This window comes from Poecile atricapillus, chromosome W (assembly GCF_030490865.1).
Source record: "Poecile atricapillus isolate bPoeAtr1 chromosome W, bPoeAtr1.hap1, whole genome shotgun sequence".
NCBI lineage: Eukaryota > Metazoa > Chordata > Aves > Passeriformes > Paridae > Poecile > Poecile atricapillus.
The window spans coordinates 100,986,250-101,058,338 of record NC_081288.1 but is presented as its reverse complement, the minus strand read 5'-3'; the positions used below and the strand labels follow the sequence as shown (position 1 = coordinate 101,058,338).

The 72,089-nt window shown below is 43.1% G+C and overlaps 1 protein-coding gene across 5 annotated transcripts; it reads left to right on the top strand.

Moving 5' to 3' along the window:
* The first annotated feature begins 32,683 nt into the window (after nt 1–32,683).
* LOC131591976 (mesoderm induction early response protein 3-like) lies at nt 32,684–55,247 on the top strand. 5 transcript variants are annotated; one of them, XM_058863149.1, is made up of 13 exons: nt 32,684–33,008; nt 33,709–33,733; nt 35,238–35,366; nt 39,751–39,885; nt 41,285–41,405; nt 42,640–42,725; nt 42,925–42,997; nt 45,136–45,287; nt 45,724–45,805; nt 48,910–49,004; nt 51,007–51,134; nt 51,317–51,462; nt 51,562–55,247. In XM_058863149.1, exons 3-13 carry the CDS (start codon nt 35,265–35,267, stop codon nt 52,017–52,019), a joined length of 1,578 nt encoding a protein of 525 aa, XP_058719132.1. In that variant the 5' UTR covers nt 32,684–33,008; nt 33,709–33,733; nt 35,238–35,264; the 3' UTR covers nt 52,020–55,247. The 5 variants fall into 5 exon arrangements, with proteins under 5 accessions (XP_058719132.1, XP_058719128.1, XP_058719127.1 ...); XM_058863145.1 differs by having other exon boundaries at nt 35,218–35,366; nt 48,913–49,004; XM_058863144.1 differs by having other exon boundaries at nt 35,218–35,366.
* The last annotated feature ends 16,842 nt before the right edge of the window (nt 55,248–72,089 follow it).

The following is a 72,089-nucleotide window of genomic DNA, read 5'->3' as shown; positions in this document are numbered from 1 at the left end:
GATAAACTTGACTAGCAGAAACTGCTTGCAGAACCTCCTCCAGCACCTACTGTGCCTCTGGGGTCAGTGTCGGAGGTGACTTTAAATCAGAGTCCCCCTTTAATAGACCAAACAAGGGAGACAGTTGTGTCGTGGTCAGTCCCATATAGGGATGCAACCATGTAAAAATCCATCAATATCTGGACACCATTCATTCAGTGTCTGCACTGAATGCAAAAAATTGCACCTCCTGATGTGGGACTGTTCGTCCCAAAAATTATTTTGACCCTCAAATAATTTCAGGGAGGTTATTTCTGGAGTCACTTGCAGCCCATGAGAAGGCAAGGCAGGGAACAGCTGAGGCTGTATCCGCTACAATTCATCCTGGATGGGCGTAGCCACCAGGATGTCATCCATATAAGGATAGAGACGAGCAGCAGGAAACTGCTCGCAAACTCCAGAGAGGGCTAGAGCCCCATATCATCGGCAAATGCCGGCAAATTTTCACAAGCCTCACGGCAAAATCTCCATTGATGTCTCTGTGTGGGCTCAGCATTAACGATAGCTGGCACCAGAAAGGCAAATTTTCATCTGTCATTGGGATGCAAAGGAATTGTAAAGAAACAATCCTTCAGATCCACAATGAGGACTAGCCAATCAGCAGGAAGCATGGCAGGTGAAGGCATGCTAGCCTGCAACATCCCCATGCTTTCCATCATAGCATTAACTTTCTGGAGGTATTGTAGCAACCTCCATTTCCCGGACTTCTTCTTGATACAGAAAACAGGAATGTCCCAGGGACCGGTCGAAGCTCCAGATCACCGTAATCCAACTGCTCCTGCATCAAGTCATGGAGGGTGTCTAGTCTATCATGAGAAAGGACAACAGAATCTGCTGAACAAAGAGTCAGTCTCAAGTTCTTCTTTGCGTAGAATGTGTCAGCATCGGGTCCAAGGGTCACTCCGGGGGCCTGTCAGCAAACCTGACAATCGTGATGTTTGTGCCAGTGTCAAAAACCCACAGAAGCTAATCTCTGACAGCATCTCACCAAGGATGGACAGGGTGCAGACCCATTCAGGATGATCCCTGGCTGTCAGAACAGCAGTCCATGAACCCAGGGAGGTCCAGGGAATCTGTAGCCACCACCTCCCTGCAGCTGGTTCTCAGCTCTGCGAACACAAGACTTAAAAGGCACAAGGTGAGCAAATCTGGGTCCCGCAGGGATAGGAACAGAAGGGGTGAGCGTGGAACCCATGGCAGAAATGCACCCCAGGAATTCCAAATCAACGTCCCCTAGGTAAGCAATGATGCCCTGAGCAGTGGTATTCAACCACGCCAACAGAAGAGCACTCATGCCCTCACCCACCGGACCAAAGCATTCGGAAGCACATGGAATGCCTGATACGCTCAGCTGCACCGTCATCTGACAGGATGACAAAGTCCACAGGCCAGCCGAACAGGCTCCAGCAGCCTGGGACCCTTGGCCCGTGAAGGCCACCGGCTTCCCCACCTCGGCAGCACCACCCGAGCCAATGGTAACCAGTGCAAGACCTTGGTCTGCCGTGGCCGCAGGAGGTGACGGGGGAGGGCCACCTGCAGCCGCAGGCTCGGGTGATACCTGGGAACCTGAGGCGGGGTGGGTTGGAGCCAGCTCGGCACGACCCGCCTCCAGCGCGGGGGCGAACCGAGGCGCCCGTAGAGGCACAGCCCGCGAAGCCGCGGCATTGTCCTGCTCTGCTGCCAGGGGACAACCCAGGCTTGCAGGAGGGGAGACCCACAGCACGGGGCCAGCAGAACCCGGCCCGGCGTCCGCACCACTCGCAGCACCCATCCCCATGCCCCACGAATCCGGCGCAGGGGGATCAGCGCTCAGAACCGCCCCTAACAGCATTTCTTCAGGGGCGAAAGGTCCAAGAAGCGGTGCCGGCCGCTCCTCCACTGGAACAGAGTGCGTGGCTGCCGGCGCGGGGCCCAGGCCCGGCCCGTCCCCCACCGCGGGGTACGGCACGGCCCAGCCGCAGCAGGGACATGGGACCGTCCTTGAGTCATCCCCCAGGGCCGGCGCCGCCCCCCGTTCAGGCAGCCCCTCATCGGTCTGTGCCGGGAGGGCACACGAAGGAGGCAACCCCACCCCTGGCCTACACCGTCGGGGCGCTGGCTGAGGCGGCGTTACACCCCCTGGTTCCGAGGCGCCCCTGACGGCTCTCTGGCAAGGATCCAACCCCACCTCAGGCCTACGCCTCTGGGGCGCCGGCCGAGGCGGGGTCATGTCCACTGGTCCCACGGCGCCCCCGTTCAACCCGCCGGGGGGCCTGGCGATCCCGGGGAAGCCGACCTCGGGACCCGAGACACAGCCGCCCCCCCAGGCTCCGTGCCACCGGGGGAGAGGGAGAGCCCCGCCCCACTCCCACAGCTGAAGTCAGAGCCAGAGCCAGAGCCAGACCTCTCACCCAGGGCAGAGGAAGCAGCACTCGATCTGGCAGAAGAGGACGCGCAGCTCCTCAGAACGCCGCCACACCTTCGCCAGATCCCCAGCAGCCAGACCAGCCGGGGCTCATAATCGACCAGCAGAGCCTCGAGCAGGGAATCGCCCAAAGCATCCCAAGCCAACCTCGAAAAAATCGCCTCAACCACAGGGAAAACCCCCTCAATTCTCCCATACTCACACAATCGCTGAAAGTCAGCATATGAAACATCAATCCCTTTCTGATCAAACACTGCATGCCATAGTTCCATAACCAGGCCCTCCGTAGGAGAGAACCTAAAAACAGCCATAGCCACAGGCTAGACAGTACCCTGTAACCGTCACGTGCAAGACACGGCGGAGGTCACCAGATGTTGCCGCTGATGATGAATAGATCACACTGACACAGGTTGAGGTGTGGTGAAAAGAAGAGAAGAGTTTATTTTTCCTCCCAGGATTTATAGGCTTCTGACCACAGCCAGGGACTGGATGGTCAGGATAACACTTTGCCACTGCACTGGCCATGAGAGATGCCCGTCACAAGACATGTAACAGAAAGAATATACACATATCTATGTTTATAGTTACTGTCCTGGGAAAGTCTTTAGAAAACCATGTCAGCAAGCTCAGAAGCTGAGTTTTCAGGGCAACACGGATCCACTCCACCAGCCCGCGTCCGCATCTCTCCGTGCGCGGACCTGCCAAATCTCTGTCCGCAGGGGGTCCCTGTTCGGGAGCCAGATATTAAGAAACTGCTCAGACTATTCAGCCGAGCCTTCACATAAGTATGGTGAACGTAGTTTATTTCTATCTTTAGCACACCTTTTATAGGGTCTGACAGGGTCTGCGGGCTTAGCAAGACACTATTGGTTAATGCATATTGTTTTACATTTTTTCTCCTGTACACAAGGCTATTGTTTTTCTTTCATTCTCGCTGCTCCAGGAGAGTTTCAAGGATACTAGCCTTTAATATCGCTACCTTATACCAAAGGCTGGCTTATGCAGACAGGCTTTTATTAAATATCATGCTTTTACTCTGTTAAAATGTTTTACTACAGTTGGGCACCTCCTGGTGCTGAGCCCTAGCTGTCCAACTGCCTCAGCTTGGTCCTGCATCTCCCACAGGTCCCCAGCCCATGCTGCTGATCCTATACTCTCGCACTGACTAGGCACTCCTCACTGTAGAGGAACCCTCTTACCAAACCTAAATCCTCCACCTTGGCTCCATAATGACCTGGGGAGGTGTGGGGGGGTGTAGGAAAAATACCTCCCTGTTTTTCCTATCCTGGAAGTGGGGAATACAAAAGACTTGCACCTGGCCCTGTATTAAACTCTAGATTTGGAAGATAAGGCAAAGAACTTCCCAGTCTTTCCTTATCACATAGCCTCCCGCTGCTATTTGCCTTAACCATATTTCTCCACACTCTTCTTTGACCAATCCTTTCCCAAATCAACACCATGTTGCCCCCTCTGGGCACAGGTTGCCAAGACCCTTTCTTGGTGCTTCTTATTGCCACCTCTGGGCATCCATGTTCCCCATATTGCCTGCTCTGGGTGTCCATGTCCTTTTAACTACCTCTAGGAGAAAGCGCAAACCATCCCAAAATTCTCCTAAAGGACCCTTTGGGGGTATTTTGAGATCGTCATCCCTGTCGCACTATATTAGGAATGGTGAAAGTACGACAGACTCTCTTAGCTTGGTTGCAAAAGAAAGAAAGTTTTATTATCCCAGATCTTCTTATACAGACAGTTCCGAGAAGGTCCGAAAAGGTAAAACTCTCATTGGTCATTAAACCAACCTATCACCATCATTGGACAGTTAGGAACAGCACCCCTTGACTGTTTCTTGCAAGTAAACAACAAGGTGACAAACAACACCTGCAAAGATTGTTTTCCTTCTCAAAGGATTGTTTGGATTCCTCCTTATGATTTCTCAGGCCAGAGTGACAACGCTGTGTGACTTAGTTTCACACAGACTCAAGCTAATGCCTGAAGCCTAAAAATCTCTTATTTGACCATTGTCAGTTCCCACACATCCCTACAGTCAAGACCCTTTTTTTGACTTTCCTTTGTTTCCCACCCTGGGCATCCTGCCATGTTTTACTCCCTGAAGTACTCACTGGTAAGATTTGCTGAGATCCTTCTTTAGTTACTGCCCCCTCTGGGCATCCATGTCCAGTGGTCCCTTCATATGGACTCTTCACATAAGCCCTTGGTCTGCCTCTCCCTGCAGATCCCTTCATGGACACCCCCCCCACACACACACACAGTCTGCCTCTTGTCTGTCTCCTGGACAGTCTTGGGTGCCCCATTAATTGCCCAGTGCCAGCCAGAGCCGAAGGGAGCTGGTAACTGAAAGTGGGTGAGGCGTGCCTCCAGCTCCTCTTGCCACGTGCCATCCCAGTACGGTGGAAGGATCCTGGACTGACTCCCCAATTTTCAGGAAAATCCACAAACACCAGACATTTATGTCCAAAAAGGAGACAGAGGAGTTTTTCAACTTCATTTGAATAAAGGGAGAGTCCACTGGGGCACACACTCATAGGGTTTTCCCACTCTCAGGGTTTTGGAGGGCACAGCCTCCTTTTACCCTAAACTCCTGGCTGCATGTTGCCCTCTTCATTTCCCCATTGGCTGAGGTACTAGGAAGGTACAGACTTCCCGAACTGCTTTCCACATATTCCCCCCTTGAACCTACTATTTTACCCCAAAGTTCAGAAGTTCACCCTTGTGAGAAATGAGGCTCACTCTTTAAAATTTTTAAAAGTTTAATAAGGGATAATAAGAGAGAAAGCAAAAGTAACAGTGCTGGGTGCATAGTTGTAGCCAGATGCACATGGTTAACTATAACAACTCTTCTTATATACTTTTTCATTGCATTGGTCAAATGCATATTCATGAGGATGATACATATTCAAGCATTCCTTTGAGTTTACATGTTCTGGGAATTCTTTAGCTTCGTTCAACCCCTGACCTCATCTTCTTAGAATACCTGCCACAATGCAGATGTGATTTTGAGAGTCATATTTTATTTCCTCACAAGGCCTCTTGGTTTGTGGTTTGACAGTTATTGATAGCTGAAGGGTCAGTGGTAGAGTCCTCCTTGCTCTTTCAGTGTTATTTGCCTGGTTCTTTTCACTGTTATACAGATGTTTTAGCCATTTTTACAAGTACTTTCAATCAACATTAGCTATTTCACTATTGTCAGTGTCCTAGTTTAGGGCAAATTAGGAAGGAAAACTCCAAATGGGGATTTCCCCAGGGAAATGCCCCTCTTCACTTTCTGGTCCGGGAAAAGAGAGAAAAAAAAAAAAAAAAAAATTCTTTGGAGAGAAGTGGAAAAAGCTGTTTATTTAACAGAAATTGAGTAATATTAAATAATAGTAATAAAACCTCTTGCTGTTCGATGGGGTGGCAAATCTAGGAAGAAAAGTCCTTTTCATGTGGTGTAGCTCGGCTCGCTCAGTTTCTTATCAGTCCCTCCGGCGCTGGAAAGTGCCGAGGCCCAGGCCCCGGTGGGCCACAGGCTTGTGAGCTCCCGGGGTTTGGCTGGGTGTTCAGTCCAGAGCAGGCTTGCACAGATCCAGGAAAAAGGGAAAAAACGAAGGTCCGGGGAACTCTGCCTCAGCTAGCTAAAACTAACTAAAAACCAGGGAGAAGCTCTGTCCCGCTGTCTGTCCGTGCTGCAGACAACACAGTCCAGGAGCGAGATGTGTGGGAGTGATGTTTTCTTTAACACAAACTGCGGCTTCTTCTACCCCCCTCTCTTGCTCTCAGAGTCAGTCTTAAAGGTGCAGAACTTAATATATAACATAAACCAGACGATTGGGGATACCAGTATCATAAAGTCACCCCAGGACAGTCAGTTACAAAAATAAAGGCATTAGTTATTATTTCACAACTACAAGTACTTCGGCAAAAGTTAATGTTATAATACACAGCACATAGTCTCTATTTTAATATTTTGAGAGAGCCTAAACTGTAATATATATTACACTAAAATATACAATCTACACAGAGATTAAGCTATTAACCATAAAAGGCTGACAAATTATACTATATCAAAAGCAGTTAAAAAGACATTACAAATTGTACAGTATCAAAATAATTTTCAAAAGCCAATATATAATAGTGAAATCCAACAACTACATAGTTATTTATAACAAGCCTTGTGCAGACCTTTGTCTGTTTCAGGAGTCAAGCTGTCTGGACCTGGTAACAAACCTGCTGCCCTAAGTCAGTAGAGACATTAAGACCCATTTCAAAGACATTAACACCCATACCTTCACACATCAAATTATTTATAAAGACATTAGCACATATCTTTCCTCTCATGTATAACAAGGCAAACAAACTACAACAATGGCAGCAACAACTAACAAAACCAGAAAACACAGTAAAAGCCTGGGTTACTGTCAAGGGCTGTCAAGCACTTTCCCCTTTGGTGTAGTTATGGTCACAGCCGACAAGGGTGATGTTGGCTCCCAGCTGGGCAGGTGCAATGATTCCCCCATGGCTGCAGGGGCTGCTGTGGTGTGAGCTCAGTTCTTCCTGTGGGTAATGGTAGGCACAGCCAGCAGAAGAGAGAGAAAAGGGGCTTCATTTACAAACTCATGGTGGACAGCCGATCCTGGTGTCTCTCCATATAGTGAAATGAGCTATAGCAGGAACCTCAGAAGCAGCAAGCTGGAATGGCAGGGATGAGCAGACCCCTGAGTAGCAAACAAAATGTATCAAAAACTCCGCAGCTGTAGTGGGAGTCGTGGGGTGTCCCAGCAGGCAGGGAGTGCAGGGTTACAGTGCAGAGAAAAACCTGGAGCAGTGGAAGAGAAATGTCAGGGGTGGGCAGTGGCAGCCCAGCTCCCAAACATGGACGGGAAAGGCTCCCTTGGAGGGGGGAGGGGGCTCAGGGTCCCGGGTTTTCCCCTGAGTCACCCAAGTAGATAGTGAGGGTCCTCTCTAGTGAGGTAGGGTGTTAATAAGGTCCCAGTCCAACAGCTGCTCTTACGGTCAGAGATTCACTCACAGTAGGAGAAGACAGCAAGATATAGAGCCCTGCAGTTGTGGCAGTGAATTCTTTGCACAGCAACTGCAGCCTGTCTCCCCTCTGATGCCGAGCGAGAGAGAGCTAGGAGCTGTACCTAGCCCCTCCCCCCCAGGCCAAAATCTTCCAGTATCTCTGCCCTTTCCAAGAGAATGCTCCTATGCTATAAATATTATGAGAATCCCCTCCATTCTTGTCCCCCGTAGAAATGTGTCCTCCCTACACAGACCACAGGGGGGGGGGAGGGGGGCAGGGATTCCTATAATATATTCAGCATGAACTTGGATTTTTAGACAAAGGAGGCTCAATCTTGTGGGATGTGGTCCCGAGTTTATTGTACGTGAATCGCCGGGGACAAAAGAGAGAAAGAGGTGTCTCGGGTGCTATCTCTTAAACTAGGGGGAGGGGGAGGTGAGGAGATACGGGAGGTAACAACCAATGGGATAGGGAGAAAGGAAGGGAGGCCAGGAAGGGATTAACATTATACAAAACTGTTGTAGTGCATCTAAAAATCTTGGTATCTCCCAAGGGTAAAACTCACCTCTGGTTTGTGTAATGTTAGTTCCTACCTGAAAACCTTCTTTCCCTTCCCCCTTCCTATTGGCTGTGACCTCCCTGTATCCCCTGATTACCCCTGCCCCCTAGTATAAGAGATAAGACCCAGGGCATTTCGGTCTCTCTCTTGCCCCGGATGGACGACAGACAATAAATCCAGGATTATTCCAGCAAGTTTGAGCCTCCTGTGTCTAGATACTTTGAGTCCGTGTTGTATCCACTCCAGGACCCCCTCCACCGCCTGTGTCCTGAGATGATCGGGACTCTCACCACAGGGGGTGGGACAGAGGGGTCCCACCGGGAGGAGGATTGCAACACAAAACCAAGGGTGGATTTATCCTCAGGGACATACCATATATCTTAATGCACTGCAATACCTCACCCTTTTCTGTTATACAAAAGTAAAGAAAAGCTTTGGACTTATTTTGACCCAGAACATGAGTTTGTCTACCACTCACAATTGGTGGACCGAATAAATTCCTTTCAGTCGGCTAGCTCCATGTGATTAGCTTCTGGGGGTAGTAGAAATTACACGACTAAGGGCTTTAAAAATTAAACAATGAATAATCCCAAATGCTAACACAATTTAAAAAAAAAAAAACAACAAAAACCAACAGGATTGTTTTAAGTATTGAAGTCCACCACCCTGTGAGTCCCCAGCCTTTGAACAGCTCACCAAACCAGTCTTCAGATTCCTGCTTCACTTGTCCAATTAAGTTTTTCATTTCTCGGAGGGCTCCATGGACATTGGGAGCTCTCAAGGCCAAGTTTAGGCAGCAAAGACATTCAAATTCCTGGCATTCATGTCCATGTAGCAGCAAAAGGAAATCTATGGCTGCTCTGTTTTGGAGGATAGCTTGTCTGGTAATTTCTTCATCTTCGAGGAGGGAGCTGAGGGCAGTGGATGTTAAGTTTACCTGTTTAACTACCCAGCACTCCAAATGTCCTAATTCACCTAGTGCTTTGGCAGCTGCAACCCACGGCAGAAATATGGATGCAGCAATTCTTTTTGATTTTGCCCAATGAAAAATGTCAGAATCGCAATTTGGGTCTAAAATGTCATTGTTTCTTTTATACACTTTGTGGGTTGAATTATCTTTTTGAATCCATTTATTAACTTGGGTTTGGTTGGGTGCTAACAGGGACAGTTGCCTGAAAGTACACAGCCCTTCTCGAAGGTGAGATGGGATCCCTGCCCATGCTCTATCTCCACAAATCAGAAATATGCTTTTAGGGAGGGTTTTTGGATGTGAGCGGAGAGGATCATCTGCTGTGACGTGACTTAGCACACTACACCACTTTTTTGCTTTGAATTTGTCTAGATACTATATTACGTGGTGATATAGTTTAGTATCTCTCAGTGAGTTATAAGTGAGGTGGATACAATAAAGTGCGGAGAAGGAACCCATAACTATAATTCTTGGGGTTCTTTTTCTGCTTTGGGCAGTTTTGGTAGCCACTCTTCCAGAGGGTTCTTAACTACTACAGCCCACCACTTATGGCTTTCTTGTGGCTGGGTGCTGAGTGTCTTGGGAGCTGTGTTAGACTTGGGGGTGTCAAAGATGGTTGGAAAATCTCCAGCCTGTAGTGGGATTCCTACTAAACAGGTGAACATAGGGTCTTTTGCTGCTGCAGTGGACAAGCAGATATTCTCTTGCTGGAGTGTTTGTGCCAGGGTCACCCAGAGGTTCTGTCGTGGCTGAGGGATGATCCAGGCAGCTGCCAGACTGCTCAGCGAGAGCAGGGTGACTGCTGGGGTAGGGCTCATCATGGATTTGAGTGGGAAGTGCATTATCTCTAAAAGAAAACAAACATTTTTAAAGCATATTCACAGTCAAAGTGTGCAGATCAGAGGCTAGAAAGGTTTCTTCTTTTTCTTTCCGGTGACGTCTTCTCTTGGAAGCAACAGCCACTTGTTTCTCATCTCTTCTTGCTGGGGCTGGGTTTTTGGGAACAAAAGGCTTTACCCACTTCTGAGGTATCCATCCGAGGCCTATAGGGGTAGATACACATGAGTAGCCACGTCCCCAGGTGACAAGTTCATAGGGGCCTTTGGTTTGCCAGGTTTATGGGTCCCTGATTGAGACCAGCAGACGCTGTGACAACTTAAATTGATCACCACTGTTAAAATCCCGAGCCACTCGTTTTCAAATGAACAGTTCAGGAAATTGATGGTAAGCACAGCTTTACAGAGCTTCTGTTGTGGAGACATCCATACTGTCCCACTGCCCTGCCTGGCTAGGACTTGTTTGAGCGTCTGGTGGGTACGCTCAATCACAGTTTGACTTATGGAGGAGTGGGGGATGCCAATTTTGTGTTCCACTCCCCACTGCTGGAAAAATTCTAGGAACTCCTTGGATTTATATGCTGGGCTATTATCAGTTTTAATTTTGTTTCATGTTGTAAAGAACATATTCTATCAATTACATTTTCCAAATTAAACCAGTTACTAAGCACCCACTCTTCCCCTCCCAGAGAAGGTCTGGCATTGTGTTTTGCTAACAGAGCATAAAATGCAGCTTTAACTTCTGCACTGCCATTTTCAGTCATTTTTACCAAAGGAAAACCACTACAGGGAGGTATAAACTTAAATTATGCACATACACACAGCATCTCGCTTCCCTGTATGGGTGAAAAGACCAAATCTGCTTGGGAGGCACTCCTTCAGTTTAAAATTCTGGTTGTCTCTTCACTACACCAAGCAGTCAAAATTCATACACACAACAAAAAAAAACCAAAACAGTCCCACCCTTTTACACTAAGAGATCTTCTGCAAAATTCTGCACAGAGCCCTCAAGTGAGTGTGGGGTGCTTTTCACCTCAGCGTGTGCAGTTTGTGGGAAATTCGTGTTGCCCCCCTTGCTTTCTAGACACCACTCACTCTTTTCGGAGTATCGGGCTACGTGTGGCTGGAGTGAAATGTCCTTCCCCTAATACAGACTGCACAACAAACCTGCAGCCCCTTCTGTCTGTCAGAAATCCTGTCTGTGACTCCAGTTTAAATGTCACGATTTACTAATGAGAGCGGGAGTTGTGAGAGGTTCGTTTGATCTCAGAGTGCAAAAAGGATACAAAGGGATTTCAGTTTAAATCACAACAGCAATAATGTACCTTTATTTTAGTGCCAACAACAAGGGTTATGCGATAGAGCAGAGGGAGAGAGAGAGTGTTGCCATTTGATTCAATAAAATGCAATATTAAGATAGTAGCAAACGTTAACAGTTAGCATTAGTTGACATTAGTAGTAGTTATGCTAAGGCTTGGTAGGCCGCATGTAACCTGCAGATGAACTGTATAGCAGATATTGCAATGTAAGCAGTGTAACTAGGAGATAATCTAAGGAATGTACCCGTTGGCAGAATTTAAAGGTTAAAGAGATAATCGTACCAAGTAGTGAAAGTTTGTGATGATGAAGAAATCATGTAGAAAACATATAAAAACCCTGTGATTTTTCTGTGAAATGGGGCTCTGTCTTTGGACGCTAGTCCACAGGCTCCCGGGCCCTCAATAAAGCACCGCATAAACGACTTCGGTTGTTTGTGTTTTCTTCGGATCGGGCAACAGTTTTCTGGCGACCGCGGCAGGACTCCGAAGGTGACTGGGGCGGTTCGCGTTCTGATCCACTCCACGCCGGCACCGAGTGATTCTCGGGGAGTCATCGGTTCGTGCCCGACCCCCGCACCTGGCGGACGACTGCGAAAGGTAAGCCCGAAGGTGCTTTATTTTCTGGTTCTGGTTTGGGTGCCTGCTCGTAAGACGAGGCTGTGATCCTCGCAGGGTTGGGCTAAGACGTCTGGGTGGTCTGGGGAGCCTAGGCGCCGGCTGTCAGACGCGGCGAAAGCTGCGCAGGTCCGGCACTTGCCCCTCGCGGCATCGGGTAGCGGCAAGTGGGATTGGTCTGGTATTTATCTGGTATTAAGTCTCTTTTGTCACTGTATGTGGTTTGCTTAAAATTTGTTAAACTGTAAATATTGATTGTGGTTTTGTATATTGCTGTTTGTTGGTTGATATGATAGTGTGTTGTTGAATTATTGTTTAGGTGTCTGTAAGTTGTTGCTGCTAAAAGTGAAACTACCTCAGTATTGGAGAGATTGTGTGTGAGTGAGTGGTATGATAGATTTTGTTGGGCTGTCAGTATTGATTGTGGTTTTTATTATCTCGTATATTGCTGCATATTGGTTGTTGCTATTGGTTACCGAGTTTTTGTACGGCTGTAAGGTTTAAAATGGCATTTAAGGCACTTAAGTTCATGGTTCAGTCAGATAAGTCTATGGTTCAATCTGATAAAGGTATCCCAGAAAATACCCCTCTGGGATGTCTACTAAAGAGGTGGAAAAGTGAAGGGTTTTTCCAGGAGATGAGTAAAGATAAAATGATTGATTATTGTAATCATTGGTGGCCTGAATATAAGCGAGAAGGGCCGTCATGGCCAGAGAATGGTACTGTGGACTTTGACACCATAAATTCGTTAATGCGCTATTTGGAGGACAGTGAAAAATGGGATGAAATACAGTATTTAGACTTGTTCCATTTACTGCGTCGTAAAAAGGAGTGGCAAACCGAGTGCGGAATAATGGTACTGGAGATGAAAGAATCCGAGTGCGGGGGGGAGAAGTGCTGTAAAAAGGAATCTAAATGTGTGCGGTGTTTAGCTTTAAAATCCCGGACAGAAGAAGATTTGTCTTTACTGGTGTCACCAGGCGCGCCTTCCACTGCACCCCTCCCTTCTGCTTCACCCCTTCCTACCGTTTCACCCCTCCCTTCTGCCTCACTTCGTCCCTCGTTGTATCCGCCGTTACCTGAAAGTAGTTCGGAGGAGGAGGATGGGGAGGATGAGGAGGCGACAAACGTTACAGTGGCACCAGGGAATGCTAAAAAGGTTGCTATACGTCTTCCAATCCCTTCCCCGCGAAATACTCCCCTCGCAGCACGAACTAGACAGGGACGTAAAAATCATGGGGGACCCCAGTTAATCGCCCCTTTAAGGCAAGCGGTGGGACCCCAAAAAGAGAAAGTGCTTGTGAAAGTACCCTTCTCCCCAGGAGATTTGGTGATTTGGAAGCAGTCAGCAGGAAATTACCGTGAGAATCCTGAAAGAGTGGCACGGGTGGTTAAGATGATTGTTAGAACTCAGAACCCGGACTGGAATGACATGCAGGTTTTATTAGATACTCTAATGGATTCTACTGAGAAAGGGATGGTGTTGCGGGCCATGAAAGAGCGTGCTCGGGAAATGATTAGACTGTATCGAGTTGGGGAAACCGTGAATGACTTGGTTCCGAGTGATGATCCGGGATGGGACCCGGAAAAGGCTGAAGGGATGGAATCTATCAGGGCTTACCAGGAGTTGTTGGTGGACGGAATTAGGACCGGGATGCCTAAAACTCTAAATTGGTCGAAGTTGTATTCGGTCAAGCAGGATAAGAATGAATCTCCTTCGGCATTTTTAGAACGCCTTAAGGAGACTGCTAGTCGCTTCACTGATTTGGATATCGACAGTGAAGCAGGAAAGTTGCAGCTTGCTTTAATCTTTTTGGGTCAGGCACAGGAAGATATACGTAAGAAACTGCAAAAATTAGAGGGTCAGGATACTCGGGACTTAGATAAAATACTAGAAGTGGCTTGGAAGGTTTATAATAACAGAGAGAAAGAAACAGCCAAGAAACAGCAGGCGAATCTATTAGCTATAATGCAGCAAGCCGGTAATAGAGGAAGAGGCAGAGGTGGTTTTGGGCGCGGTCGTGGCTTTGGACGTGGCAGGGCAGGATTCCAGAATGTCAATTTCGGGGGACGGGGGATGGCCCCTCCTGGTCCCCAGCAAGGAGGGATTGCTCCCAATCAATGCGCGTTCTGTCGTCAGATAGGACATTGGAAAAATGAGTGCCCAGTGAAAGCTGGACTGGGAGGAATGCCAGTGAATGGATCAACAGGTTACCCCGTGACTCCGGAAGGTGGTGCCCAAGCATTTGTGTTAGGGAATTATCAGAATCAAAGCTGACTAGACCAGGACTTAAAGGTCAGGATTGATATTGATGGGAAAGAACAAGAATTTATCGTGGATACGGGGGCAACACATTCAGTTCTAAACAAAAGGTTGGGACCTATTAGTGATACTACCATACAGGTGGTGGGGGCAACGGGACAATTAGAAGAAAGACCCTTCTTACAACCATTAAATTTGAGATTTGGAGGAAAAGAATTAGACCATCAATTTTTGTATATGCCTAATTGCCCCAAGCCATTGCTTGGCCGAGATTTGTTGTCATCCTTAAATGTCAGAATTATATTTGAAAATGGGAGAGTAAAATTAGAGGTTCCGGGAGAAGAAATTGCTAAATTGTTTGTAATAAAAGAAATTGATCCTTCTCCTATTCCTATTGAAGTAGATCACGCTGTGGTACCTTGGGTATGGGAGTCGGGGAACCCGGGGAAATCAAAAGCTGCTCAGCCGGTGGTAGTAGAATTAAAAGAAGGTGCTCAGCCAGTGAGAATAAAACAATACCCAATCAAATTAGAAGCTAAACAGGGTGTCGCTCCTTTGATAACTCAGTTTTTAGCACAGGGAATTTTGCAGGAATGCGAATCAGATTTTAACACTCCTATTTTTCCAGTTAGGAAACCGAATGGTAAGTATCGGCTAGTGCAAGATTTAAGGGCAATTAATAATATTGTCAAAGACATTCACCCAGTGGTTGCCAATCCGTATACTCTATTAACATCTGTGTCAGAAAAATTTAAATGGTTCTCTGTTATTGATTTGAAAGATGCTTTCTTCTGCATCCCTCTGGCATTGGAGAGTAGGAAATATTTCGCATTTGAATGGGAAAATCCTGACACTGGAAGGAAGAGACAGCTCACCTGGTCTCGACTGCCGCAAGGATTCAAAAACAGCCCTACAATATTTGGAAATCAATTAGCAAAGGAATTAGAAGAGTGGAAGACTGCTGAGGTAAGAGAGTTACCCTCCTCTTATGTTGTTCTCCAGTATGTGGATGATATCTTTTTGGCAACAGCAGAAAAAGGATTGTGCCTGAAATTGACTATTGCTCTGTTGAATATGTTGGGCCAGGCTGGCTACCGAGTGTCAAAAGAAAAGGCACAGCTGATAAAGGAGAGTGTAATATACTTGGGATGTGAGATCACCTAAGGCCAGAGACGATTGGGAGTCAATCGAGTGGAAGCTATTTGTGCTATTCCCCTTCCCAGGAACCATCAGGAACTAAGGTCATTTCTGGGAATGGTGGGATGGTGCAGGCTGTGGATTCTGAATTTTGGACTTCTAGCTAAACCATTATATGAAGCTCTGAAGGAACCGCAGTTGAGCTGGGATCGACAGAAGAAAAAGGCCTTTGAAGACTTGAAACAAGCCTTGAGAGAAGCTCCGGCATTAGGCCTTCCCGATTTGAATAAAGACTTTCAGTTGTATGTAAATGAAAGACAGAAACTGGCACTGGGAGTGCTAGCTCAGAGACTTGGTTCATGGAAACGCCCGGTAGGGTATTTTTCGAAACAACTAGACACGGTAAGTGCTGGTTGGCCGTCATGCTTGCGGGCAGTTACGGCCACAGTGATCCTCATCCAGGAAGCCAGGAAATTAACTTTGGGCAGGAAAATAGAGGTATTTGTACCTCACATGGTACTGGCAGTCCTGGAACAAAAGGGGGGTCACTGGCTTTCATCCAGCAGGATGCTGCAATACCAAGCAATCCTGAGAGAACAAGATGATGTGGATCTAAAAGTGACTAATCATGTTAACCCAGCAGAATTTCTCCGCAGTGAGCAGGAAGAAGGAGAGTTAGCACATGACTGCATGGAGGTGATTGAACAAGTGTATGCCAGCCGAATGGATTTGAAAGACATTCCAATGGAAGACCCGGATTGGGAACTGTTTACCGACGGGTCCAGCTACGTAGAAAACGGTACCAGGTATGCGGGATATGCAGTGGTAACAGTTACCACTGTAGTGGAAGCAAAGGCCTTGGTCCCTGGAACGTCAGCTCAGCGAGCTGAGATCATTGGACTCACTAGAGCCCTAATATTAAGTTCCGGGAAGAAAGTGAATATTTGGACTGATTCTAAATATGCTTTCGGGGTTGTGCACATTCATGGTGCCTTGTGGAAAGAACGAGGGTTATTGAACTCCCAGGGAACTACCATCAAATATAGAACTGAAATTCTAGCCTTGCTAGATGCAGTACACCGACCTGAAAAGGTTGCAATAATGCATGTGAGAGGTCACCAGAAGGAAGAAGGAAAAATATATCGAGGAAACAGATTGGCTGATGTTACAGCACGAGAAGTGGCCAGAGAAGTGTGGACCCAAATGGCCCTGATACCCACTAAGGTGAGTCCTGTAACTCCACATTTGGCTCAAGAACCGAAGTACTCCCCGGATGATGAAAAACTAGCATCACTGCTGAGAGCACAGAAGAATGCAACTGGATGGTATGTAACAGCCATGGGACAAGTTGTGATCCCCACCCGAATCATGAGAGCCATTTTAGAAACTGAACATAACAAATGCCATTGGGGAGCAGAAGCATTGGTAAAATTTCTAAAAAGAGAAGTAATTTCTAACCAGATGTTAACATTGGCAAAACGGGTGAATGCCATGTGTCCCACTTGTTTGAAGAATAATCCAATAGTTAGGAAGCAGATCCAGTTGGGGAAATTACAAGTGGGACCAGAACCAGGAGACTACTGGCAAGTAGATTTTTCAGAATTACCAAAAGCACAGAACTTCAAGTATCTTTTAGTGTATGTATGCACTTTCTCAGGATGGCCTGAAGCCTTTCCTTGTCGAACCAATCAGGCAAAGGAAGTAGTCAAAACACTGTTGAAAGAAATCATTCCAAGATTTGGGGTACCGCTAGGACTGTCATCAGATAGAGGCCCACACTTTGTAGCAGGAATAGTACAAGAGGTGGCCAAGATGTTAGGTATATCTTGGGACTTACACACCCCTTGGCGACCTCAGTCAAGTGGCCAGGTAGAGCGGATGAATCAGACAATTAAAGGACAAATCAAGAAAATTTGCCAAGAGGCAAAAATACAGTGGCCACAGGCACTGCCATTGGCATTGCTCAGAATCAGAATCAAACCCAGGGAGCGAGTGGGTGTCAGTCCATATGAAATTCTATATGGGAAACCGTACCATGCAAATGTGATGAAAGGAGACTTGCACGTGCAGGGTGATCAGACAATATTTGGTTATGTCATGTCGCTAAACAAAACTCTTAATGCTTTAAGGGGAACCTTGCAGTGGAACCGACCTTTACCACTGGAAAATCCGGTGCATGACATTCAACCAGGAGACCAAGTCTATGTGAAGAATTGGTCCACCCACCCTTTGAAGGAGACATGGGACGGGCCCCGCCAAGTGATCCTGACAACCTACACTGCAGTAAAGGTCGAAGGAATCGACTCATGGATCCACTACACCCGAGTCAAGAAAGTCCCTGTACAATGGGAGACTCAGATAGTCTCTCCAACACGGGTGATATTTCGCAAAAAGTAGCCCTCTTGATTAAAGCAGGCCTCTTGACTGTATTGTTACTGGTAATAACGAAACCCATTCTTGTTAACAGCTCTATTGTGGTTGCAGTTACCAAACCAGTGGTTGGTGTTATGGAGAGAATGGATGTGAACCTGACCTGTTCTGTAATGAATGACCAGAAAGCTGAAGTCCGGAATATACAGGCAACCTGGAAGAAAGGTCCTGATTATCCAGAAGCAAATATTGTCACAGTTTGGGATAAGGATGCACAGAAAGGAAACACCACATTACAACTGAAGCGAGTAAGCCAAGAAGATATGGCAGTATACATGTGCATTGTAAAATCCCGGAGAAGTTTTGATTACAAACAAGTTAAATTGAGAGTAGTGCCCTGGAGATTGAGGAATGATACCCCATCCCAGGAATCTGTAGAAGTGAAACCCACCTGGGCTATACAGGACATGTGGGATGGATCTCTTTTGAAGGTAAACTGCTCATTTATGTTAAAACGAAAATGTGGCCTGGGATTGCGAGTTGAATGGTGGAAAGAAAACAACCAAAGGTCATGGGATAAAATAGATCAAGAAGTTAGCTGGTGGGAACAGTCTGGGAACGGTACGGGATGGTTGAATATTAGTAATCCTCAAATTGGCTCTTTTGAAGGGAAGTATTTGTGTTTAGTGATGTGCGAAGTTGAGGCTGATTATGGGATACGGATAGTGGAAGCTGAGTTGCGTCTACAACATGAAGTCAGGCCCACTCACATAGTAAGAAGGAAGCATAGAGAGCCGAGAGATACAGGAGTAGCTGGGTCTCAAAGTCACGAACAGGAGAATTTAGTGGTAGGGTTGATTAGAGATTTTGGAAAAGTCCAAAACGTGTCCCGAATAACAGCATGCTTACCTCTCCCACAAGCAGCAGGAGAACCAATTCCGTGGGGAATAATTCCCATTCCATTACTACCTGAGACGGTGGACAACACATCTACAGTATGTCAAAAGACTGTCCAAAAGGTAGCCGCGCGACCCGAAAAAGATTGTATGAAACTGCCCAATAGCAAATTTACCCGTATAAGAGGGTTTAATGATGTAGGGTGGTGTCAGTATAATGAGTTACAAGATTGCCAAAATATTACGAGCCAAACTACACTGTGGGATGAGTGGAAAACCGTATGGGGTCCGAGTTTATTAGAACATTATAGTTATATTGGAGCAGTGGACTGGTGCATACAATGGACAGGAAGTAAAAATCAAACCCCGGAAGAAGTCTATAGAACAGGGACCTCTACAAGAGATTGGCAGCAGCCACTAAGAAAGGATTTAAAGACATGAATCTGCAATTACAAGCCACATCCCGAATGACCTTACAAAACAGGATGGCACTAGATATGCTATTGTTAAAAGAGCATGGGGTGTGTCAGTATCTAAAAAGGAAAATTGACCATTGCTGCATCCATATTCCAAACGTGACCATTGAAGTAGAAAAAGACATTTCTCAATTGGAAGCGATTGAATCCAAAACAAAAGAAATTGAAAAAGAAGCACAACATAATTGGATCGGAGCAATATTTGAGTCTTTAGGACTTCAGGTTTCTGGATGGGTTTCGTCAGTGATACAGTATATTCTGTTATTTGCCGTCTTGTTACTAATCATTTGGTTAGTTTATAAGTGTGTTCTAGGAGTCATCGAAAAGGAAACAAGACGCACCAGAAGAGTGATAAAAGCCTTGGCAAGAACCAATGAGATACGTCTCAATGAAAGACGCCGACCTCCCCCGAAATATGAAGATGTCGTTGGGCAAGATAATCCAGCATTTGAGAGAACCCATGAGGACTAAGAGTTGAGCATTCTTGCAGAAGATTGAAGAATGCTCAAAAGGGGGGAAATTGTTGCCATTTGATTCAATAAAATGCAATATTAAGATAGTAGCAAACGTTAACAGTTAGCATTAGTTGACATTAGTAGTAGTTATGCTAAGGCTTGGTAGGCCGCATGTAACCTGCAGATGAACTGTATAGCAGATATTGCAATGTAAGCAGTGTAACTAGGAGATAATCTAAGGAATGTACCTGTTGGCAGAATTTAAAGGTTAAAGAGATAATCGTACCAAGTAGTGAAAGTTTGTGATGATGAAGAAATCATGTAGAAAACATATAAAAACCCTGTGATTTTTCTGTGAAATGGGGCTCTGTCTTTGGACGCTAGTCCACAGGCTCCCGGGCCCTCAATAAAGCACCGCATAAACGACTTCGGTTGTTTGTGTTTTCTTCGGATCGGGCAACAAGAGGAAGAGATAAAGAAAACAAAGTAAAGAGAGAGAGAAGGGGGAGGTTGTAGCTACCAACAGATGAGACGGGGTCACCAGGGTCTTATTCCGTGGGGAGATCTCACAGAAATTAACTTAGCCTTATGTAATACTTCCCCAAAGTTACAGTGTTTCCAATGTGCTAATAAGCACCCCATAGGAGAATTCGCGGTATGGGAGCATAGCAGCCCAAAACCCTTCTCCATGTTACAGCTACAATACACCACAAATGCTGAACCTGCAACGCTTTTGCAGTCGTCTGATGGACGGCACTTAGGCAATACCACCAGGAATTCCTTTAGCCCAACCATGCGTAGCTTTTGCTGCGTCTTATTGGCAGGCAAGCAAACCAAAGTAAAAGCACCTTACCTCTTCCCCTGGGGACGTTGTGAGCAGCAGAGACGGTCACGGCTGATGGGCTCCCTGAGAATCCCTCGGTGCTGGCTGGAGCGTGATCAAGTCCCGAATTCGCTCAGCAGCACTCACAGGGTCCCATCTAGGGTCGCCAAAAATGTTAGCATTCAGGAACACATAATCATGGAATGACTATATGCAGGTCCCTTTATTAAAGAGCTCTGGGCGTCAGGGGTACACATACCCAAATGTGACCCAACTTGGTTTTGAGCTGAACATGTTTTTATACTCTATCATTATATAACTTACATATTAATTATTAAACTTACATTGTTCTATTGTATGCATTGATTTTACCCAAGCATGGATTTCTCGTGATCCCCCTCAAACCCCTAACATAGTTTCTCATGTTTTTTTAAACAATAATTATATCTAATCACATCTAACAATTATATCATTTATCATATACTGACTACACAGGTGCCGTTTCACATGATCTTAGCAAGCACAAGGCCTAACATTTCCCAGGGCCTACTTTTAACACTTTTTTCAGGGCTTGCCAAGCCTAACTTTCTTTCTAACTCCCTGAATTTTCTATGATTTTAAAATCTTTTACTATCATTCCTCGCTTTTCCAGTAAATTAAATAGTGCTAGAACATGGTAATCTGTATCATCAAACTTTTAGGATTATCTCCACATGCTTTGTGCCCTGCTCCCACCAGCCTCCTTCTTCAGTACCTGTCAGGAGTTGTGTTTAACAGTTCACCTGCAACAGGCAGTGTCTGAAGGAAAGGTTTTGGTAGCAGACATGGACACAATTCTGTGCTTTTTGGTGGTTTTAATGTCTAGGAAACAGCCTTGAGCATATTTAATTTACTAGTTGTCTTGGTTTGAAAGACAGGTGTCTGCTGAGGAAGGCAGGAGCCTCCCTTGGAATGGAAAATTAGTTTTTGCTTTCTTCTCTTCTCAGATACACTCTTAAAGCTTCCTTCAATAATTCGTTCATTCCTTTCTCTTGCCAATCTTCCAATTTCTCTAACTTCCTCCTAATGTCTGGCCAAGATTTGGTGACAAATTGCACTTTTAGTAACACTTGGCCCTCAGGACTATCAGGGTCAATGTTAGGATATAATTGAAAATTTCACCTTAGTCGGTTAAGCCAAAAGGCTGGTGTTTCATCTTTCTCTTTAGTCCCATCAAATGCCAATTTGGTGTTGTTTCCTCGAGGTACAGATTCTTTTATCCCTCTAACTATCAGAGATCGATAGTCTTTCATATTTCTCCTCCCCTCTTCTTTGTTTGGGTCCCACCCAGGGTTCACTTGAGGTAGTTTACAATCCCCTGGAGGCCCCAGCTGGTTCTCCCTTTCCCAAATTCTCATGCCTGCAGCTCTGATTAACCTAACCTCCTCTGGGTTAAAGAGCATGGTCAGGACTGAATTTAGTTCTCCCCAGGTATAGATATTTGGACCCAAGAACTGGTCTATTTGATTAGACATTCCTACTGGGTCTTCTACCAAATTTCCCAGTTCTTTCTTAAAACCTCGCACTTCAGAAGCTGTCAAGGGGACATTCATGAAGCCGACTCCCCTAGCTACTCCTCCCATAGGAACTTCCCTAAGGGGAAAGATCTTTTCTGCTTTTGAGATTTTAGATCGGGTATTGCAATATGGCCCCTCTGCCGGATGTATACTAGAGCTAGAACTTGAAGAGGAGGTGGATAAACTTAGTCCCCAATTAGGAAGAGGTAGTGGGAGGGTAGCAGGAGCAGGAGAGGAAGATGAGCCCATAGCTGGAGACACAGGGAAGGGAATTGAGGAAGTTGGTAGAGGGGTTGAAGAGGGGGATGAAGGTGTGACAGGTAGGGGTTTTGGATTTTGGGCACAGATGTTTACATTTGAGGCAGGAGATGGTGAAGGGATAACCAGGGCTGGTGGAAGGTTTGAGCTTACAGTATTAGGTGGAGGTGGTAGCGGGGTCACCTCTGCTGGAAAAATAGAAGTTACAGTTTTCAAGGAGTGAGGGAATGGGGTTTCAGTGGAAGGAGAAGCTGGGGAAGGACTCAAGGTGTTTATTTGGGTAACTGGGGAGGGGTTTGAGGGTAGAATTGCAGGGGGGTTTAGGAAAGGGATTTGGGGCATTGCTGGGTATACAGGGGGAGGAGGAAGATAGTCTAGGGGATCCTATTTGCTCTGAACTTCTTTCTCTGACTCCTTTCCTTCTTTATCTCCTCTTTCTTGTTCTTGCTTCTTAAGTTTACACATCTTAACAGTCTCTTCTTTAGTGAGACCTCTTTCCCAACAAGCCGCATAGGATATTTGTTCTAAATTAGGGGTACCTTGATCCCTTAAATAGCGGTTTAGTTGGGAACAAACCCAGGGATCATTGGACCCATACCACGGCCACTCTGCTTGCAATTCTAGACTGGGCCAAACCTCTATGCAATAATGAATAATTTTAACTTTATTGAGGCCCTTTGTGGTATTATATGTCTCCCATTTGTCTAACAATTGCCCCAGTGGACTGTCAAGAGGGATGTTCTTTTGTGTTTTCCTCTTTTTCTGGGGTTTTACTTCCTTACTTATACACTTGCCCATCCTTGTGCCTCTACCCCAACAAAAGAATTAAAGAGAGGCAAATTAATCTCTAATCAACACAAACTCGGATCTTACTCTAACAGGGTTCTATAGCCTGGATGATTTTGAGGCCTAGCCCCTCAATCCAGGTGTCTATAGTTCCCTCGACACTAACAGGGTTCTATAGCCTCGATGATCTTGAGGCCTAGCCCCTCAATCCAGCTGCCTATAGTTCCCTCAACCGTAGCAGGGTTCTATAGCCTGGATGATCTTGAACCCTAGCCCCTCAATCCAGCTGTCTATAGTTCCCTCAACTCTCCTTCGAGGGATGGGTCCAATGGAGCTCTCCCTGGCCCCCTGCCCACCCTCGATCTGGGGTAGCTAGCCCCTTCTGAGAGTCTGGTCTCAACGGGGTAGCGCTCCCCCTCCCGGCACTCCCCTGCGCGTGACCCACACCTCCCCAAGTCCCTACAGGCCCAGGCCTACTTGGGGTCTGCGGGTCATCACACCAAATTATATCCTCCACCCGCCCGGAGTTTTCCTAAGGGAGACGCTTCAAACTCTCTTTATCCAATTGCTACCCCTCGTTCCCAGCCAGCCACGGGAGTCTGGAACCACAGTAGTAGAGGGTCCTCATTTGCTCCGGGGGTCTGAGCTGCCAGCTCCCATTTCACTCACTCTCACTCATCTCCCTACTCCCACCGCCGGTCCTTGGTCCGTGAGCCGATCTCCCCATGAAGGTCCAACAGGCAGTAGTCACTCAGTGGTCTTCAGTGGGTGTGGCTATCCCAGACGAGCCCCCAACTGAAAGAAGTAGGCCAGGAGACAAGACTCCTGTTTGATACCTTTATTAGGATTCTGCTCTTGGGGTGGGGGGGGCCTGAGGGGTTGCATGCACCATGGCCATTCCCACACTGGCAGCTCCAAGGAGGAGGCACAATTCAGCTTTGCAACACACACTGCAGAGCTGGGGCTTCCATCCTCATGAGAGTAGCCAGGAGGCCCGTTGGTCTGGCTCGTTGTCTAGGGGGGGGTCAGTCCTTTCCAGTCCTCTTTAGGTCATGGTGATGCAGGAAGATGGTTTCTAAGCAGGCTTAGGTGATGCAGGGAGATGATCTTTCATCATAGCTTGCTAGAATATGTTTCCTTGTCCTTTTATTCCTCTGTTAGCTCGTTGTTTTGGTGTCTTGCATGCCTTAGTTTGCATATTACTTGGTTGCACAGCTTCCTGGGACTTTCTTTGTTCTAGTGTGGCACAGCCTTCCATGGGAGTTGCCTCCTTCTGTGGCATACCTTTCTAATGGGTTGCTTTTGTTAGTTTGATTTAGCCCCCATGGGAGCAGCTCTGTTACATAGTAGCAGGGAAGTAAGGGAAAGGGATAGAGGAATGTCTCATAAGAACCTTTAAAACACTTCAGAAACTGGTAATTAACATTACTAATAACCATCGGAGTAAACAAGGGGTACAAGGTTTACAAATGGGATAAGAACATTAACTGTACATAACTAAACACAGTATTTTAACTGGGGTGGATTTCTTGAGAGATTTTATTCATGACACTCTCTTGGCTGAATGCAGAGACACCCGGCCGTATCTGTATACTTTATTTTTTTCTCCTAATTGTCTTTTTTATTAAACTTTTAAATTCTATAAAAATTATGTGAACCTCGTTTTTCACATTAGTAAGGTGTGCTCTTGGCTGAATGCCAAGGCACCTGGCCGTATTTGTTCATTTTGCTTTATTTCTGTCTCCTAATTGTCTTTTTATGAAACTTTTAAAATTATACCAAAGAAGTGAACCTCGTTTTTCACAAGAACAAGGCTGGGCTACGGTGGTGGCAGCGAATTCCCTTCCCCAAGCAGCAGCTCTGACTGTCCTCCTCCGAAGCTGAGAGCAGAAGAAGCTAGCAGCTGCCCCAGCTCCATGTTTTATCAGCCCAGTTCTCGAGGTATCTCTGCCCCTCTGAGAGAAACCCTCAGATAAGAGGTGACATGCAACCAGATGCTCTCCTCCTTCGAGCTTGGCCGCTTCTTTTGTTTTCCTTAAGTACCCAGTCGTTACTGTTTCCTAACAATTTATGGGACAAAATTCCCTAAGCAAAAAGAGACAAAAAAAAAACCCCTAACCCCCAACACCAGTAGAGATACAGCCTAAGGGTCTAAGATCAGCTCCATTTCCTAAACAAACAGGATTTACTTTATTTTTATTGTGCCTACAGAAAAGGGTTATTTCAGGCAATTAATCTAGGGATTTGGGAAACAGGTTTATTGGAGTGTGGACTGAAGTGAAAAAGTATCACAAAATTTATGCCACCCAGATACAAGACCAAGACATCAAACATGGTGGTGTGGTTTAGGAATGGTACTCCCCAGTTTAGTGGTCTCACTGAGACTCTCCAAACCACACTGATGCTTCCTTACCCACCCCCCCCCCCCATGGCAAGCTGGAGAGGAGAATTGGAGGCACAAAAGGTAAAGATCACGGGTTGAGATAAGAACAATTTACTGGAAACAGCAATGAGAAATTAGAAACAGAAACAGCAACAATACTAATGACAAAGGGTACAAGAAAAGAAACGGTACTGCTCACAGCAGAAACCCCTGACAATGGACAATACATGACCACTCCCTCTGCCGTGCTTACTTGACTAGAAGGAACCCTTTCTCCTCAGAAGAGACTCCCTTCCCCCTGCCCCGAGCAATGACATTAGGTGGTGTAGAATAACCTCCAGGTCTGGGCCATGTCCCCTCCCGGTTACTGCAAAAATTACACCTGTCCTGGCCAGAACCAGGAGACGTGGTAATGGTATTTTCTGAACACCATGCATCTGTTGGATGTATCCATGACAGCATAGACCTAAGATTGCAGAATGTAAAATATTTAAAAGTTAATTTTATCATTCTTTAAGGATAAAGGAGAAAAAATACTACAGATCTCAATAAATTTTGTTCTAGAGCTTCCACATGCTTAATCTTAAAACTCCTCATCTATAACTGTTCAGCTTCATTTTGTTATAAATGCAAAGGCAATTTTGGGATAAAATCAAAGAGAAATTTATTAATAAACAATAACAAGTGAAACAGCAATAAAAACCCACAATAAAAAGATCAGCGCAGCGCTGGGTGGACAGGGTCTACACCAGAGGTATAGGTCTCCCAAATCCACGTCTGAGCGTCCTCAGGATTGGGGTTTTATAGGATTTTTAAGTCCTCAGGCCAAAATTCCAAGCAGGTTCCATTCACCAAGTGTCCTTGATTGTCCAGTGAATGGATTTCCTGACATGGAATAAAGACATTAACTAGTGTCCGGACAGAATCTCCTCATATGTAAAGGAGATTCTGTATGTGTTGCAATGTTAGGTTTTCATGGCAGGGTGGTGGAATCCGGGCTGGTGCCGATGGATATCTGGGCCGGGCTTTTCCCTTTTGTCTCTCCTGATTGCCTTTTCAACACCGGGATGTTCAGGTCTGGCGAAGTCTATCTTTTGGAGCTTGTCTTTTTCGTCGATCAGTTTCTTTTCCCACTGGAATCTGCAGGGCGTTGCTCGGGTCCGGAGGTAGATAATTTCCCGAGCCAGCTCCATTGTCTTTCTGATGGTCCGTGTCCTGTCTGTTTGTTCGAGTTGATGGGCCGGCCTGAGTTCGTTATCTGGGTGTTGCTGGCAATCAGCGGCTTTTTGGAGAAAGCCCCGTCCCGCTCTGAGGAGAGGCTTTTATGCATTTTATATTTTTATGTCATGGCCAAACACATTTGTCTTGTTGATATACTTCGAATTTTTAATACAACAATAATTTATTACAATTTCATAATTGGTTTTGGGATTTATTCTTATATTTTAATTAGTTTTATTTCTTTCCTTTCTTGATTGTTGCAAAACATTTTTTCCTTTTTTTTTTTTTATCTGAGATTAACTTGGATGATAAAGTATATTCAAACTATGGATACAAAATGTGTCTTGCTCCATTACTTCAGAAGGAACAGTTTAGGCAGATTTTTGTCCCATCTTGATTTTAATTCAAGAGAAAAGACACCTTGAAATATAGAACTCCACATATTCTTACATGTCCATCAGCTATGGAAAACTGCTTTTGCATTGATGCAGCTATGTTACTCGTATACATGCATATGCATATTTTGTTCAGCTATCTCTAATTCAGAATCCCCATAAAATGGAAAGAGCAATCTTATGTTGCCCTTCTGCTCATGGAAGTGAGTCAGAGAGCAGAAGAACACACATGAAAAAAAACACTGGGCTCCAGTGGAAGCTCCTGATGATGCAGTGCCATACCAGACTCTAGAAAAGCATGAGGTAGTTCCGTTTCCAAGCTACACTTTAAGAGCATGTCACGCTATCCCGTTTTGGGAGAAAAATGCTAATTGAGTGCAATTCTTGTTCCTTTCCATCCCCTTCAAATAAGCTCATTTCACCATCCTCACTCTTTATCTTGATCTGTACTCAGTGAAAACCACCGGGAGGTAAAACACATTGTAACAGCATAGAACATAACTGCACTATGGATATTGCTATCAAATTCCAGTCCAGCTAAGATACAGGGCCATAGCAGTTCTTTTTAAATCCTCAGGATCCACTTTTTTACCAACTTTTTTTGTAGGTATTGGAGTCTGCAAATATTTGTAAGTTTTTCTGTATAGCTGCAATTTCCAAGTACAAAAATAAATCTCAGAAAAAGACAAGAAAAAAAAATGGTATTTTTTTCCTGTTGTGTGAATTGACACATGCAGGTAGCCAAGGAGACTACAACCCACAGCTGAAATGCAAAGAGCAGATTAATTTAATTATCTCGCTGGTTGGAGGATCCCAAAAAAAACCACACAGGCAAAGACACAAGTGGGAACGCAGGCACACTAGGCTTAGATCATCCTAGTGGGAGGCAGGCCTGTTGTTTTCACCAATTTATCAAAGATTCGCACATGTGTAGCTTACCAACGTGCTGTGTGCTTTTTATGATCTCTCTCTCTCCCAGTTGGATGCTCAAGCATGTTTGTGAGAGTGTGTTACCTCTACACAGGAATTCTACTTCTCAAAACAGGCAGAGGATATCAGCAGTAGATGTAATAAACAGATTTTCCTACCCTGGTATTAGGATCCCCAGCTCCAACGTCACTTGAGCAAAACCAGTCCCTCCTTGCCAAATCTTCCACTTTTAGCCCTTTCCTCCCAACACCTGTTGTGCAGACATCTGCCCACTATGAAAGGAATGAGAAGGAGGTGTCTTTACAAACAGTTGGTCTGCTGGTAGATAAAGCCAGATACTGAGAGGTGAAAGAAACAATGAGGGGAACAAACAATAAATTCCAGAGGAATTCCATTAATTGACAGACTTACTTACCCAAGGCTGTGCTAAATCCCTGGATTAAGAGAAAAAGAAGAGACATAAGGAAAAAGAAAAGGAGGGATGTCACTGTCGGACACGAAATTATTTACACAGACACTGCTCAAAGTGTAGTAAAAGAAGAAAAAACTTTATTCTGTCATTTCAGTATTTATAGATTCTCAACAATGACCAGGGATTAGATAGTTAGGTTACCACCTTCCCAACCACACTGGTCGTAAAAAACATCCATCAAAAAACATATCTTTAATGGAATGTATAAACATCTATGCTTATAGTTACTTTCCTAGGAAAGTGTTTAGAAACTATGAAAACAATGACAGAAAGCTTGATTTTCAAGGTGACAGGGGGAGGGATACACATTAGAAAGGGGATTTGAATTAGGAGATTAGGGAAATCTATCTCTCAAGTACCTCAGCCAATGGGGAAAGAGAGAGGGAAATGCAGCTGGGAAATTAAGATAAGAAGGAGGCTGCATCCTCCAAAAATTTGAGAGACTCCAGGGGAAATGCCCCATGGCCTCTCCCTTTATTCAAATAAAGTTACAGGACTCTTCTGTCTCCTTTTTGGACATAAATCTCTGGTGCTTGTGGATTAATTTTCCTGATAATTACAACCCTGAGCACTGTAGTTTTTTCAGAATTCTTGATGCAACTTATACAACAGCCCTGTAACACACGTAATGACCTGTTGTGGTAGAGCTATGAGTTCATATTAATTTGTCAAAGTGATCTGAATTATAAACAAAATCTTTCCTTTGATCTAAATCTGTGTGAGAAATGGAGTAACTCTTCAGGATTTTAAAAAAGTTTAATAGGGAATAAAATAAGAGACAAAAGTCCAGCGCTAGGGTGCTCCTGGCAAACAGCCAAAGAACACACCAATAGTCCCTGATAGTGTTATCTTTATACTCTTACATTACTGAAATACATGCATATTCATAAGGTCCATGCATTATTCACACATTCTTGCAAACTGTTTGATTTACGGGAATTCTTCTGTTTGGTTTCTTCATACTCTGGTTTATCTGCATGACATCCTGTGTGTCGAGTTAATATATTTTATTCCTTGTGTCTCCATCCTGTGGGTTTATGTCCTCTGATAAAGATTTAGTATGTCCTCCTTAAATTTAACATGGTATTTTTTCTAATTGTCCTCCAGTGCTCTGGTTTGCATCATGGTTATCACTTGGAGAATTCAGTCAGCAGAGAAGGGGGGTTAACATGATTGATTTACACCATTTATTTTTGTTACATAGAGGTATTTTAACACCCAGTGTTTAATTAAGGCATATAATATATATTCACTACACTACTATTGATATAAACTATACGGTGCATACATAAACTGACAGATTATACTATACTAAAAAGCAGTTAAAAGGAAATATAAATTGTATCATATCAAAATCTTTGTGATTAATAATAGGTGAAAGCTAATACATAAATGTGAAAGCCAATACTATATGGTCATCTATAACAATCTGATAAAAGTTTTTAAGTGTCAAATTACCAGCAAAAGATTTCTCTGTAAAATTGCACAGAACTGAAAAGCTTAATCACATTAAATAGTTGAAAGACTGTGAAGTAAACTACTCCATAAGTTAAGAAATAGCTAATTGTATCCAAATCAGGAAGAATTCCTATTGAGAAAATGCTTATAGCAGCAAATATGTACTTCCCTGAATTGGAGATTCTTCCTGCTTGATTTTATGTGCTAGTATGTCAATTACATGAACAGGTCTATGTATGTGTTACACAATCTGTGTTCAGAGAAAGCTATTTTGCCTTGCCAGAGCTGAGGCTTCAAGGGAACAGGGATAGGAACTGCCTTTGCTCTATCTGGGTGTCGTGGTTTTAAAACAGTAACTAAAAAATTACTTATTTCTTGCTGTGAGATATGGATTAGAACAAAAGCAAAACAGGCTTAAAACTTAAAAGGAATAAAGAAAGTTTATTAACAAACTACAAGAATAAGAACACCAGAATAAACTTCCAGAAAACCCTTTTTATCCCCTACTACCCACCATTCCTTTGTTCACATGACAACATAGAGACAAAAACTTTGGAACTTTGGTGGTTAAAACAGTCCCAATTCCTGCTAGAGTCTTCATCAGTCTTCATAGAGAAACAGAAGTTTTCTTCTGCTAATCTATGGAGTTTTCCACAAGAAAGCTATTTCTGTTATAGCTTTCTATTTTTCTGATGCCAGCTGCCCAGAAATCTTGTCATCAGTTCACTCCTCCCATTTCACATCACTCTGAGGTGTGTTATGGGTCAATGAGTCTAGGGATGTTATTTTTAAGGATGAGTTATTCAAAGGCAAAAGTTCTCTTCATCTGTTTCTGTGAGCTTCCCTGGAAACAGAAGTTTTCTCTTTGGCTCTCAAGGCCTCAAATCTTCAACTATTACTCTATCTCACTCTGTTCCAGCACCTCACTGTATCACAATTACTCCACCTTTTGCTCAAAATCCGCACTTTGAACACTCTATTCCTCCCAATATACTCTGTCATGAATTAAAAGAGTTTTTTCAAGACCCTATTGTCCATCTCCATAGCTTTAACAGAAAAATATTTCAGCTTATAAAGCATCTCCTTATTCTCTACCTTTTCTGAAGCTTAATTCTTTTCTTTACTGTCTCTGATAGTTTATAAAGTCTTTTTACATGTTGATTACTCTCTTTTTCTCTCTCTGGATAAAAGGATTAATCTGCAAGTCTCATCTGGGTAATGAAAGGGTTAAAATCTTGCCCAGGCTTTTGTAGATGGTTCTGTGATCTCTGCCGGAGCAGCATCTGGAGATGTCTTTGATGGAAGATTCTTCATGGCTGCTTTGGAGAGTGTGGTCGCTGTCTCAGCCTGCCGCAGGTCAAGAGCTTTTTTTTTTTCTTTCTTTACTCGGCAGTCTCTGGTGAATTCCGTCGCAGCAAAAACTGCAGCCGAGCCAGGGACCGGCCTGGCCCGACCAGAGCCCGGGGCAAGCCCCGCAGGCCCCATCTCCTGGCTGGGAGATGCTGGGCCCAGTCCAGCCCCATCCCGGGCTGCATGGCCTGGGCAGGGAACGGGAGGCCAGCCGGAGCTCTGTTACCTTTCACAGCCAGGAAACAAAGAGACAAAGAAATTCCCAGGCTTAGGTCTTAAGGTGGTGTTCACAGGTTGATCCCACTTTTCAATGGTCAAAACTGCTGTCAGTTCTTAGAAATGACCGATAATTGGTCAGGAGAAAAAGACTCCCATCAGTCACCAGCAGCTTCAACTTCCTTAGCTCTCAAAACTATCTTAAAGGTAAAGCCACCCCATGACAGGAGGGAACAAAACTGAAAAGTGCTGAGGAACATTAGTGGGTTGTTATGGCATTCCAGATCAAAGGTGGAAAGTATTAAAACTTCCTTAATTTTTCAGCACATGAAGCATGCTCTGACATTGTCTGTTGCTGATCATTTTTACCTGATAACTCTGTGTATACAACTTTGGAAAAAAGGCATACAGATCAGAGATCAGACAATGAGGTACTGCTGGAGCTGCTTGTGACTGTGAGAACTTTCCAAAAAAAATGTGTTTCTGCAAAGTCTTGGGATTTTTATGTTGCAAATATCTTACCCCTAGGTATATCAAGTGCAGGTATGTCTGCATCTCAGGCTGCTGTGTTGTTTGGACAGTTGGAAGTAGACTAGACTCAGCAGTGCAGCATGTGACATTAGTTAATTTACTCTGTTTCTCAGAGCAACAACAGAATGAATTAAACTGTATGGAGCTTCATTACTTAAGTACCTAAACTAGCTTGGAATTGTTGCACTGTCTGCAAACCCAGTTTAGAAACTGTTCACTTCAGGATACAGCCTTTAGCCTCCCAAATTCTCAGGATGGGACACAGTCTGGGGCACTATTGCAATTGAATGTCACTGTGATGCACGCCATTCCTCCAGAAGATCAATATTCTATATAGCAAGTATGGCAGATGCTATTTTGGCCAAAGGCAAAAACATGTCATTTTAAAGTTAAAAGCATGAGTCTTGATAGCCTGGGATCAAGTTGAAAACGGCCAAATTCCCACTTCCTGTGTACTGGGACAAAAAATAACCACTAAAAATGGAATACATATTACTTTGTACATAAAACACCTCAACTTTTAGATACAATATCCACTGCAAAGTAAATTTCACTTTCTCTGTTTAACCCACAGCAGGCAATCAACAACAGCAAGGTTTGTAGGCTTTGACATTTTGTTTTCTGCTTCAGACACTTAGGATGCAAGGTGTTAGCATAACTACTCCACACCAGCACTTAGGAAGGGGCTCAATACGGAGTGAAGAGTAGGTCACAAACCCGGGTATTACTTGGTCACAGGGTAATGTTTCCGCACAGTATTCCCGGCCCCGGAACAGGACTGCAAGTCGCAGCAGTCACAGACAAGCTCATTCAGACAGGCGCGGCATGGCGCCGAAACCAGGGGACGTCCGAGTTACCTTGGCTCCAGCCGGCCTCAGGGCCCCAGCGACTCCCGCTCACCTCGCCCCGTGACGGGCAGCTTCTGCTGGCCGAGGCTTCCCCGGGCGGGCGGCGAGGCGAGGCGTGGCGAGGCGAGGCCAGCGGCCGGGGCCGCGCCCCTCAAGCCTAGGCTCCGCGGCGGGCGTCCAGCGCCCTCTCCAGGCCGGCCAGGCAGAGCGCCTTCGCTAGCCAGAGCGGGAGGCCGCGGCGCCACTGGAGGCGGGGTCTCGACACTACCTCCTCCGCCCCAGTTCAGTCCTGCCGATCTCTCCGTTTCTTCACTCCCTGGCTGTCTCCGACTAGAACTCGGCGGCTGCCATTGGCTTAGCGGCCTCATCCGGGCACTCGGCGCAACGCTATTGCTTAGCTCGATCATCCCAATATGGCGGAGGTGAGCGGGGAAAGTGGGCTGGGGCGTTGGAATTCGGCTAGTTCCCTGCGGGGTCCCGCTGCTGGCGGGCCTTCTTCACCCGCTTCCCCATCTCCGTAAGGTGCTTCTGGGACGGCTCGGCGACGCGGGGTGGCCAGCGAGGCGACCTGCAACGCCTGGGCACTGGGAGCCTGCGCGACTAGGCCGCACGGCGGGTGCCGCGCAGCGCGGCTCCCGAGTTCGCTGCCCGCGGGTGGCCGACAAGCTGTGGCCAGGCGCGTGGTCTCTGCACCAAGCCACGGAGGGCGCGGGACGGGCCAGTGGCGGCGGCGCCGCAGAGCAGGCGATGGAGAAACGCTCGGCGGGAGGGAGGAGAAGCGAGCCCTGGCCTGGCAGCGGGGAAGACGCTGATGGTCCGGCTCCCTCTGCCTGCCACTGTCATGTCCCACCGGGGTTAGAAGGAGTGGGTTAGGCGATGCTCCTTGGGGGACTTTTGCCAGGGAAGGAGGAAAAAAGGAGAGAGACAGGCAGGGAACGAGGGAGAGAAGGAGGGATAGGAGAGGGTGAGCACGATGAAGGGGAGAGTAGGGCGGGGGCTGGTGGGGGAAGGGAGCAGCTCTGGGGGGGAGGGGATAGGAGGGGGCATGAAATGGAGACTCCCTACCTGCTGCTGGGTTGGATAGAACTTGTGTCTCACCTCACTCTTTTTCTCTCCCTGCAGGCTTCCTTTGGGAGTTCGAGCCCAGGTTCGTCTTTGTCCACCTTCTGCCCCAGTACCTAGCCTGCTGCCTGCATGCCACTCTCTCCTTCCTCCTTCTTCCCAAACTTACCTTCTCTTGCCTTGTAGCTCTACTAATGCTTCATGTTCATGTAACTAACTGCCTGCCTGATTTTTAAGAGATGTGCTCTGTGAAGTTATTCCCTTACCTCTGGTCACAGTTAGTAATTGGCTGCTCAGAACCCAAAATGAAAATAAAGTTTTGTAGCATTTTTAAGACAGCAGTTCAGTAAAACCATGTAGCCTGCAGAGAGATCACTTCTGTTGCTGATAACTGCAGGGTTGTGTAAATTTTTGATTTCTTGATAATATCAGAAAACATTTAAAATCATAATGATATATAATTGTTAAGGTTTTAACTACTGTTAAGGTTCTTTGGAATATTTACACAAGGAAGCCTATTTAACATCAGCAGGGCTACTCCTGAAAAATATTTGGGGAATGCATTTACTTCTGTGTATCTGCTCTTGGCACTGGCTGAGCTCTAGTATGTAAGAACTAGAAGGAGAAACCAGAGGTGAAAGAGAAATATCCTAGTCTGTTTTTTTCTCCATCATGAAAGTCTTAAGAAAGTGAACACTGAAAAACAAAACAACCCTGTATTTCAGTAATTTTCATTGTAGAACACTGACATTGCTGTACAGAATATTTGCATCTTAAAAACTTGTTGAATATAGTGCTTTCTAACAAATGCACTTAAAATAACAACAGTACATTTTTATGACTTATGAGTATCCTCTTGGGTAATGAAAAAGTGTCTGTTGGACCACAGAGCTGTCATAATGACTTGTTAATTACTGTGATCCATTAGAAATGTTTTGTTATTTCTGGTATATTTTCCTCTATATTTCTTGAAACTCTCCTACATTTGTTCTTCCTTTTTAGATCAATTACTAAGAATTAAATTAGTTATATTAAAAGAGCTCATCTGTGAGACTAATCTGAAGTGAGTCTTACTGCTTATTTTCCTGATTTTGTTAGGAAACTGGTTTCCAACCTAAGTTAGCTGCTAATCAGTGAAATGCTATGCTAGTTACCATATAAATAATATATATAAAATCTGAGTCTCTAAATCAGTGTCTTGCAGCATCTGAAATCTTGTGATATGTGGATGTTATACTTTAATGATCATTTCCAGGATCTTTAAAACAATCTTTTATTCAGTAAAATATTAATTTGGTATTGTACTTTCTGAAACTTTGTTTCAGTAGTTTAGATACTTTTCCCAAGTACTCTATACTGCAAGAGAGAAAATGGCACCTATTACAATACAAAAAGGGAAGGCCAGCTAAAATAGTTTAATTTGTCAGGTAGTTAAGAATTTGTTCCACTTATTCCATTGAGAGTTCTAACTATGTATGTAAAGACTCATGTAACCTTATTTTTTTTCTGTGATGTAACTTCATATGTTGGTATAGAAAAAAAATGACTCAAATTAGGGTTTTTTGATAGTTGGCTCTTTATCCTCTGAGGATCATGACTTTGACCCTTCTGCTGAAATGCTGGTACATGATTATGATGATGAACAAACTCTTGATGAAGAGGAGGAAATGATGGAAGAAAACAAAAATTTCAGCTCTGAAATTGAAGATTTAGAAAAGGTAAGATTGACTTGCTCTTTCCTAAATGTCCATATATGTTGTAGCTTTTTAGTAAAGAGAACATTCAACCTGTTCTTTAGTTTGTATTGCATAACACAATTTTCTGCAAAATGTCTTTGGAGTTGTTTTTATTTTTATTTTTTTTTAAAGAAAAAAATATTGGGTTTGGTTAGGATATAGCAGTGCTTTCTCACAAAAAGGCTGACCTTAGCTTCTCAAAGTTATTAGTGTTAAGTTCAGATTTGTCTTTTTCATTTAATAACTTCTTCACTTTGGAAAAGAAATTACTGATTTTAAAGTCTTATTATCTAATGTCACTTTTAAATTTTATAAGTTGGAAATAAGTTTAAATTATACATTAAGTGACAGCTAGTTGTGTTTCATTCTGCTGGTCAAATTTTAGTTTTCCAATCTGGAAGCACAGTCCTGTTTTACACATTTTTCACATTCATTTGCTACATAAATTGTAGTTCTATATCTCAGTTTCATCAGTTTGGCATTTGCTGGGTGTGCAAAATGACCAGCGCGCTCCTTGGCTTTTCCTATTCCTTTTTACATTCTTTAATTACATGTTTTTTCTGTTTCTACCTCTTGTTCATCTGTGTCAGTGCATCACCCATTTTAAATGCCTGCTGAATGCTAAATAGCCACAAACTGATGCTGCTTGCATTACCATTCAGTGACCCACTTACACCACTCAGCATAACTGCAGATTTTGATCAACAGACTTCCAGGAAAGTGTAATTTTTAGCATTAAATAGGAGGCTGTGCTTTTGTAGTCCATTTAAAAACAAATGTTCTTAACTTCTAGGGTTTTTGTTTGTTTTGGTTTTGCTTTGCTTCCTTTTACAATTGTATTTTTGCTAATTATGGACTTGCAATTATAATAGTGAAGCAGTTTGCCAAGTCTGGTGGTTAAAATGGAGTTGGTACTCCACAAAATGATCTTACTGCTTCTGTAAAAGAAGGAAAAAGAACTGAGAGCTGCTCATCTTAAACACTTTAGTACTTTATGTCCCAATCCTGGAAAGACTGGCACATGAATTTGTATTTACCCATTGTGAAAAGTCTTTGCAGGACTAAGACCTTCGTTGATTAAAGAAAACAAGTAGTTTAATCAGTGTATAAGTTCAACAAGAAATTTTTGAAGGTAATATAACTTTTAAAGGTATCAATTATTGGAAAATATTTTTAATTATTTGATAACTTGAATCAGGTAACAAAAAATTTCAACAGTTTGTTTTATTAATTGTGTTAGGATGCAAGTATGATGATATTTAGTAAAATAATTTTATCAAAAGTTGTTGGAAAAAAGAAGTTATAAACTAAGCCTTTCTCTTGATTTTTGTTTCTGTATCATTAGCTGTTTTTCTCCTATTACTTTCTGCACTGGTCTGTCTTGTCTGGGAGAGTTAATTTTCTTCCTAGTACCTAGTATGGTACTATGCTTTGGATTTGTGCTTAAACAGTGTTGATAACACACTGATATTGTAGTTATTGCTGAACAAAGCTTACACAGAGCCAAGGCTTTTTCTGCTTCTCACACTGCCCTGCTGCTCAGGGACTGGCTGGGCATTGGTTGGTTCATGGTGAGCAATTGTTTTCATTTGGATAACTTGTGTTTCTTGGTCTTTACTTTCCCCCTCTTTTTATTTTTTCTTTTCTTTATAATTTTTAAAAATTATTATGTCTTTTTAAACATTAAACTGTCTTTATTTTAACCCATAAGTTTCTTTTTCACTCATCCAATTCTCTTCCCCCCATCCCATGGGGGAGGGAGGGAAGGAGCAGCTCTCTGGTGTTTAGTTGCCATCCAGGGTTAAGCCACAACAGGGCACAAATGGTTTGAGATAATAGATTTGACCATAACATTAGGAAGAATTTACATCTGTTAACATTTGCAGGTCATGATATTGATTTATCTGTTCTTGATATTAGCTTGTCTGATCTATGCCATTCTCTCTTTTTTTGCTGTATGTGTTAAAGATTGGTGTTGGATTTTGCAGCTTGCTGTGCTCTGTAGTGCTTAATGATGTTTTGCCTGCAAGATTTATTATTAAAACACTGGCCTTGAGCTTAATCTGGTATTTGGGCTCTGTACTGAAGATTAATGTACTTTAGGTACCATCTCATGGAGAAAATTAACAAGTATACTTCTTCCTCTGAGGGTTTTTTTTTGTGGAGATAACACAGAATGGCACCTTCACCACCACCTTTCGTCATGTTTTCTCCCTTGTTACAATAACTCTTCAGTATCTTGAACATCCTTGGGTAGTCTAAATACTTCTATTTGTGTTTCTTAGGAATATTACTTCAGCTTTTAATGAGGTTAACAAGCTATTTAAGAATATGACCCAGGCCCTGCAGCAGTGTGGTTATGAGTGGCAAGGCATGTGGGAGAATATGGACAGGTGTCTAGAAAGGTTTACACCTCCAGTGGTCTGGAACTTCTACCCTGAACAAGTGCGGAATCCTGATGAAGTGATAGAATATTTGGGGGGAAAGAAAAAGATGCCCTGGCTATTCCAAAGAGGCAGAAACAATGGAAGCAGAAGTCAACTTGTTTAGTAAGAGATGAAGAAGCTTCTCCTAACAGGGAGCAGGAGAGCAAATCAGAAGAGGCAGCCTCCAAAAGAAATATTAGCAGTATATGAAGGAGTTCAAGCAGCTTCAGAAGTAGTTGGTACTGAAGCACAGCTCCTTTTGGCACCTCGATTTCCTGTGTTGGGCCGGATGTTCAAAGGCAGGGTCCCCTCTACACATCATGCAACTGATGCTACATGGAGTAAGTGGGTTGCACTGATCACATAATGGGTTTGAATGGGAGACCCCAACCGCCCAGGAATTCTGAAAGTGATTGTGAACTGGTCGAAACTTCAGTGTTGCCAAAGGAGGTGACTCAGGCTCAAGAGTCCCCACTATATAATAAACTACCAGAAAATGAAAAGCAATATGCCCTGTTTACAGATGGATCCTGTCATATTGTAGGAAAACATCAAAATTGGAAAGCTGCCATATGGAGTCCTACACGACGAGTTGTGGAAACTGCTGAAGGAGAAGGTGAATCGAGTCAGTTTGCAGAGGTGAAAGCCATCCAGCTGGCTACAAATATTGCTGAACAAGAAAAATGGCCAATGTTTTATCTCTACACTGACTCAGGGATGGTGGCAAATGCCCTGTGGGGGTGGTTGCAACGATGGAAACAGGATAACTGGCAGTGCAGAGATAAACCCATCTGGGCTGCTGCATTGTGGCAAGATATTGCTGCTTGGGCAGAGAACCTGGTTGTGAAGGTATGTCATGTAGATGCTCATGTACTCAAGAGTCAGGCCACTGAAGAGCATTGAAACAATAAGCAGGTGGATCAGGCTGCTGGGATTGAAGTGGCTCAGGTGGATCTGGACTGGGAACAGAAGGGTGACCTATTTATAGCTCGATTGGCCCATGGCACATCAAGATATGTAGGAAGCAGCATACAAATGGGCTCATGACTGAGGTCGACTTGATGGCACTGCACAGGTTATCCATGAATGTTAAATGTATGCCATGATCAAACAAGCCAAGTGGCTGAATGGTGGTGGGAAGCCACTGCTTGGGGACTAGCTGGGCATCAGTTGGTTGGTGGTGAGCAATTGTTTTCATTTGGATTATTTGTCTTTCTTGGGTTTTATATACCTTTTTCTTTGTTCTGTTGTGTTTTTTTCTCCTATTTTCCTTGCATTTAAAAAAAAGTTTATTTTTTTATGATTAAACTGTCTTTATCTCAAGTCATGAGTTTTTTCACTTACTGTTTTAGTTCTCACCTCCATCCCACTGGGGAGGAGTGAGTGAGCAACTGTGTGGTACTTAGTTGTTGTTTGGGGTTAAACTACAACACCTCTACAGTCATAATAAAATGTATTGTGCAGAAGATGGAAAGGAGGGATAAAAGATTGCTACATTGGTTTACTTCTGTGGTGTTTTGCACACTTGCAGCTGTAACTATATAGGACTAAAATTTTCAAGTTTTTCTGCATTTCTTGTAAGGGGATTGTTTATGTTCCTAGTCTGTCTTCTGTCTTGGAGAAATATAGGCAAATCATGTTCTACAGTATGAATCAGATAAGGAGCAAATTTTTGATAATTACTCTTTAGTTTCATCCACTAAATGGTTTTCTTCAATAGTTTAATGGGACTTCATTATATACCAAGAGACAGTTATAAATTATTTCAGTCTCATGCCTGAAAATATTTTAGATCTTTAATCAAGATTCCTGCTTTCAATTAAGTTTTTCTTGTTTGTTTTTTACTTTTGTTTTTCAAAATATGTCTTATCCTTTTAGGCCTGAACTGTTTACAAGTATTTGGCAATATGTTGAAATGTTTGTAAATCTTCTTGTATTAGGAAGGAAACATGCCGTTGGAAGATTTGCTGGCATTCTATGGCTATGAACCCACAATTCCAGTTATGGCTGGTTCCAGTGTGGATAGCTCTCCAAGTGAACTTGCAGATGAGCTTCCAGATATGACTCTAGATAAAGTAAGTCAGAACTGTTTTCCACCGTATTATGGTTTAAAAGTAGAAATCTCTGTGACCTTAACTTATATTTCACTGTCTCTTGATGTTACAAAATACATATCTTTGTCAATTTCAACATACAATTAAGAGTTACTGTACTAGTGGTGGACTTGGCAGTGTTAGATTTATGGTTGGACTCAATGACCTTAAAGGTCTTTTCCAACCTAAATGATTCTGTGATTGTACTTTTAATTATTTTTCAAAGATATTTAGGATCTGAATTTAATTATAATTATCACACAAATGCATAGCAACTTTAGTGGCATTATATTATTACAGTTGAGAAATGAATAAGGTAATGGTTCTTCTAAAACACATTCAGAGAACTTTAAATAGATTTCCTTTCTTTTTATTTTATAGAAGTGAGATTTTTTTCTGAAAAGTTCTGTGGTTTATTTTAATGTATGCAATGTCCAGAAATAATAATTCTGGCTTCGAACATGCATGTTATGTATCAAACCTTTGTTGATAACTTGAAAAGTGCACTACTGGGTGCTTTGGAATGTTTCTTTCAAATGCATATAATTTGTAAAAATTTCACCTTTGGGGAGTGAAAGATTGTTTTCTGTGCAATTACTATATGTATCGCATTGTTGAATATAGAAACACAAAACTACAGTTTTTATGATTCACAGGCTAACTTTGAATTCTGAAACTAATCTGATTGGTGGCAATAAGGCATGCAGCTAGTAGTTTGTATTATAAAATCTGTAGGTAGTAAGTACGTGTCTTTTTTTTGCTTTCCATAAGTATGATGAAATTAGAAACTCCACAGAAAGTAGAGTTTAATGATGGCTCTGCACATCTGATTCTCATTAGGAGTCACCATTGTGTCGAGGCTACAGAAATGTACTTGAAATGTACTTGGCTTCTTGTCTAATACAGTTCTTTGCCTCCCTAATCACTATGAAAGTGCCTGGATTTTGGTTTAGGTTTTTTTTTGGTCACCCATTACCCCTCTTTCCCCCCCCCACCCCAACCCCCCCGAATTTAAGGGGCATCTGTGATGTAAAGAATGACAGAATTTAAAATGTTTCCACTCACTTTTTTTTTTTTATTTAAAAGCAGTTGGATGAACATCTGAGATTTGATGCTTGCAGGGGTTACTACTTGTGCATTTATTTTAATAGAAAACAAGGGGGAAATAAACCTCCGTGTTCAACTCGGAAATGAATGGTTATATTTGTTTTGAGAATTAGGAGTGGATTAGCTTTTTAATAGTGAACAGTCTGCTAAAATTGCTTATGGTAAAATGATTAATTTTAAATAATGAGACTTACAATTTGCTGAATCTAAATGCTTGCCAGTCTATATTTAATAGTCTGTCTGAAGTTTTTTGTTTGTTTTTTTAATGATACAGGAGGAAATAGCTAAAGACCTCTTGTCAGGTGATGATGAAGAAACACAGTCCTCTGCTGATGACTTGACACCATCAGTTACTTCACATGAGGCTACTGACTTCTTTCCTCGGCCATTAAGATGTAGGAAACCTAATTTTATAATAGTACTCATAAAGTCTTACCATATACTATAAACTAGATAGCTTTCTAGTTTAAAATATCAAAATTGCAGAATGGGATTGAGAAACAGTGCTTTGCAGGATGTTATACATGAATATTGTCTTTGATTTGTCTTATTGATTACCTAAAAGACCTATATTTAATATGGTGCTCATGATGCCTTGAGAAGGCTAACCTAGAACAGAGGCTAGACAGAGTTAAGAATAAAGTAGGTATTTATTGAAAGGCCTTAAAGGATACATCTTGGGCAGTACAAGAGCCTGGCCAGGTCTACACCCAAGATGGGTCTAAAAATGGTCACAAAATGGACAACTGGTCACGAGGTCTCACATTTTTATAAGCTTTGGTCTATCTGCATATTGGGGTTAATTGTCCGATCACAGCTTCAGGTTATGAATTCCTATCTTTCTTGTTTTCTCTCTTCAGTCCACCATTGTTTATGCTTTTGAGCCTGAAAATTGTAACGATTTTCCTTGGTATCAAGCTAGAAAAGGAATTGTTTACCTACTCTGTGAAGAGAGCTCATGAACACTTAATATGAAGCTCAAAACTACACACCTAGGGAAAAATATGAAAGCTAAAACTTAAGGCATCACTCTAAGCACAAGCACAATTAATTTTTCTAAAAATATAGTAGCTTTTCTTAATTAATAGTTAATGTGTGTCAAGAAACACTCTTTGTCATTTTTGTTATCTTTTGTTTATTCTGTTTTCTGTATATCTGCTATATCTTTAGTCCTTGCTGAGGTAGCCTTGTTTACAGGAATGTTTTGAATGCCAATTAAAGCTTCAGATGAAAGGCTTCAGTAGGTAATAAAGACTTGCCTTCAACTTTCTTTGTGATTAACCCATGGCTAAGTCATAGCCCTGGAAGCTTTCTGTTTTTCTTATACCTTTTCTATAAGGTGTAAGCATTTATTGAAGAAAATAAATGAAGAAAAATAATCTAATTTCCTTTTGGCTGTTAGAAATATTGTCTTAGTTGAAATAATGGTAAATGTTTCAGTTCTGCAATATGAAAGCACCAATGCTTTCTGACTTTGTTCTAGTTTGATAGAAATGTAAATCAACAGACTGGTGATGAGTGTCTCCCAGAATAAAAGCAGGGCTCCTTTCAAAAGTAAAGAATATCTTGTAGTTCTGTGTTTGAACTGAAAATTCTTCCTAGCTAAAACCAACTTATTTGTGTCTGAAGCAAACACTATGTGTGATGGAGATAAGGAATCAGATGGTGAAGACATAGAGGCAGACAATGGTAATTCATCTGAAGATTTGAGAAAGGTAATAACTATATCTTAAGAAAAAGAAAAAATTAAGAGAACTTTTACTATTAAAAAAATGCATTAAAATTTATAGTACATATCTAAAATAGTACCTTAATTCTGAAATTATCTGCAAAATCTTATGTTAATGGAATTTTTAATGCTTCCATGCACAGAATATTAATACCGTTTTCTTATGATTTTTGTTACATCTTCAGGAAATAATGGTTGGTTCACAGTATCAGGCTGTAGTTCCACCTTACCTTGGCAGATACAATGATAATGAAAAGGGTAAGTTATTCTGTTTTAGTTTTTATCTTATATTTATACATAGCAGCTGATGGAAAAATGTTATTTAAATTTATAAGATAAATTCAATGACTTAGTTAAAAAAACCAAACCAACCAACCAACCAAAAAAACCCTAATCAACTGAAGTAATGCAACCACATAATTATATCTTAAAAGTGTGATTCTACAACTTTGAGAGGATATTTTCAAGAAGACATATGAGGGTGGATTAGAGTGTTAATTCCAAAGTATCTAGCAATTTTAGGCGGCAACAAACTGTGGGTCAAGAAGAAAATATTTTCATCAGGATATCATAACTGGGCTATGAACATGTAAGTTTACATTGAAGATTTTCAGTATTTTTATTTGCTTCTTTTTTAGCAAGCACAACAGTGTGGGTTACAAAATGGTTATGAAAAACAAAGCAATGAAGTATTTGAATTTTCCATAGCATGAGTAGAAGATGTAGGTCTCGACATACCTTGTATTTAAAAAGACAAAGTTGTTTTAAGTATGATGTTATTGCTGTGTAAGTTTAGGTTAAAAACTGAAATTGTGCGAGAGTAGAAGAAATAACTATTAAATAAAGTTTTATTTGGTACCTTTAGAAACCTTCACTGGCTGGAAGCATTAGCAAATTAACATCTCTTGTGTCGCTTAAGAGATCTATGGAAGTTTTCTATTTTCTATGATTTGAGCATGATGCTTACTGGTTGTAAGAAATAGAAGAGTGAAAACCAGTTTTATCTGAATAGTCCTTTTACTATTTACACATCTTGACTTCTCCTTGGTCATGAACTAGAGAAGGGCCAATAACCAGAGGATGATTAGGAAGGCATTAATCTGACAACTTTCTCTGGAACAAGCTGGTGCTAGAGAGAACCAGGGAGAGTACTGTTCACTGGCATAGCCAGGAGCAAAGAGGTAGCTACCAGATGGGAGAGTCTGAGGAGTTCCTCTTGAGAGTATCAGGCATGGATTCCAGCAAAAAGTGCTGGGTTGTCTTGGTTGATAATGGAGATTGAAGCTGAGCTCAGCAATGCTTGGAGAGGGTGGAGGATTCTGTAAAAGCCTCTTTTGTACTCCCTGAAGAGCTTGTGATGGCAAACGGGGCCTTATATTTCTGCTGTGAAGTCCCAGCTACTGAAATTGTGCTAGAAAGCAGTTCTGCTCTATAAACCTTACACTTGTAACATGTCTGTTTAAAAGCTTTCAATGTTCTTAAATCATAACAGAACTTTAGAAGGAGATGCAATTTTATTCTTCACCTTAGCTTAATATTCTTTCCTGCAGTTATAAGAGATTTGATAATCTTCATCTCTTCTAGTGTAACTGCCATTATACTTGGGTGTGTTTGAATTTAATAACTAATTTGAATTGCCAAGAGAGTACATAAAGCATTATGTGTAAATACATCTATTGATCAGAGTAAAGGATTTAGTTTAATCTGGAATTTAAATGTGTGCATAGATAAGGGTTCAGGCCAACTCTTGAGTATTTCCAATATATTTCAAATAAGCTACTTAAGAGGTACGTACATGATTTCAGTATACTATGAAGGTGGACTATACATCCTGATTGCTTGTAAAATAGTTAACAGCATTCAGTTGTTAGTGAATGGAAAAAGAAATTACCACATTGAGACCTAGATTTCCATTCTGCTAAGTAAGTTTTAGCAAATTTTAGTTGAAAATTACCAGTTAGCTGCCACCTCTTTTTTTATTTTATATGCAGTATTTGAAATATTAAAGTACATTTTTTATTGTAAATGATAGCTTATTTGTTGTAAACATCTGAATAAAACTGAGTGGTTTTGCTAGTTTTTTTTATATGAAGATTAGTACATATGCATAATTTGACTTGAATCATCTACCTATCAACAAGCTGCTCCTCTGTAGAGATTGTGTCTCAAGAGCCAGTCCCTTATCTCATCTTCATGGAGTCTGAATCTCTTCACCATACCACACGGCAGTCTCTCTCTAAACTAAGGCTTTTTGGAAAAAAAATGAACTGTAATTTGAAAGTGGCATGACAGTGCTTGATTTGATTACTTCTGTATTCCTGTTCTTTGTGAAATAGCTTTTTATGTTCTAGCCTTAAAAATGTCACACATGCCATAAATTAATTCTGTTTTAACAGCCTATGAAAATGAAGACCATTTACTTTGGAAACCTGATGTGATCTCAGAAAGTAAAGTTAAAGAATACCTTTTTGAAACCTCCTTAAGAGCAGGAAATGAAAATATGATTGGCAGAATTCCTGAAGGACTACATACACGTGACAATGAACAAGTATATTTTATATCCTGTTCCATTTGTGACACATTGCTTTGTAATTAATGTGTTCTTTTTCTCTTCCTTGTATTATAAAGGCAGCAATATTTTTTTAGTTGGATGTTACTGGGGTTATGATCTTATTTGTAATTTTAAACACATGCTTAAAATTGAGTATTTGAATATTGGCAGTGTGATCTATGATGTTTCCAATTGGCATGCTGTTGACAAATCCATCTTTTCTAATTATTACATATAATGTTTTACATTTGCTTAATTAAACCTTGCCTTAACATTTGGATGGTTTTGCTTTTGATTATTTTAACATTTTCATCCTGTATAAAGATACATCCTCTTTTTACATTAGATATGTTCACTTAAAGGCTTGTTTCAGAAATTTAGATAGGATATTTGGAAACTTTAACTCTTTCTAAAGATGATTTCTATTTTATAGGCACTATATGAGCTTCTCAAAAGTAGCCATAATGTTAAAGAAGCAATTGAGAGATACTGCTCAAATGGAAAAGCATCTCAGGGTAAGAGAGAAGTATCTGCTTTTTAAGAAATGTCTTTGGAGGGGGTAGAAAACACATGAATAAGATTCAGATTAATAAGCACATCCCTTTCCATGATGTCTTTAGCACAGATTACTCATAGAATATGCTGAATTGGAAGGGACCCACAAGGATCATCAGAGTCCAACTCCTGGCCCTGCACAGGACACACCAAAAATCCAACCAAATGCTCCTTGAGTTCTGGCATACTTGGGGCCGTGAGCATTCCCCGGGGAGCCTGTTTCAGTGCCCAACTGCCCTCTGGGTGAAGAATTTTTTCCTAATATCCAGCCCAAACCTCCGCTGACACAGCTCGAGCTGTTCCCTTGGGTCCTGTCACTGGTCAACAGAGAAGAGTTCAGCGTCTGCCCCTCCTCTTCCCCTCACAAAGAAGTTATAGGCTGCAATGAGGTCTGACCTTGGTCTCCTCCAGGCTGAACAAGCCAAGTGACCTCAGCTGCTCCTTTTACAGCTTCCCTCAAGGCCCTTCACCATCTTTGTTGCCCTCCTTTTGACACTCTCTATTAGCTTTATATCTTTCTTATATTGTGGTGACCAAAACTGTCCCCAGGACTCGAGGTGAGGCCACCCCAGTGCAGAGCAGATTGGGAAAATCACCTTCCTTTGATTGGCTGGCGATGCTGTGCCTGATGCACTCCAAGACACAGTTGGTCCTCCTGGCTGCCAGGGCACTGCTGACTCATATTCAACTTGCCATTGACCAGGACCCTCAGGTCCCTTTCTGTGGCACTGCTTTCCAGCATCTCATTCCCCAGTCTGTCCATACATCCAGGGTTGCCCCATCCCAGGTGCACATTCCAGGACTTACCCTCGTTGAACTTGATACAGTTGGTGATTGCCCAATCCTCTAATTGGTCAAGGTCTCTCGGCAGGGCCTCTCTGCCCTCAAGGGAGTCAACAGCTTCTCACAGTTTTGTATCATATGCAGACTTACTTAGCATCCCTTCCAGTTCTGTGTCCAAGTCATTAATGAAGATGTTGAAGAGCACAGGGCCTAAGATGGAGCCCTGGGGGACCTCACCAGCGACAGGTCACCACTCTGATGCCACCCCATTCACTATAACCCTTTGTGCCCAACCCATGAGCTAGTTGCTCACCAATCATGTGACGTGTTTATCCAGCTGCGGGCTGGACATTTTGTCCAGAAGGATCCTGGGAGAGACAGTATTGAAAGCTTTACAAAATCCAAAAATATGATACCAATTGGCTTCCCTTGATCAACTAGGTGGGTAACTTTGTCATAAAAGGAAATCAGGTTTGATAAGCAGGACTTTCTTCTCATGAAGCTGTGCTGGCTATGATGGCTGTGATTGATGACTGCATTGTCCTTTATATGTTTTTGAATAATTCCCATTAGGTATATAACTCAGATTAGGTATAATCTGACTGTTGGCCAGATGGAGATTTCTGCTAGAGAAGTTTGCAATTTGTATAAAGGTTGCATGATCAAATTTTACATCTTTTCTTTCCTTCTTTTTTTCCATTTTTTTTCCATTTTAGGAGTGATACAGACTGAGGAGAAGGGGGGGAGTTGTAATTTTGCTCCCATAAGGCAGTTCTCCCCCACATTACAGTACCTTTTTGAGATAATGATCAATTATAAACTGATTACATTTATATGAGAATCAGGAGAACATAGCCGATAATATGAGTGAGCCCCACTCTACATCACTGTGCTAACATTGTGCTATGTCAACCCTAAACTTGGTTCTACCACAATAATTCTCTAGGTCTATGGTAGAGTGTGGAGAGTTTTGCTTGAGTTTACAGTGGAAAACAATTTTGTTTGTCCCTAACTTTATTTATACCCTTAAATAAAAATCAGTGTATCATTTAGCAAAGACAGTTCTTTGTCCTGTAGTTTGACACATGTTCCATGAAGCAGAAATGGCCTATGAGCCCTAGTATAAGTTTGTATTCTGGCAGATATTCTCTACTCAGAACTGGATCCAAGGGAAATTTGAATGTTTATGAGTTAGGTGCTCTGAAAGCTTAAGTATCTAAGATAAAGGTGAAGGGAAGAATAAGGAATATCAGAGCAGTGTTTCAGAAAGCTCTTTTATGAGAGATTGTGTATTAGAGACCCAAATTCTGTCCTAAGGACTAGTGCTCATTCTTTCCCAGGCCCCAAATCAGACGGGGTTTATATCCTCATTAAAAATGGTGAAGGATGATAATACTGTTCTTGCCTGTCTCTTAGAATAATCATTGTACAATGATCTATATCCACTGAAGTTCACTGCTATTCTCAATATGCATTAAAAATCTATATCTCCCAAGATAATTTCATAACAGTGAGACTTTTCATGGGGATCTCTTTGAAGCTTGAGAATTCTGTAGTGAGTGCAAAATTAATGGACTTGTAGTGGAATGATTATCACCATCTGAAAGCAGCAAAGACTTTGTTCCAGTGTCTGCTTCCAGAAATGTTTTGAAATGTGATTGTTGGTTTTTGTTCTCCACCCTCACTGACTTTAAATGACAACTGAACAGAACACTACTATGAATGTAAGATGCCTGAAATATCCCTCCTTTATTATATATAGACACAAAGCCACAATCAAGATAGGGAAGCAACAATACTTGAGACAAAACTGACCTACTCAAATAGTTTGAGCTACTTTGTTTTAAAGCTCTTATTCCTTTTTAGTGTGTTTTGTTTAATTTGTAAAACTAAAATTCACTTCTGTCTTAAAAAAGTCAGAGTTTTTTTCTTCACTCTTTTGTTTCAAGTCACTGTTCTTTGTATCTGATGCAAGAAGGAATATTCAGAAAAATAATAATGTTAACAAATCCTGGGTTTCTTTTTTATGACAAACTTCTAAAGAAATAATGAATCAAGTCTTTTGAATGTCTTTTCCCCTCCAGGATAAAATACTTTTTTATGAGTCTATAAGCAGGAATACTAGATTTCAGGTAGGATATCTTTACATTAGAGGAAAGAACATGGGTCAAAATAACTGAACTGTTGGTGTTGTTTTAGAGTGTTTGGATGTTCAGGCATTAGCAACACAAAGATTAGTGAGTGAAAATAAGTTTATCATGCTACTTTTGCAATTGTCTAGAAGAGATGACAGCATGGACAGAAGAAGAATGCAGAAGCTTTGAACATGCACTTCTGATTTATGGAAAAGACTTTCATCTCATACAGAAAAACAAGGTTAGTATTTTACAGTTAAATGGAAGAATTGGTAGCTTATATGATGCTGAATGTTTGTAAAAGCAATGCCTTTTTCAGAATCTATGCAAAAGAGTGAAATAAGAGCCAACATATTAAAGGCAGCTTGGTGTTTCCATGCTAATTTTGCCTCTGATGCCATTGGAAAAGCTAGGTGTTGCAACATGAGTCAATATATTATCTTTGAAATCAACTCATGTTGATATTGCTTCCATATATGCCTTTATGTTAAAATTCAGATAAAATGTCTGCCTCTCCTAGAGGTATATTATTTTCATACCATGTCTGTGAGAGGGGAAAATACATCTTTAATTATTTCCATCACTCAGAAGGTGTAATTCTACAGAAACAGGCTTAGCTCTTTGTGTTTTCAGAAAGTGTAGTCATCCATCAGTACTCTGTTTTTTGACCAACAAAGGAGTTCTAATCTTGATCTGAATTGTTTCTGATTAACTCCTCTATGCTTGAAGAATAGGAATTGGGCTTTTTTTTTTTTTATCAAGTATATGTATCATTTGGTACAGTTGCCAGTATGTGTGTTTCCAAATTTTCTGTACATCTCCTGTATGTTTTGATACCACCTTGAGGGTTTCGTACTGGTTGTGACTGGGATAGTTAATTTTCTTTAGAGTAGCTAGTATGGGCTATGCTTTAGACTTGTGCTGGAAACAGTGTTGATAAGACACTAATGTTTTATTTATTGCTGAGCAGAGCTTATGTAGAGTCTAAGCCTTTTCTCCTCAGACTATCCTGCCAACAAGGAGGCTAGGGGTGCACAAGGAGTTGGGAGGGGACCCAGCTGGGACAGCTGACCCCAACTGACCAGGGGGTGTTCCAGACCATATGACATCCTGCTCAGTAATAAAATTGGGGGGTGAAAGTTGGTGGGTGGGGGATGCTGTGGCTTGGGGGACTTGCTGGACATCAATTGGTTGATGGTGAGCAGTTGGGTTTTTATGCATTGCTTGTTTTTCTTGGGTTTTATTTTCCTCTTTTTTAGCATTTTTTTTTTTTTTAATTAGTAAACTGTCTTTATCTCAACCCATGAGTTTTCTCACTTTTGCCCTTCTAATTCTTCCCCTCCCCATCCCACTGGAAGAAGTGAGCAAGCGGCTCTGTGGTGCTTAGTTGCTGGTGGGGGTTAGACCACAACAAGTTTTTTCTTCAGGAGACTGATGCCTTTGTTGTAAACTTTATACGGCTGTGGTTGCTGTTCAACAACAGTCAGTTAATCCTGTTCAACACCTGGCTTAACCTGTCCTATGCTAAATATCTGTGTGGTTCAAATTTTAAATGGACCTTACCCATAAACAGTAATTCACCAGAGATACAAATAAATAATTTTCAAATATTTTTTCCAAAGTGCAACAAAGCATATGAGTTGGTCTGTTACTATGGACCAGAATTTTCCATTTACCCAATGTCTTTTCTACTTCACTTCTCTTGGGTCATTCAGTTGATCAGTATTTTACTTCTTAAGAGAGTCTGTCCCATAGTTTAAAAAATTGCTATGTAGGTTATGAACTGAAATGCTTCAGATGTAGATACAATTTCAGTCTAGTTTAAAAAAACAAACCTAAACAACAATAATGCATACAATAGAACAGATGTAATAATTATTTAGAATAGAATATACTGTTTCAGTTGGATGGGACCTACAACGATCATCTAGTCCAACTGCTTAACTACTTCATGGCTTGCCAAAAGTTTCAGCATGTTTTTAAAGGCATTGTCCAAATGCCTCTTAAACAATGACAGGCTGAGTCATTGACCACCTCTCTAGGAAACCCATTCTAGTGTTTGACCACCCTCTCAGTAAAAAATTTGAAACTGTAGATCTCTTTTTCAGGTCTTCTTATCTAATTTGTTTGTTACAGATACTAGAACAGTAAAACTAACAATATTGCAGGAATATGGGGACTGGGGCAATGACAAAACATAATGCTTTGCATTTATCTTGTCAATTCTTCTTGCCTTCCTTTAGGTAAGAACCAGAACAGTTGCTGAGTGTGTGGCCTTCTATTACATGTGGAAAAAGTCAGAACGTTATGATTACTTTGCTCAGCAAACAAGATTTGGAAAGAAGAGGTATAACCATCATCCTGGAGTTACGTAAGTAAAATGTCTTTGGAATATGCTTTCTGTTGTAAATTGTAAATGTAAAAGATAAGTTTTTCTTCCCATCATTGCAGTGTAAAGCTGAAGTGGCTATGGCAACTGAGAATAAATCCATCATCATTTTTAGGCCTTGTTTTCCTGTTAAATAACCCATTATGAATGCCATGTTCTTAAAGGGACTACATGGATCGTTTGGTAGATGAAGCAGAAGCTCTTGGTGGAGCAGTACGTTCTTCAGCTTTAACATCTAATACTCGAACAGAAAGCATTCCCGATCAACAGTTAAGCATTCTGAACTCTATCACTACCAATGAGTTGACAGGTAAATCAAGGGAAATAAAACAAAGAAAACCCACAAACTTTTTGTTGTAACTATATAAACAACTATTTCATTTACATTTTATGTTCATCTGTTTTCCAGCACTGACAAACAGTGTAGCTACAGTCTGTCACACTTCAGCTGTGAACTGCCTGGATGATGCCTTCCCTCCTATGGACAGCTTATCCCGAGCACCAGTTAATCATGTGCCTATCGGAACAGAAGAATTGCTTAACTTGCCTAGCAATGGTGAAAGTGATTGTTTTAATTTATTTGAGACTGGCTTTTATCACTCAGAGTTAAACCCAGGGAACATGTGCAGTGAGGAGACAGAAAGACCTGCAAAGAGATTGAAAATGGGGATTGCTGTCCCAGAATCTTTCATGAATGATGTCTCTGTAAATAACCTCGGTGTGGACTTTGAGAACCATGCACACCATATTGCCAGTGCCAAAATGTCTGTTTCAGTGGCTGACTTCAGCAGTCTATCTGCAAATGAGACAAATGGTTTTATAAATACCCATACTCTTCACCAGCATACTGCCCTTCACTCAGAATGACTGTGGAAAACTAAACAAGGAGTGGGTACTTTATGCAGTAGTAATAAACTTGATGGGAGCTATCAGGTTTGCTTAGTCTTTCACTGGAAGTTTGAACTTTGACATCAGTGATGTCTTTTTATGTATAGAACTATATCTTGATTTACCAAGAGTAATTTCTTTTTTCAGTCCATAAATGTGGAAATGTTTGGCAGAGTTTGGAACTAAGAGAACTCTGTGGTGCAGCTTTAAGCTCTGCTTCAAATTTATTTTAAAGTCTGTAGAGAGAGGCCACCATTTCAAAACCAGCACGGAAGTTCTGAACTGATTGGAGTGGCTTTTTAGTCAAAGTTACTTTTGCCATAATGGATGCAGTGTAATAACAGTGTTTACAGGTACCGTTCCTGATCCCTGCTCAATGTAGCATTTTATTTTAATTTTTTTTTCTTATAAAGGCAGGGATGGATTTCTTTAACTTAAACTGCACAAACATACAAGGATGTTTTTTAAATGGAACCTTCTCATGTGATATTAAACTAGAGCACTTCAGTTTAAAAAACCAGCAATTTCATCTTGGTGGAAGCTAGCACAAGGGACATAACATGATAAATCATGAAGATCTACACTTGGAGGCTGTTGCAAAATTATAGGCCATGGCTATCTTACATAGAAGAATTATGCTGCCAGAGATATCTGTGTACTTTAAACTTACTGGCTTAAACAGATATATTTTAGGCTATTGTATTCAGATGAGTTTTGTCCACAACTTTGAAGATTAATGCACCTGTGTAACTTAACTTTCCTAGGACAGTTGATGTATAAAGCTACAGTCTGCACACTTTAGGATTTACCACTAAAAAAACAGTCTGCATTTTGGAAGACAAATTGTTTTGAGCACTGCAGTTCAAAGTGTTACAGTTCTAAGGGACTATCTAGTTTATCTAGAAGTAGTAGAACCTTGAAGTATGTATTTGAAAGTTTTTCTTCAGAGTGGATTGCATTTATTTGTTTAGCGAGTCATTAGCTCAAAAATGGCACTTCACTACTTTTGGTCAAATAGAAACAGATGAGTAAAAATGTATCACATAAAAGCAACTATTTAAACTCAATAAATTTTTATTTTGACCATTGAGTGCAATTTAGCCATTCATGAAGTTTACTTGAAAATGTTAGCTCTAATTCTTGTGGGAGAATATCAACAGGATTACCCTTTTCCCTCCATACTTTTTCTTTGCACTGTTCATATTACAAATTTAATTGCCACAAACTTGTTTTGATTATTAAAGTGATTAAGCTTGCATTGTTGATATTTGTAATAATTGCTTCAAGGTTATGCTGAGTAATTAGAAAGTAGTGACTTTAATATTTGAAAGGGAAGAGGGTATTTATTATGCTTACTGTGAACTGCATTGACATCCTGAGTTATGGATGCAGTGTATGGAGTTTACAGCACTGCAATGAAGATTACTTTAAAGCATTTATGCAATAGCACATTTATCATATTAAATTAGTTTAGTACAGTGGGCAAAAGTAAAGATAATTTTGTAATCAGTTCTTATCTTATGCATCTGAAATATGGAATTCTGGTAAGTACACAGTAAATAATGGATAGCCTTGGCCCTGTGTTGTATTCTGACATTTTTAGCCAAGTTGTCAGTTTCTTGCTGCTGTGTTTTGTGCTGAACTGTGTACCTTGTTTCTTTTCTTTATGAATCAACATATTTTATGTAATTTTGTAAAATACTGGTCATAATCCTTCATTGTTATACATTCAGGTCTATGGGTTTACAGTGAGTGGCTGGTCTGTATAAAAATCATTATAAAAGATGACTGAATGCTTATAACAGTTGCATTTAAATGAACATGCCCATTCTCATTAGCTGATGCAGTAATATATTCAATTTATCTATGCATTGCTGGGCTCTTAATGTAGACAGAGACTTGTCTAAGGCTTGGGTTGTCAGCAAGTTGAATGGACACTTTAGTTATTTAATAAAGACTTTTGACCAAAATTCAGAAAATTATGGGAGAAAAATTAATTTCAGCTAGTCTAATAGATTTTTAAATGATGATCTTATTTAGCTTGTTGGCTAGCTAGCTGTTATAGTTTACTTTTAATTCCTTGTTAAAATGAGGCAATAATTTGCAAGATTTTGTAAATATTTAGTTCTTCATATCTTTTTAGATATCTATTTCAATATTTTCTGACTACTTGTGTGTATAGTAACATTTTTGTGCATGCTTGATGTGACATTCATAAATTTGTACCACGATAACTTTATCCATGTAAAATAGCTATTTATTGAATTTTTCATTTAGAAGCTGGACTTAATTATTTTTCTCTCAGTTGAAACGTTTAAAATTGAGAACTTGTTACTGTTTATTAAAAGAATTGTCTTTGGAAAGTCAACATGAAAATAACTGAATTGCAACCATATGAAGAAATTATATTGCCTTCATTTTTTGATGGTGAAGCACAATTCTTATAACAAACTGTGATGAATTCTTTGTTTTCTGCTATACTTGTTTTTCATACAAACAAACCAAAAATCCATAACGGGCAATTGCAGTGTTGGTAAATGTATCCTTTTAATGTACAGGGAATCTGAAGGGGATAGCTGATTCATTTAGAAGTGTAACCTGGTGCTGTGATTATAGCAATACTTTTACTTTGGTCACTCATATGTCATCTTCTCATGTTAGGTTTTTAAAGGTTTAATTTTCCTCTTGCCATGGTCAAAGTACTAAATTGTGTACTATTAGGTCAATGAATTGTGTAATTATTTCCTGTTTTTAACTTTTAAAACTGAGGATGGAAAATGTATGAAAAGTGCAGATCAAGTAGAACATAATGATAGTACTTAATTTAACCAAAGTCTTTTAGGTAAGTATTTCAACTTTGAATGTAAACTAATGTATAAACTGACCAATAGGGACACCATTTGCCCAGCACTACAAGCACATTGTCTACAGGAGGGGAAACTAAATACAGTAATTTATAAAATAATGACAAGGTTACTATTTTTTTATTCCTATTTTTCATTGGAAGAGGGAAAATACTATCAATTGTAAAATACAGAAAGTATGGTTATAGTCCTCTTAATAAAACAGATTCCAATTATTCAAAGTACCTTGTGCATAACAACAAATTTTGTGAATCAGGACATTTTAATATCAGATGTTCAAGAGGAAGTCACTATTGTTGCATTGGTTTTAATATTTGTACATAAACACTGATTATTTTTTTTTTAGCATTATTTTCTATTTGTTGTACTTTAATACCTGGTGTACAATTCCAGAAATAAATGTCTGGGAACTTTTCTTTATTTGTGATGCAGATATATGAAAAGCTTGGTTAGCTACTTTCTTTTCAGAAATATATAGAAATACCTCTGAACACATTTTAAGGTACTCTGGGTCCTCCTGAAGTGCACACTACCACTCTATAAGCAGCTGGGAGAAGTCTCACAAGCATTGCCCTTTGTTCTTGCAGGGGACTTCAACTGACCAGATGTCTGCTGAAAATACAATATGGAGGAGAGGAAACAGTGTAGGAGGTGGTGTGGTTTAACCCCAGCTGACAGCTATGTACATGCAAGAATAACCCAGACTGTTTTCCCCAGCATGTTTTTAATGTGCACTACAGGAACTATTCCCTTCTACAGTAGTGAAAGTTTTGATTGGGCAGGGCCAGCCCAATTGGCAGATCCTCTGGTGTTGACTAACCATTTTCTTAAATGTGTATTCCAATGTTTGAAGGTCCCACCAGCCATTGCTCTCACTGTCATCTTTAACAGTCTGTTATATTTTTCAACGTTTCCAGAGGCTGGTGCATGATAGGGAATGTGATACACCCACTCAGTGCCATGTTCTTTCGTCCAAATGTCTATGAGGTTGTTTCAGAAATTAGTCCTGTTATCTGACTCAGTTTTTTCTGGTGTGGCATTTTGCCATAAGACTTGCTTTCCAAGGCCCAGGACAGTATTCTGGGCAGCGTCATTGGGCACAAGGTATATTTCCAGCCATCCTGTAATTGCTTCCACCATTGTAAACACATAGCGCATGCTGTCATGGCTTTGGGGGAGTGTGATATAGTCAATCTGCCAGGCCTCTCTATACTTAGATTTCAGCCATTGTCCTCCATACCACAGAGGCTTTAACCACTTGGCCCTGCTTGATTGTAATGCATGTTTCACATTCATGGGTGTGATAGTGTCTACAGGCAAGTAGACTCCTCCAACTAAAAGTTGCATCTCTTCCCCTTATGTTGCAAATCCAAATTGACCTGAGCCACTTTAGTCCCGGCACCCTGATCCACCTGCTGGTTGTTCCGATGTTCTTTGGTGGCCTGACTCTTGAGTACATGAACAGCTACATTATGTACTTTCGCAACCAGATTTTCTGCCCAGGCAGCCCTATAATAGAATCATAGAATGGCTTGGGTTGGAAGGGACCTTAAAGATCATCTAGTTCCAGCCCCCCTGCCAGGTCCAGGGACACCTTCCACTAGAGCAGGTTGCTCAGACCCCCATCCAACCTGGCCTTGAACACTTCAAGGGAGGGGGCAGCCACAACTTCTCTGGACAACCTGTTCCAGTGCCTCACCACCCCAACATGGAAGAATTTTTTCCTAATATCTAATTGTTGTGATTTGATATTGGTTAAAATATCAGGCACTCATGCAAATCATAACAAAGGGTTCATGAGTTAAGGATTAGGAGAAAACACTTTAAGGGCAAAACAAACTCAAAAGTATAAAATAAATTTATTATTAACAGTCAGAGGAGGGTAATGAGAAATAAGATAAGCCTTTAAAACACCTTTTTTCCCCTAGCCCCTCCCTCCTTCCCACTGAGAGTGAAGGGAGACAGGGCATGGGGATTTTGGTCAGTTCTTCACTCAAAATCTTTAGTCAGTTTGCTTAGGGAGAGGAGTCTTTTTTTCTGTTATGCCATGGGGTCCTTCCCACTGAAGACGGTTTTCTGTGAATTCCTCTAGCATGGTTTTAATTTCACGAGCAGCAGTCCTGCCTGACCTGCTGTAACGTGAGTCCCTCCCATGGGCAAAACAGTCTTCCCAAAACTGCATGGCATGGGTCATTTAGTCCATGGGGTGTAGTCTTTTAAGGATGAGCTGCTCTAGTTTGGAAGCAAGGGACCCTTTTCTCTATCTCTGGAGGCAAAGGCCCTCTCTGGGTCTCACTGGATTACAGCTTTTTTAGCATCCACCTGCTTCGGCGTGAGCATCTTTTCTCACAGGCTGCGAGTGGATCTCTACATCCCCCCATGGACTTCATGGATTACAAGGAGATTGTTTTATTATAGTCTTCATCACGTCTCGCAAAAGAATCTTGGCTCCAATGTTTGAAGCATCTCCTCACACTCTTCCTTTTCACTGACCTTGGTTTCACCATGTTAGTTTTCTCCACGTCCTCACTTCCCCCTCTTTTCTCCAACTAGGAGGAATAAACTACTGCTCAGAAGTACCGCTGCCAACAAATTTTGTCAGTTCAAAGATTTCTGCAGGGTCTTGCAGTGCTGAGAAGTTGATTTTGTCTAAGTTCAGCGTCAGGGAATCACTCACCCTGTTTCCACTGCTAGCCACGCGGTCCCTGCCGTGACTGCATGGACGATGCTGGCCACTGCTGCTGGTACCATTTAACGCTTCTTTTCATGTGGGATGCCAGGAAGGAGAATCTGCTGCCACTGCCCCTGCCCTTCTGCTCGTGGTACACCTGGCTAGGGGCAGTCAGGCAGGCAAAGTTCACCGTGGGCCATGCCAAGATGGTGGCGGCCATGTGGCTGTTGTAGGCACATGGCTGTGCCCAGCACCAGGATGGTCCCAGCGGTGGTGCCTGGCACCCCTTTGGGAAAAAAAAGCTGCATGCAGTTTTGATTTCCTTCTTAAATATGTCATCACAGAGGTGTTACCAACTTCTCTAATTGGGCAAGCAGCATGTCCAGCTTCAGAGCCATCGGAGATTGGTTCTGTCGGACACAGTGGAAGTTTCTGGCAGCTTCTCACAGAAGCCACCTCTGTGGCTTACCCCCGCCAAAAAAAAAAATAAAAATCAGACTGCATTAAACCAACACATTAATCTAAACCTACTCTCAGTTTGAAGCCATTCCACCTTCTCCTGTCACTCCAGGGCCTTGTAAATAGTCTCTCTTCATCTTTCTTGTAGGATTCCTTCAGGTACTGAAAAGCCACAAATAGGTCACCCCAAAGCCTCTTTTCCAGGGTGAATAATCCCAACTCAGCCTTTCCTCATAACAGAGATGCTCCATCCCTCTAATAATCTTGGTGACCTCCTCTGGACTTGCTCCAACAGATTGATGTCTTTCCTGTGCTGGGGACCCAGAGCTGGAGGCAGCTCTGCAGGTGGGGTCTCACCAAAGCAGAGCAGAGAGGCAGAATCTCCTCCCTCGCCCTGCTTCCCATGCTGCTTTGGATGCAGCCCAGGACACAGGGTGTTCCTGCGCTGCAAGTGCACATTGCTGGCTTGTGGAGGAAGCCCAGTCCTCTGACGGGCCTCCTTCCTGGAGATCTGCCCCCTAAGATAAGACAAATCCACCTAGTTATGGTGACTAAGCTGTGCACCTCTTCCTGCTTTCGGGACCCCATGTTATCTCCCTGTTAACTATTGGTCATCTTATCCTGGTCTCAGACCATTGGTCCCCTTTCCAATTCTCCCCTCCCCTATAAAAACCCCAGCTTTTGCCCAGATCAGTGGTAGATCATCACTGCCCCCCTTCACTGAAGCCTGCATTGAAGAACTCCAGCGGAACGCCACATGGTCTCCTGTCTCTTGTCTATGCGTGGCTGGGGTAACCCATGAACGGTGCTGGCTAGGCTGATCTGAGCTGATCACTGCAAGAGCAGAAATCACTTCTAAAAGAGCTGTTCACTTGAAGCCTCTGCCCACTCTCCTAAGGGTTACCCCTGGCTAGAAACTGCCTGGAACCCCCAGACAGTGGCTCCTTTCCCAGGATGCCTATCTGGGATTTGTTGCTGGCAGAGCTGGGGGTCGGAGAGACCCCCAGACCCAGCCACAACACTGGCTCATAGCAATACTTATCACAAAATATGCTGAGCTGGATGTGACTCACAAGGATCATCGAGTCCAGCTCCTTGCACAGCACCATTCCCAAGAGTCACACCATGTGCGCAAGAGTATTGTCCCAACGCTTCTTGAACTCTTTCAGGCTTGGTGCTCTGACATTCCCTGGGGAGTCCACTCCAGTGCCCAACCACCCTCTGAGGGAAGAATCTTTTTCTAATATCCAGCTTAAACCTCCCCTTACACTACTTTAGGCTAGGTTACCACTGAGAGATCAGTACCTGCCCCTCCTCTTCCCCTCATGAGAAAGTTCTAGACTGCAATGAGGTCTGACCTCAGTCTTCTCTTATCCAGGCTGAACAAGCCAAGTGACCTCAGCTGCTCCTCATACGGCTTCCCTCAAGGCCCTTCACCATCTTTGCTGCCATCCCTTGGACACTCTGTATCTTTCTTATATTGTGGTGTCCATAACTTCCCCCAGGACTCAAGGTGAGGCCACCCCAGTGCAGAGAAGATTGGGACAATATCTCGGTTTGAGACAAATTAGGAGGAAACATCCTGAGATGAATGTGTCCTCTAAAGAAAGGCAGGTTTTGGCATCCCCCCCCCCCAGGTTCAAAATAAATTTATTGGAGGAAAATGAAAAAAACTTTATTTAACAAGCAGGGTGCAGGCAGGCATGAAAAAGAAAATGAATAATGTTAGATAATAAACCTTCTTGTTGTGGAGAAAACTGGTGGATTTTTTAGAGCCCTGCTCTTGCTCTCCCAAAATCCAGAGCTGGGGTGTGGTGTCCCAGGGCCTCCCCTCTGGGTCACAGTGTGGGACTCCCTGTGATGTTCTGGTGTTTCAGACAGGAGCAGAGCTGAACAGTTCCAGAAGAAGAAGCCACAGTCCCAGGAAAAAAACTTCTTGCCTCAGCTAACAAAAAAGAAACTAGCTAAAAAGCAAATATGTCCTCTCTCTGTCCATGGTAGACAACAGTGCTGAGAGAGAACCCAGGGGAGGATGTGCAAAAATGGCACTGAAAGAATTCCACTGGTCCCCCCCATTCCCTGGGCCTAGCTTAAAGCTACAGGACCTATGTCTGAGCACAAAGCAGATTATAGGGGATACAGTATCATAACATTACCCCAAGACATTCCACCCCTTATTCCATATTGTTGGCTTAATGCCCAAATTAATATATTCTAACTCTACACACACACATTTATACATATATATATATATACATATATAATTATATATAGCTATATACAGATAGTGGCAGTGACATTCAGCAAACAGTGGCATTTACATATGGTTCTCATCCAACAATCAGATCTCCCTGCAGTACACAGCATGTCTCTCCATCCCTCTGCATTACCCACCATGTACAACCTGGTCCCTGAGAAAAGACAACCCCACGGATGGGTTTGTCTGTACTCAAGGCAGAATTGATCCAAACTGTCTTCCCTAACAGACTTGTGACGTACTACTGGGACCTTGTCTCCGTCTACTGTATTCAAGGGCCCAGATTAGGCAGGGCCTGCTTGGTTGGTGGAGCCTCGGGTGTTAACTAACCAGGTGCCCTTTGCTAAATGCAGCTCCCAATTTTTGAAAGATCCCCCACCAAGTGCCTTCAAGGTGGTTTTTAACAATCCATTGCATTGTTCCACTTTGCCTGCAGCTGGTGCATGGTAAGAAATATGGTACACCCACTTGATGCCATGTTCTCTAGACCAGGTGTTTATAAGTCTGTTCTTGAAATAAGTCCCATTGTCAGACTCAATTCTCTCAGGGGTACCATGCCTCCAATGGACTTGCTTTTCAAGACCCAGGCTGGTGTTATGGGCCGTAGCCTGAGGCACAGGGTAGGTCTCTAACCGTCCTGTGGTGGCTTCTACCATTGTGAGCACATAGCACTTGCCTTGGCAGGTTTGAGGAAGGGTGATGTAATCAATCTGCCAGGCCTCTCCATACTTATATTTGGACAACCACCCACCATACCATAGAGGCTTCATCCACTTGTCCTGCTTAATCTTTGCACACGTCTCAGTTATGGATAACCTGAAAAATACCGCCCCTGGTTAGATCCACTGCTATTTTACAATCCCCCTGACCCCCAGAGACTGCGTCAGCCCCGCACGGTCTAGGGTGGGGGGGGGAGGGGGGGAGTTAATAGCAAGGACTAGAGATACAGACAAGGAGGCTCTCTCCTGGTGGGACAGAGTCCCTGCTTTTAATCAGAAGTTGTCCAGGGCAGGAAAGAGATAGAATCATATCCTGCACTGCTTTTTAAACCGAGGGAGAGGGGGAAGGAAGAACAGGTTACAACCAAGAGGGAAGATTCAAAGGGGAGGGGTGACCAGGAAGGAACTAAGATCTTACAGATCAGAGGAGGAGCCCCAGGAAAATGCAATGCAACACCTCACCCTTTTTAATTATATAAAATTAAAATAAGGGCTTTGGGCTTATTTTGATACAGAACACGAGTTTGTCCACCACTCGTGATTGGCGGGCCGGTTAGGTTGCTTTCGGTCCGCTAGTTCTATGTGGTGGACTTCTGAGGTAGAGGGGATTAAACTGCTGAGGGCTTTTAAAATCAAACAACGAATAATCTTGAATGCTAGAACTATCAGGAGCAGAACAACAAAAAACAACAGGATTGTTTTAACTATTGAAGTCCACCATCCTGTGAGTCCGCAGCCTTTGAACAGTTCACTAAACCAGTCCTCGGACTCTTGCTTCACTTGTCCAATCAAGTTTTTCATCTCTCAGAGGGCTACGTGGATGTTGGGAGCTTTCGAGATCAGGTTTAGGCAGCAAAGTCCTTCAAATTCCTGGCATTTGTGTCCATGCAGCAGCAGAAGGAAATCTATGGCCGCCTGGTTCTGGAGTGTAGCCTGCCTGGTGATTTCCTTGTCTTCTAGGAGGGAGCTGAGGGCAGTGGATGTTAAATTTGCCTGTTTGACCATCCAGCACTCTGGGTGTCCTAACTCACCTAGTGCTTTGGCAGCTGCAACCCATGGAAGAAATATGGATGCAGCAATTCTTTTTGACTTTGCCCAATGAAAAATTTCAGAATCACAGTTTGAGTCCAAAATATCAGTGCTTCTTTTGTGGACTTTGTGGGTTGAATTGTCTTTCCGAATCCATTTAGTACTTTGGGTTTGGTTGGGCACTAACAGGGACAATCGCCCTATGGTACATGGCCCTCCTCGAAGCTGAGATGGGATCCCTGCCCATGCTCTATCCCCGCAAATCAGAAATCTACCTTTAGGGAGGTTTTTTGGATGTGAGTGGAGAGGACTGTCTGCTGTGACATGACTTAGAATACTACACCACTTTTTAGCTGTGAATTCTTCTCGATACTGTAATATGTGGTTATAGAGTTTAATATCTCTCAGCGAGTCCTAAGTGAACACAATAAGGTGCTGGGGAGGAACCCAGTAGTTCTAATTCTTGGGATTCCCTATCTGCTTTGGACAGTTTTGGTAACCACTCCTCCACAGAGTTTTTAACTACTACAGCCCGCCGCTTACAGCTTTCATGTGGCTGGGCGCTGTATGTTTTGGGAACTGTGTTAGGCCTGGGAGTGTCAAAGCTGGCTGGAAAGTCTCCAGCTTGCAGTGGGATCCCTAACAGGCAGGTGGATATAGGGTCTTTTGCTGCCACAGTGGACAAGCAGATATTCTCTTGCTGGAGTGTCTGTGCCAAGGTCACACAGATGTTCTGTCGTGGCTGAGGGATGATCCAGGCAGCTGCCAGACTGCTCAGCACGAGCAGGATGACAGCTGGGGTAGGGCTCATCATGGGGTTGAGTGTGAGGTAGGTTTTCTCTAAAAGAAAAGAAACAAACATTTTTAAAGCATATTCACAGTCAAGGTGTACAGGTCAGAGAGTAACCAAAGGCTAGGAAGGTTTCTTCTTGCTCTTTCCAGCAGCATCTTCTTTTGGAAGCAACCGCCACTTGTTTTCCATCTCCTTCTGCTGGGGCTGGGTTTTTAGGAACAAAAGGCTTTACCCACTTCTGAGGAATCCATCAGGGGCCTGTAGGGGTGGACACACACTCGTAGCCGTGCCCCCAAGTGACAAGTTCATTGGGGCCTTTGGTCTGCCAGGTTCCTGGGTCCCTGATTAAGACTGGCGGACACCATGACAACTTAATTGATGACCACTGTTAAAATGCTGAACCACCGGGGGGCTCATGCATTCAAATGAACAGTTCAAGAAATGGATGGTAAACATGGCTTTGCAGAGCTTTTGTTGTAGAGACATCCACACTGTCCCACTGCCCTGCCTGGCTAGTACTTGTTTGAGCATCTGGTGGGTACGCTCAATCACAGCTTGACTTGTGGATTAGTGGGGGATGCCAGTTTTGTGTTCCACTCCCCACTGCTGGACAAATTCTAGGAACTCCTTGGAATTATACACAGGGCCATTATCAGTTTTAATTTCCCTAGGGATCCTCAGCACTAAAAAGGCTTGTAGCAAGTGTTGTTTGGCATGTATAGCTTTTTCTCCTGCATGAGCAGAGGCATACACTGCCCCTGAGTGTGTGTCAATGCTCACATGAACATACTTAAGGTGACCAAAACTGGGACTGTGAGTGATGCCTGTCTGCCATACTTTGCAGCTCTGAAGGCCTCGGGGGTTAACCCCGACACCCAGCAATGGCACGGCCTGGAGCTGGCAACTGGGACAGGTGCCCACAATGGCCTTAGCCTGACCCTGTGTCAGCTGGAACTGACGGTTCAGTCCTGGCACCTTTTGATGGTATTGCTGGTGGCTCAGCTTGGGCTGCTGGAATACATCTGGAAGATGTACCTTTTCAGCTGGGGCAGCTAAGGAATCAGCTTTCTGGTTCCCTTCTGCTATTTCACCTGGCAAACCAGTATGTGACCTCACATGCATCACATAGAAAGGATGATCTCAAGTTGAATCTAAAAAAATTAGTTTTGAGAGCAACCTAAAGAGATGCTCATTCTCAATGTCTTTGAGAACTGCCTGCTCTTCTCTGGACACCACCCCTACTACATAGGCTGAGTCGGTAACCAAACTGATCAGCTCCGAACACTTCTTAAAGGCTCTCATGGCTGCAGCCAGTTCGGCTACCTGGGGTGACCCCTCCACAAAATCAACATCAGCTTCCCAATGCTGAGTCTGAGGATTTCTCCAAGACATCACTGACTGGTGGGATGTCCCAGATCCATCAGATAACACTGTAAGAGCTTTGAGTGGCCTATGGCTTCTTTTCTCACAAGGAGTGAGGTAGAATTCCTCATGAAACAATTTGTGCGATGGTGCATGGACTGATATTTGCCCACTGTAGCTGTCCAGAGCTAATTGGAGATTAGCATTGTTCTGCTGCAGGTGCTCAAACATCTCCTTGGTCAGTTTCTCAGGAGAGTGCTTTCTTTCCCCAGAAAGTCTGACCGGGAGGTGAATACACACAAGTCACAACCATCCAGTTCCTGCAGCCTCACCCTGGCCTTTTGGATCAGCTGAGCCATCAGCTCTTGTGGCTTGGTGATGGTTTTGGGTCATGGGTGGGAGAGGAAGACCCACTCTATGATTAAGAGTGCATCCCTCGGCCCATTGGAATATCCACCCATGAAAGTGTGGTAATTTCCCCAGGATAATAAATTTGAAAGGCAGCTCAGGCTTGAAGCGATATGCCTATCTTTCTGATAAGGCCCTCTGTGCTTTTTCAATTGCGGTTTTTGCTTCTGGAGTCAGTTCCCTGGGAGAAAGCAGCTTTCTCTCTTGTTGGGGAGGATGAAACAGGGAAACCTTATGAATGTGATTGTTTGGCAGAAGATTCTGAATATATGAAGCCTAGAATCGAAGTAGAAATGAAAGCCAGCTTTGAGTCATAAGATGCTGAGTACTAGTTACTATATAACCAAAGAACAATAGCCTAGCCAGCTAAAGGAGAATCCCTGATGATGAAACAATATCCTTCTGCTGATAAAAAGTCCAAAGGTCAAGAAGCAAGGAAAGAACTTGTAAAGCTTTTAGAGTTTAAAATGCAACACTGTATGTTAATATGGTGATGGTCATAGGCTGTATGTAAATTCTTTAGTGGGTGTACCTCGTAGTGATTGGTTACTGGGAATTAGAATATTCACTATAGAAAAAGATATATTGTATTGTAACAAGAACTTCGCTCTCTTAGCTCTTAGCCTTTCCCTCTCTCAGCTCTTAGCTTTTCCCTACCCTGCTCTCTCAGCTCTTCCCTGCTCCTACCCCTCTCTTAGTTCCTACCCCGCTCTTAGTTTCTCCCTCCCTTGCCCTCTTAGCTTTTCCCTCCCTTACCCTCTTGGTTTTCCCTGCTCTCTCCCTCTTGTTTTTCCCTCTCTCCCTCTCTTACTCTTACCCTCTTAGTTTTTCCCTCTTACCCCTCTCTTACCCTCCCCCTCTCTCCTAAGCCTCCCTAGTTTTTCCCCGCTCTCCCTCTGTTGCTCTTGATCCCTCCCTCTCCATCTTTAACCTCTTCTCTCCTGTTCTCCATGCACTCTCTCCCCTCCCCCCGACCACGTGGACGCCGAGGCTGGCGGCGGACACGGGCCTCTCCCTCTCTTTGCCCTTATAATAAATTGCTTGTACCTGAACAGCTTGACCCAGGAGAAATCTCTCACTGTGAGTGAGTGTTTTGAACAGCAATACTCTCCCCCTTCAATAAATTGAGCAGGGGACTCAGGTCTTCATTAGTGAGACCTAGCCAGGGTCTGACCCAGTTCAAGGACCCGAACAGGGAATGGGGATATGCTAGGGTTTTGGGATTACTAATGATTTCCAATTTCTGTGGAACAATGGTCCACACGGTGATCTCCAGGCCCAGGTATTTCCAAGGCGGCATCTTTTGAACTTTGTCCTCCTGCAGTTGGAATCCATCAGAGGTTAAAACTTTAACCACTAGGTCAAGTGTATGATGTAGTATAGTGCCATTGGGACAGCACACAAGCACATCGTTCATATAGTGTAAGATGATGGCTTCTCTTTTTTTTTTCAGCACAAAAAGGGGATAATAATGACGATACATACCACTGGCAGATAAAGAGACTAGCCTCCATTCCCTGAGGTAGTACACTCCAGTGGTATCGTTTCATTTGGGCTTCCCAGTTAACTGTGGGGACTGTGAAAGCAAACCATGGTGCATCTACTGGGTGTAAGGGAATTTGGAAGAAACAGTCTTTAATGTCTAAAACTGCCAATTGCCAATTTTGTGGGAGCATTGTTGGAGAGGGCATCCCAGGTTGGAGTGACCCCATGTCCTCAAATAGTTTATTTATCTCCCTCAAATCCTGAAGGAGGTGCCACTTATCTTTCCCTGGCTTCTTTATTACAAAGACTGGGGAATTCCAAGGGCTGGTTGTTTCTACTATGTGGCCTTTGGCTAGTTGTTCCTCCAAAAGCTCTTCCAGTGCCCTGAGCTTTTGTTTACTCAGAGGCCACTGATTTACCCAAACTAGATTATCATCTAGCCACGTTAACTTTTGGGTGGGGCACTCCACAGTGGCCCCCTCTAAAAATCCTGGGGGGTCTCAGGAATGGTTAGTTTGACTCCCCACTGGGACATAGTGTCTCTCCCCCACATGGGGCACTTGCAGTCGGCAACAAATGGACGGACACTAGCCAATCTTCCATCCAGGCCCTCGATCTGAACAATGCTCTTAGAGACTTTTGCCAATTTTACCCCTCCAACAGCTTGTATTTTGCCAGCCACAGTTTGCAAGTCCCAATGTGAAGGCCACACCCTTTTGGGTATGATAGTCACATCTGCCCCCATGTCATTCAACCCTTCCACATGGAGATGCTCTGATCCGTGGGTTAGGCTGCATCCCATGATGGGTTTATCCTCGCCAACCACTTTTGCCCAGTAGACTCCAGGTGCTTTGTCATCTACTGAGACCTTTGCTGGAACAGGGATCACCTTGGCTATTATCTGCCCCTTGGTCAAATAGAAGGGTGGCTGTGGACAGCGTGCCAAGAGAGTGAGGTGTGTTAGGTCTCCTTTAATTGTCATGGGAGCCACCTCAATCTCTATGGGTGCGTCTGCAGTGTCCCAAATAACAAAATACCTGCTAGCCAGTCCTGCCATGTCTTGTGAATTGTCCTGCAAGTCCACTCCAATGACTGTCCAATGAATAGACCTGTAAAGAAAAGCTTCAGCAGTTACAAGTCTGGATCACTTTTGAGGCTGCCAGATCTTGTTAGGCATGCGTTCCCCACAATTATTTTTCTGCAGTCCCACACCACGCTCCCCGTTCTTCCCCTTTTCAATTAAAATAGAGTCTTTTTTCATTTTTTGGCCCACTTCATTTGTGTCTTTGTGCTGGGTGGGAAAGCGCTTCATTTCCAATTTTTTTGTTGATTGGCTACAGCTTCTTTTTGGTGTTTTTTTTGGTGCTGGCTTTGAGGGCAGTCTCTGGCGAAATGTCCTGGCTTCCTACACTAGAAGCAGATGATTTGCTGGAGCGCTTCTGTTGGCATCTGTGGCTTGTTCATTCCTGGTGTTGCTGCTGCTACAATCCTTGGGTTTGTCAGTCCTGGCATCTTGTCGTGTGCACTATACAGATCTGTTTTCTTGGCACATGCTTCTATCATATCTGCTATAGTGGGTGGAGGATTAATGGGCAGACCCAGGATCACTCTGTGGCAGGCCTCGTTGGCATTCCTTCGAGCCATCTCTTTAATTAGTACCGTCTGGGCCATTGGTCCTTCCACCTGCCTTTGTATCTGCACTCAAAGCTGGTCAACAAACTGCAAAAAACTTTCTGATGGAAGCTGTTTAATATTAATGTTATAAATGCAAAGGCAAATTCAGGATAAAAATAAAAAGAGAAATTTATTATTAAACAACAAAGAACAAACAACGAGAAAAAAACCACAATAAAACGGTCAGCGCAGCGCTGGGTGGACAGGGTCTACACCAGAGGTATAGGATTCCCAAATCCACGTTTGAGGGTTCTCAAGCCTGGGGTTTTATAGAGATTTTATGTCCTCAGGCTAGAATTCCAAGCAGGCTCCATTCACCAAGTGTCCTTGATTGTCCGGTGAATGGATTTCCTGGCATGGAAAAATAGAGCTAACAAGTGTCCGGACAGGATCTCCTCATATGTAAAGAGATTCTGTATGTATTTCAATTTGTGTCATCAAGGCAGAGTGGTGTGATCCGGGCCGGTGCCGATGGATATCTCGGCAGTGCCTTTCCCTTTGTTTCTTTTGCTTGCTTCTCCAACATCGGTTTGACAGGTGGGGTGTTCAGGTCTGGCGACGACTACCTTCTCGGGGCTTGTCTTTTTGTCGACCTGATTGTTTCCCAACAGAGATCTGCAGGGCGTTGTTCAGGTCCGGAGATGGATATCTCCTCCGAGCCTGATGGCCCTCGTCCTGTCTTTTTTCTGAGCTGATGTGCCTGCTTGTGTTCGTTATCTGGGTGTTGGTTGCAATCTGTTGCCTCTCGGAGGGAAATCCCGACCAGACCCGGAGAAGGACTTTTTTACATTTTGAATTTTATATCATTACAACACATATATCTTATTTATACTTTTTACGAATTTTTATTTACAGATTAATTTATTACAATTAACATAGCTAACTTGAGTTTCAACTGTTGGTAATTGGTTAAAAATCTTTACTGCTACATCACAGATCTTATCTGCAATAGATTTTGTTAATACCCGCACCTGGTCTTCAGGTTTAGCCCACCTTCCTTCCCTGCATAGATGTTCTAAAGTTATTTCATTATTCTCTGTATCTTGTGCATCCTGGCTGTTTTGCCTAAGCTCTACTAGGAGGTTTTTTAATGACTTTTTCCATGAGCTTTCCTAAAGATCAAACTCAGAGGGAGTTAAGAGACACCGGAAGACGTCTTTGAGATCAGCAGGAATTAGATCCTGTGATTTTAGTGTAGCTCTTATTATTCCTTTTAATACTTCACTATCTCTACTAAATTCTCTTTTTGCCTTGCAGATTTCTTTTATATTTTGGTAAGAGAATGGTTGGTATTGTACCTCAGTTCTTCTTTTACCAGTATATACTACCGGAGCAACTGTAAGCATATCTTCATCTTCCCCAGGGACTGTATCTCCTGGGTTTCCCTGCCCACCCCCTCCTCGCCAGGCGCAAGGGGCCCCGCTCCACCACCAGGTCCGTGGAGGGGCCCAGCCCCACCCCCTCAGGAGCTGGGCGAGGACCCATTCCCCCCCACCCAGGGGGCAGGACGGGCACACCCCTCCCCCCCACGGGAGCAGGGGGCAGTGGCATCTCTCCCACCTCCACCCCCCCCCCCCCTCCGTGTGGACAGGAGGAAGGGGCATGGGGAGCAGGGTTGCAACATCTGGAGGCGGGGTTTCAGGGTGATGTCATGCAGGGCGGGAGCATGTTGGACGGGGGAGGAATTTCCGAGGGAAGGAAGGGGTTGTGGGCAGGGACAAGAGGGCAGAAGGGGTTATGGGAAGAAGGGAAGTATGATGGAGGTCCCCCCATGTGGCCCTCTGGCACATGGCCAGCGCCATCTTGGGCTCCAGCCACATGGGGTAGGAGGGTTCATTACCTTTAACAATCGGGATTGGAGGGTACAGGGAAAGACTCCTGATAGCCTGTGCAGCACTATCAGAGATAGGGGCTGAAGGAGACATAGAACCAGGAATGGCATTGTCAAGGTGCATTTCCTGAGTTTCTTGATCTGTTCTATGTGTCTTTTTCAGCTCACGAGCAGAGGGTTTGGAAGAAGGGTTAGGGGAAACCAATGGAATCTGCAGTGTCTGTTTTTTCACTTCTCTTTCCCTGTTAACCAGTTTTTTCTGAATTAAAAGAAAAAACGAGAGATACTTTGAAGCAGATCTGTCTCCCTCCTCTACTTTAAGGGTTATCAAGTTTCTGATCCTGTCCCATGCAGGGACAGAATCTACATCTAGCATGTTAAGCTGTGGGAAGTTATGAGACAGCCACGAGATAAAATGTTTCATCTTATTTCTAGAAATCTTAACATCTGTGGTAGTTAAAAATTCTTGCAATTCGGATTCAAAATTCTTTTGGGGTGCAGACAGCTTAGATCCCATTTCTTCTGTTAAAAAGGTGTTAGCACAACTCATTTTTATCTTTCACCGCAAAAGGTAGACACTCAGCAGCGGCAGGGTTAAACCGCGTAGGGGATGGGGGGGTGGGGGGCCCACTCTTCCTCCGCGCTGAGCCAGGGACTGGTAGAAACCGTGTGGCACGCGCTGCAGCGCCAAAAAGAAAACAAAGAAAAACTCACGCAGCTGCTATGCGGCCAAGCCGGAAGGTGCCCGCTGCCGGGTTTCTCCCGTGCTGCGACCACCCACGCTACTCGCAGCGCCGCTTGGGGGGCCTCCCCCCCACTTTGCTCATTGCCTTGAACATGGGCCGGTGTCGTCTTCGCCGCCGCTCACGCCGCTGCGCTTGCACACTTCAGCTCAGTGCCCACCGCTGCCCACGCGGACTGCGCTTGGGGGCCGCTGCGCCACCGAGCAGGGTTGCCGTGCCTCTTTGGCTTCGCGCCCGCCACCAGCTGCACCACTTGGGGCCCGCGCCCTGTGCGTTCTGCTGCCTGCTCGCTCCCGCGGGTGCCCGCCGCCGCCTGCGGGCTCAGGCCAGGGCTGGCTCCGCTGCTGCACCCTTGGCTTTTGCGCCCCATGCGCTCCGCGCTTGCCGCTGCTGCTGCTGCTGCGGCAGCGCGCTGCTCACCCGCGGCTCCGCTTTCACTCACCGTTTTTATGTCCCCAGCTATCTCTGTTGGAGTCTGAGACACAGTGTGTGCCCTCGTTTCTGATGCTTAGCTCTGAGATCCAGAAAAACACTGAATTTCATAAAATATGAAATTTATGAGCATGTTTTCATGGTGATATATGAAAACAACTGTTAAAGTTAGATAGAAAAGCTAAAAGTGTGTGTAGATTAGAAAGTTTTTTAAGTCACTGTGTGAAAAAGTTAGAGTTTGAAATAGTTTTGAAAGCAGAAGACAAGATGGAGGATTTAGACTTGTTTATTTTCCTTCTTCTTTATGTTCTTCTTCTAAGAGGTTTTTAGGTAATAGTAAGGGATTGGATAGAAAATGCCACAGTGCAGCACACAGGTGATGGGTCATTGGGTCATTAAGAAAAATAATATACGTGTCTATTATTAATTGGATAAGAATGAGTATAAAGATAAAAGAATGGTGTGGTTTGAGGCCATTTTGTACTATCAAAGCCAAAGTGAGCCACAAAGTGAGCCACAAGGCCATTCTGTACCATCAGAAAGAAATGAACCAGATTGCAGTGAACTGAACTTGTGCAGATAGTCTGGAGAGACCTGCTGAGTTTTGTGATAACATCCTAATAAACACAAGAAACAAGATCCTAACAGGCTTTGGAGTTTTTGTCCTGACCTGGGGGATTGTGATAAGTGGGACTCCCCATGAGGGAATATCCCCAAGGAGCTCAGCTCATAGGAGACAGAAATGCAGGAGTGAAAAAAGGTACAGAAGAAGTGCAGCAGAATCAAGAGAGAGAAAAAAGAAACGAAAAAGAATTTTTAAAAAAGTTACAGTCTCGGGCAGTGTAAGAAGATCTCTGTTCCTGAGACCGACTTTCTCCGGGCTTGAGAAAGCTATCGGCCTCACCATTGTGAGCTCTGGCTGCGCAGATGGCAGCTTGTAGCTCCCAAGGTAGATGACTTCCTCAGGCTTGCAAAACCCACACGTGAGTTCCCAGCCGCTCGTGGGGGGAGGCTCTAAAAACCCCACCTTTGGGCGTCAACTGCTATTAGAGTCCCCCTGCTTTCCTGGGGGCCGTATTCTGCCCAGCCACAGCCCAGAGGAGGGGGGAGTTATATCTATAGAGCAAGGATTAGACATAAAATGAGGCTCTTTCCTTCTTGGGATGATGTCCCAGCTTTATTCAGGGGGATCTGGTGCAGAAAAGAGGAAGAATTCAATCTCGTGCTGCTTTTTGAAGTGAGGGGAAAGAGGGAAGAGTTACATATTACAACCAATAGGAAAACATTACAAAGGAGGAGTCAGGGGAAGGAACTAACACTGC

Excerpts from the sequence above, each read along its gene's own strand:
- LOC131591976 (XM_058863144.1), top strand. Across the intron at positions 33,734-35,217 it reads CTTTGGGAGTTCGAGCCCAG|TTGGCTCTTTATCCTCTGAG; the intron begins GTTCGTCTTTGT and ends GTTTTTTGATAG. Across the intron at positions 49,005-51,006 it reads ATCTCATACAGAAAAACAAG|GTAAGAACCAGAACAGTTGC; the intron begins GTTAGTATTTTA and ends GCCTTCCTTTAG.